Below are 72,089 nucleotides of genomic sequence, written 5' to 3'. Positions count from 1 at the left end.
ATATAACTGAACAATGGAACAAAAATGCTAAATTCAATCCTTTAGTCATGTTTTATCCATACCCTCCCTTACAAGGTACTTGGAAGAATCAACGTATTTGTATATCATGCTGATAAAATACTCAAATGATAAATAAAAACTCTCACTTAAAAAAAAAAGTTAGCATGGCAGTGCCTGTGGCTCAAAGGAGTAGGGCGCTGACTCGAGATACTGGAGGTGGAGGATTCAATCCCGGCCCGAGCCAAAAACTAGAAAAAAAAAAAATTGGCGTCAGTAATATTGTCTTATATTCTCAGAACTTCATTTTTATTCTATTATTAGGTTTTGTGAAAATTAAAATTAATACCCTGTATATTCAATGAAGGCAAATTAGAAGATCTACAAATTCAGAGGTGAAAGTGTTTAGTGATAGGGTTACTTATAGGTGCCAGACAGGTCTGATTTTAACATTTGCCTCAATTTTTCCAACTGTTATAATTTGAAAAACTCACAAAATTTACAAGCCACAAGTTCCTCTCCTGTGACACAGGAATACAAACACCAATATTAAATGATGGTTGAATTGAAAGCACTGAATACAAAGTGCTTAATACCAAAGCTTTTACATACTCATGTTCCATAAGTGGCAATGTTTTTCCACCTGAAGCTATTTCCTCTCCTCAATTTTCATACAATACCCTACAATGAAGCAGGAGATCTTGCATTTCATGTTCACCTTAAGCTAAATCACATCTAGCAAGCAAGGAGTCCTAACCTGGATGAGTCAAACTTCCTTTTAAAAACATTAACAGCTTATACTATTTCCTTCAACTCATGCACTTTTATTTATTAAAGTTCTGCTCATAAAATAATAGGTATAGGAGTGCCTATAAACCCAAAAACATCACTTTAATAGATTACAAATGCTGATAGGAAAAAGGATTTAATTTCCCCTTAAAGCCAATAACTTTGTATCACATTACTTTGAAATAAAATGGATTCAATTTCTTAATATCATTTTGTGATGATAATATTTAGCAGCTTTTAATGCCTTAAATGCGCCTTTCTCTCCCTGATCAAAATATATAGCCTAAACATTTTATGCATGTTTATACAGAATTAAAGACTCCAGCTTACTTTATTTGTTGTATACAAGGTATTCTATTACAAATATGTCTTTTTTTTAAAAAACGTAGACTAACTCATATAGACCTTGTATATAGTATCATTTACTAGTGTTTCATTCAGTGACTATAATTCTCCAAAGCTGTAAGTACCAAACTTTTACATATAATTATTTTTTCAACATCATATTCCACTATTATACTTTTGCATATTGAAAGTATATCCTGACTTTTGAAAATTTTATTATTTAAGTAAAATAGAATGGGGAAATGATGAGCTTCTAAATCAGGCACATATCTCGTATTTAATATTCTAATTGCTTTAATATTAAAGAAATAGCTGCTATTATATATGCTCTACTGTTTTACTCTACCAATAAATATTTTGTTTGAATGACAGCAATTAGACTGTGGTGCTACAGTCAGAATGTTTGATATCCCCCACCCACCCAGCCCCTGCCAAAATTCATGTATTAAAACCTAAGCACCAATGTGATTAGGTCATAAGGTCTGCTCTCATGAAAGGGTTTGATGCCCTTATGAAAGAGGCTCCAGGGAGCTACCTCACCCTTTGCACCCATGTGCAAAGAAGGCTCCAGTCATCTTTGAACCAGAAGGCTGTCACTCCACACCAAACCTGTCAAAACCTTGAACTTAAAGTTTTTCAGCCTCCAAAACTAGGAGAAACAAATTTCTGCTGTTCAAAAGCTACACAGTTTATAGTATTCTGTTGTAGCAGCCAGGGTAGACTAAGATAGTCTGGAGGTAAAAAATAATAGCAAAACTATGGTTGCCTATTTAGGCATCATATGTTCAAGTAAAATGTTAAATTTCATGGACTGTTCAGGGTTTTTTTTTCTTGTTTTGGGTTTGTTTTTTTTTGCAGTTTTGGCCAGGGCTGGGCTTGAACCCACCACCCCTGGTATATGGGGCTGGCACCCTACTCCTTGAGCCACAGGTGCTACCCAGACTGTTCAGTTTTTAAAAGTACAGTATTTATTATACAATAGAATCTCTGTAAGTTGACCACTCAAAGTACCATAACAAACTGGTCAACATGTAGAGGTAACCAACATAAAGAATTTCCACAGAGTACGTGTGATGCATGTCTGGTCTATGAAAATTAGGTCAACTTAAGGAGGTGGCCAATGTTCAGAGATGGTCAATTATGAAGGTTCTGTGTATTTGTTTCTTTATTGTTTTCTTTTGAACCTTAAGTTCAGGAAAGTTGAGTTAACAATTTTGTTAGGTTGCATAACATTTTCCTGTGGGTCCACATAAAATCCCACTTCCATTTCACTTGTTTCTTTCATTCCCAATCCTCACTTGCATCTCCTTCCTTCCTGCAGTCATCCACCATAATGTCTTAGGTATATCATTCCTTGTAAAATATATTTGTATGTGGCGATGGTGTTTATTATAGAAAATATATGCTTCTAAGACTCATAATGTATTGCAAATATGTTTGCTCAAATAGAGGACTGACATATTACTCTTGCTTCTATGAGGATTAAAGATAGACTCATGTGGACCGGGGGTAAAAGCAGGGAAGCTATTGCCAGAGGAGTCCTATTGCAGTAAGTCAGGCAAGGTGGCTTCAACAACGCTGGCAATAATGGAAATGGTAAGTCACAATATTAATTTCCAATAAAAAACTAACAATTACTGATAGATTTGATGTAGAATGAAAACAAAGAAGAAGGTTAAAGATAAGTTAAAGTTCTAGGGCTGAGGTGAAAATCAGAAAAACTATGAGTGAACAGCATAACTTTGAAGAAAAGAGAAAGAAATTGAAGTTCTATTTTAGATGTAGTTTGAGATGCTTACTGAATATCCACGCAGAAATAACACATAGATTTAGAACATTTGGAGATAAGACAATAGGACAGAAATGTAGATGCTTGTCTTGTGTTTTGGGGTGGGGGGTGTTGTTTGCTTTTTTAAGTTATGGTCTTGAATAAGATCACTTCAGGGAGGAGATCCAAGCATGGAAACTTCAGCCATTCTCAAAACACAGAGGTCAGGAAAGCAAAAGAGACTGAGAAGGAGCAGCCTGTGAGCTTCAAGCCAAAACAAAAATCATAGCACAAATTTAAAACATGAAGCTTGTGGTGCCATGGAGGCCAAGTGAAGAAAGTGTTTCAGGGAGCTGGTGAGCAGCTAACTCCCTAAAATGCTGTTCAGAGCCCCGGTGAGGTGAAGACTGAGACCTGGCCATTACATCAAGCTAACGACTGATCTTGACAAGAGAATTTTCAGTAGAGTGATTAAGACCTGACTAGACTGAATGAAAGAGAATAGCTGGTGAGGAGGAATACACAAATATAGACAGTGCTTTGGAATAGAAGCTGAGAAATAAGGTCAAAGGAGGGTATTTTAGTAGACAGTATTATAAACTGTTTCCATGGTGATGGGAAGATTCAGAAACAGAAGATAATTTGTTTTAAGTTGAGAGGGAAATTATCCGGACCAGCGTCTTGTGCTGGCTTGAGAAGAGAGTATCCTGCACAGAACTGGAACCTCGGGTTGGGTGGAAAGATTGTCCACTCATCTTCTAGAATACCTTTCTATTTCCCCTTTCCTGTAAAAGCAACTCTCCACTCAGCATTCCTCATAATCCTTTAGCTTTTACTCCTACACTACTTGAGCCAACTGTCCCTCTTTACAACAGCGAGTATGATACTGTCACACTCTTCTTTTAGAATAATTTGTTAATTTGCAGTTAATTAGCAATTAATTTATATTACTGTGTGACTGAGACCCAAATAAACTGCTTTATGTCAGTGTTTTATTAAATCTGTTTTTCAAAGTATGCCTGAGGTCCCCTTAGGTGTGTGTGTGGGGGGGGGGGGGTGGTGCCTGAGATCTACTCAGGAAATATGAGATCCACATTTTTCTAACTTTGGACATATATCTATGTGAGGAAAAGTTTTCTCCACAGACTTTAATGAAAACAGCATATCAGAATATACTGAATGCAAAAGCATGAATGAGAAAAATAGAATCTGTCTTTTATTGAAGATAACTGGAAAACTCTAAAACAATTCTACTTTGCTAATTTGTTTTGCTTTTATTTATTTTTTGTTTGTTTTTTTGTGTTTTTTTGTTTGTTTTGTTTCTTTTTGTTTTTTTTTGTTTTGCTTTTAAAGATGTAGTCACTGTACATTAAATATTATTTATTTTAACAATGAATGGTTTTATTATCAATAATTAAATATCTTTAAAACTTCTGTTTCAATTTCTAATATACTATATATGGATATATAAAAAGCCCAGAATTCAAAGCTTTGGGACCCTTCATTATCTTTAAAAGTGAAATGGGTTCCTGAAACCAAAAAGTTCAAGAATCATTGAATAAGATGAACTCTACTTTTTCTTGCCATTCTAAAATAACATGCTTGCTCTGTACCATCTCTCCTCAAATTGAAACCAAACTGAAGACAAGAATCATAAATTTTTAAAGACTATTTATTTGGGGTTTTCCCTCTTCATTTCAGATGGATTAAAAACACCTAATTGTTTTACTTTTCCCAATTAAAACTGACATAATGGGTGCTCAGTAAATAGCAGAATAGATTTCTTAACTGAGAGACATGACAGATTAGAAAGCAAAAAGGATTTCAGAGTGGAGTTTCTTAATGCTGAAATGTTGACCTCTTAACTGTTGGAGTTCATGATCCCTCTGGGTTAGTCAGTATACTTATTCTGTGATGGAGAAAGCTTATTTTTCATAAGGAGCCATAAAGAATAATAATTAAACTCGAAACCTTAGAGACCAGAGAATTCTAGTTAAAATCCTGTCTCCATTGAAAAGTATGACCTTGGGGAGTGCTTAAATTGTTTGTACATTGGGATTCACATATCTAAAATGGGGTTAATTGTGTCTAGCTTAGTTTGCTTATCTTGTTGAATGAACTCATAATGTGTTTGTTGCTTTCAATTGCTGGATCACAGGAAGATGGGAGGATGGGCAGCTGAGGCTTAGGATGAGAGGATTGGGAGACCTTGACCAACAGGTATGGGAACATCTCAGTAGTTTAACTATGGTGTTGTATTGCCACATGTCACATACCAGCTGAATATCTGCTAACGTGCTGTAGACACTGGTAGTCTATATGGTGACACACAGGGACACCACAAGGTCACCACAATATCTGCTATATTGAAGTAATTTGTCAGGTTTAATTCTGTAATTCTTCTAAACATTGAGAAGACAAGCATAAAAACAATGGTGTAACCTGCTGAGGGAAACCCACTCTCTTCTCCAAGCATCACCTTTAGGACTTTGCATGAAAGGACCATTCTAAGGTGGATATGAAAGTAAAACTCAACACAAATCAAACAGGGGATAAGGGGGAGGAAAGGTAGGTTAAATTTGCACCTAATGGATACAATGCATGTATTTTGTGTGAAGGGCACACTTACAATATCAACTTAAAATGTATTAATGCAAATATGTACCCAAAATGTGTGCATCCCTGTAATATTCTGAAACGAAAAATAAAAATTGAACAAATAAAACCATCAATGACAAAAACAGTCAGTTTGTATGAATGTTAAGTGACAAAATTCTCTGTGATGTGGAGGGATGTGGAATAGAATTCTAAATGACTGAAATGATACTGCCAGGGTTGCTAATTTATCTAAATCACTCATGCAAGGAAATGGTAGCCTACAATCTTCCTGATCCATCTTCCTGTTCTTATCTTAAATGCCATGTACTTGATCAATTAAAAACGACCTTTCATCTCTTAAAATCGGTGCCCTGTGACATAGATTTTAAGAAGTCTCAAGTCATCATCACCACAAGATTTATTTTTGTCTGGAGTTCTTCAAATATTAAATAACTGCTCCTCAAACAGAGATAATATTTAATTTTACATACCTGTAACACATTATTTATACTGAATTATTTAAATGATTATAGAGACAACTCTCTTGAAAATCTGTCCTAATCCAGTGTTCTCTCCACACCTGCAATGAGCTCCTTGCACACTGAACCAGATAGAATTTTACAGAAATAGGCTCATGAGTGCCCTGGATCTGTTGTGCTCAGCAAATATCAGGTGTTCACGGAGATATGTTCTATCCTACATTACTACAAAGCTATGCACCTCAGAGCAAATTGCCTGCCACTCACTTGTTTTTAATCCCTACTAAAGTCAATGGCAATAGTGGTTTGAGGTGATAAGAATTTAATCTTATTAAAAAATAGTTGATGCTATGGAAAGGAAACTGCAGAAGTCTCTGCATGTTGTCACTGACATGTTCTAATTCATCCACCTTATAAGCAAATAAAAGTAAAAATTAATTAACATATTCATTGCCATTTGTTCAGTTTAAGAATATTTCAAAAGGTTTTATTTATTGGTTTGAAAATCTGGGAGTTGAGAGGATAACTACATGTAGCTTTTTGATGAATAGTCCAAATTGTGCTTCAAAGGACAGATGTGGCTTTAGTAATCAGAAACATTTGTGTTTTCAGATGCAACTTTGCTTGATTGCATTGTACTTGGAATGTCTACTTAGATCTACATGTTATATGTCACACTTTGATACAGTATATCTTGCTTGACTTTGTTCCTATGATCTGACAATCTTCATTGTATAATAAACTAAATTTTTTTAAAACTAAAAAAAAAATGAAAAGAAAATCTGGGAGTTGGATGAATTCAGACCACAGTCCAAGACCTATTTATCACAAATCAAATTTGTATAGATAAATCATCTGCAAAGTTACTATATATAAATTTACCCTTACATAGAAAATTTCTCATATCCAGTTTGAAAAATTCCTAATTTTTTTTTAGAATTTAATTTGAGAGAAGTGTTAACACTGATATTCCTGTGCCTTGCGTACTATGATCCCTTAATATTTTTGTAAGTTTTTTCCATCCCTTTGATATACAGGATATCAAGATGTTTTCTTCTTTCTGCTAAAACCATGCTTCTGTCCCATAATCCCCTGACATGGCTAGATAGTGAATACAATCCTTAAATATTTGTGTTAGTCATTCAAGCTGTTTGCCAAAATCTTTCAGGTCTTATATTTCGTTTTTTGTTTGTTTGTTTGTTTGTTTTGTTTTTTGAGACAGAGTCTTAAGCTGTCTCCCTGGATAGAGTGCCATAGACTGATAGCTCACAGCAACCTGCAACTCAGGCTCAAGTGATCCTCTTGCCTCAGTTTTTCTATTTTCAGTAGAGATGAGATCTCAGTCGGTTTTGCTCAGGCTGTTCTCAAACTCATAAGCTCAAGTAATCAGCTACGTTGGCCTTCTACAGTGCTAGGATTACAGGTGTGAGCCACTGCGTATTTCTGGAGACTTACTAGGATTGCAATTCCTGATTTCAGTAAGAAAGAGGTCATGTGATTAGTTCTGGGCAATGAGTTATAAGCAAAAGTGACCTGTGCCCCTCTTAGGTCATAGCATCTAATTACATGGCTGAAACCATCTAATGCTATCTTTATTTATGCAATAGTGATTGAAGACTTTCCAAATAGTGACTATCCATCTGCCTGGGTTTCTGAGTGACCAATGAGAGTGGAGCCCACCAGCTGGCCCAGGATGAACATGCAGCTTGAGATAGGAAGAAATCAGAAATCTTCCTTATTTTAAACTAATGATAATTGGGCTGTTTTTCACAGCTATATAATCTAGCCTCTCCTGACTGAGCCTACTCCAGCCACATGAACTTTCAATTCCTTTCTAGAACTTTTGCCACCAATCTTAATCTAGCAAGGTAGGCTGTACATGGGGAAAGCCTTATGACCACCCTTTCCCCTCTCCCTTGAAATTAAGGCCAGAACCAAGTTCCAGCAGCCCTTTTATATATTATTTTTCAGAGTATAATCCTTTACTAGCATTGCCTCTAGGATTGAAGTCACTTCTTAAGATGACAATACATTTAGTCTTATTTTGGTTACTTAATAATCATTTTTAATGATTTAATAATCATTTAAAATATGTATAAGAAAATAAACTCTATAATATTAATAGAGTTTATAATAAACTATATAATTAACTGTATAATAATAATTATAATAAACTATAACTCTATAATCAACTGTATATTATTATACATATTATAAATATGTAAAAATATTATAATTATGTATGTATACATATAATATGTATACATATTATAAATATGTATAATATGTAATTTAATATACATAATTATTAATATGTATAATAAATAAACTTTAATAATCATTTTAAAATATGTATAGTGAAAAGAAACTATCCCAGTGACCAACAATTTTCTTCCAAAGTTCAGACTGGCAAATCAGAATATATTACTTTTTGTGGAACATGACCTGCACAGGACCTAAACAAAACCAGCTCTCATCTTTTGGGGGTTTGACATAGATTCTGGTCCAAAGAGGGCTGCACTCCTGTTCTCTCTGGGTGTGAGGATGAGATACATACTGATCTGCCAGGGGTCATCCTATTGCCACCTGGAGAGAGCCAGCCCCAAACAGGAAAACGGTATAGAGAAAACAGAGCTGCAAGAAAGAGTTAAGAGCTGGCAGGTGGGTGTCTGCTGACATCAATTGACCCATTTTAGCTATGTCATACCTAACATTTAAAGATTTCCAAGTTTTGAGCAGGATTTTGTTTTGGGGTTATTTGTTTATTCTTTGTGTTGTTTTTCTAGAGCTAGTTTTTGGACTGATCAATAAAAGTGTCCTTTCCCTGGAGCCCCCTTTCCCCATATATTAATATCTGTGAGGATCCCTTCCACATCCCTTTAGGGTTTCCAAGTAAAAATAGTCACAAACACAGAACGGCGTGATAGGAGATATGTAACTTCTTTACTTTTATACTTTCTATACAAGTTTGTGACACTCTAGAAGGAAGGTTTTAGAGTGTAGTTCCCTGTTATGTCGCCCTGTGTTTAGAATACATGTCAATACACATTTGTCACAGACAGGACAGGATGAATAAATAAATCATGCTCTTTCCCTGCTGGGTCCATATTACTTGTCTTACCTAATTTTACTTTTTCCCTAGGTCCATGGGATCGTTATTTATATGGTTAATGTGAAAATACTTTGGTACCATATTGAAATGGCTAATAATCTTCATTTTCCTACTTTTTCTGCCTGCATACAAGTTTCTTTGTAGTAGATTCTCCTTGCTGTCTAACTGTGTTCTAAAAGACTGTACTAACTTTCAAAATCACTGGGGTCCTATTCAGCAAATTACCCTTTCAGTAAATTATTATAGGTTTAGTACTTATGCACTTTAAAGGATTAAATCACCAAATTGTATAGCCTCGTGGCAATGAAAACAAAAAGCAGCTTCTCCAAAAGTGGCTAACCCCCCAACAGGGAGTAGCCAACACAGGAAGTAAATTTGTTTGGTTCTGTAATTTTTACTCCATTATCACTAATTCAGCATCTCAAGCCCTTCCTTTCAAACTACTTTCCCTGTTTATATTTACAGACGTCAAGATTACAGTTTTCGCCTAAACCAGATAGACAGAGATATATGTGCACTGGGCACACACATATATATTCTCATATATTCATTTATGAAATTATGTATTTTCTTGGGAATCACATTCATACAAATTAAATCAAATTCAAAACTAAGAATGGGTTATGCAATATTGAAAACACATATCTCTTTTTCCTATTTTCCAGATCTCCACCAAAACAATGAAATTGTTTTAAACATCCACAAGGAAGGAGAAAACAAGGATAAAACAGGAACAAAGTTTTAGAAGTTAAAAACCATTTGAAAAAGTTAAATCTTAAATGGCAATGAGGAACACCAAGAAGCAGTCAATTTACCCTGCCGAATTACTGAAGTGGCCTGGAATTAGTAGTATCCGGTCCTTCTGGAAAATTGAGTGAAAACAACTACTTCTTATTAATAAGAAGGATTAATTAAAAGTCTGTTGAAGTCTTCAGGCCCTCTCCTCACACTGGCAAAACTAACATTTTACTCTTTGCAATACTCAAAGAAAGAATTCCTGTGTACTGGAAAACAACTGGGACCTTCCAGAGTAGAGGCACTCTTAACCACCCTATTTCCTATTGCATACAAGATGCTGGCATTCTGACCCACTTAACCCCTCAATTCCAGAAGGCTGACATCTAGGATTTTGCCTAAGGAAAAAAAAAAAAAAAAAAAAAAAACAACTAGGTAACCACGACTTTGAGTACCATGCACAGTACGGCTACACAACCCTATCAGAACATCCTATAGCGAAGTCACAGTGTACAAACTCAATAGTAATCTCAGTTTCCAACCAGCCTTCAGGTTTCTAACTGTTACTAGTGAGGACTCGAAGATTATCAGCCACTTGAGACAAGCCTCTATTAAAATATAAAAAACAAAACAAAACAGCAGACCAAATACTCCAAGACCAATTGTCATTTTAAAAGAGAGAAAACATGATTTTTTTCTTCTAGGTAGATGCCTAGTAATGAGATTGCAGGATCAAATGGGAGGTCTAATTTGAGTTCTTTGGGGATTCTCCATACTACCTTCCAAAAAGGTTGAATTAGTTTGCAGTCCCACCAGCAGTGTAAAAGTGTTCCCTTCTTTCTACATCCATACCAGCATCTGCAGCTTTGAGACGTGGGTGATATTCACTGGGTGTAGGTGATATCTCAGGGTGATTTTGATTTGCATTTCTCTGAAGCTCGAGAATAAGGAGCATTTTTTCAATGTTAGCCATTTGTCTGTTTTCCTCAGAAAAGTTTCTTTTCATTTAAAAAAAAAAATCATTTTATCATATGGACATTTGCACTACACTGTTTACTGCAGTTCAGTTTGCAATCGCCAAAATGTGAAATCAACCTAAATGCCCACCAATCCAGGAATGGATTAACAAGCTGTGGTATATGTACACCATAGAATACTATTATACACTATCATAAATATGGAGACTTTACATTTTTGTATCAACCTAGATGGAGGTGCAACACATTCTTCTTAGTAAAGCATAACAAGAATGGAGAAGCAAGAATTCAATGTACTCAATTCTCATGTGAAACCAGTAGACAATCTAAGCATGTCCACATAAAAGAACAATCAATTCAAGATGGGGTGGGGAAATGAGGGATCAGGAAGAGGGAAGTTCGGAGGGGGATGGGTGTACTCCCTCTTATGGGCACAAAGTTAGGGTGTATGGCCCAAGTCTTGCGGGTGGGACGCAATTATAAGAGGGACTTTCCAAACATATGCAAACATTGTAACCTTTTTCTTTGTGCCCTCCAATTAGCCTGAAACAATAAAAAAGAGAGAGAGAAAGAGATAAAACAAAACTCTAGTTTTGCACTAATGTCATATTTGACAGAAAAGAATTCATAAAGCTTAAAATATATATTATTAATAAATCCGTTAAAACAAGGAAAACTTTACTCAACAAAAAGAAGAAAGAAATTTATCTAATTTAGATGCTTTTTGTTTGGCCGATTGTTTTGTTACGTTGTGTCTATTAATAAGATCATATGGCTTTTTGCCTTTAATCTGCCAATGGAGTGAATTAAATTAATAGTTTTGTTTTTCAGCATCCTGGCATTGTTAGAGTGGACTCTACATGGTCATAATATAGATATATATCCCAGCTCTTGGGAGGCCAAAGCAGGACAATTGCCTGAGGCCTGGAGTTCAAGACCAGCCTGAAGATCAAGACCAGCTTGAACAAGAAAGAAAGATCCCATCTCTACCATTTTCTTTTTAAAGTAGTGGGCCATGATGGTACACACCTGTAGTCTCTACTCAGAAGTCTGAGGCAGAGGATGACTGGAGTCCAGGAGTTCAAGGTTGTAGTAAAGCTGTGATGGTAACACTGCTCTCATTTCAGCCTGGGTAACAGAGGAAAACTCTATCTCTTCGAAAAAGAGAGAGTGGGGTGCTGTGGCTCAAGGAGTAGGATGCCAGCCCCATATGCCAGAGGTGGTGGGTTCAAAACCAGCCCAGGCCAAAAACTGCAACAACAAAAAAAAGAGAAAGAGAGAGAGACGAAGTGAGCCATATTTGTTTTGCTAATATTTTTAAATGAGTTTTTGTATCTATGTTCATAAGTTATATTAGTTAATAATTTTCTTCTCAATTTATACTAACATCATAAAATGAGTGGGAAAAATTTATTTTTATGGTTTTATGAAATAGTTTAAATATGATAGAGAATATTTTCCTTACTGTTTTCCAAAGTGGTTATAGGATTTTGAATTCCCGTCAGTAGTAAATAAGAGTTCCAGTTGCTTCAAAACCTTTCTAAGCTCTGTTATAGGCAGCCTTGTTAACATTAGCCATTCTACTGGGTGTGTGACAGTACCTCATCATGGTTTTAATTAGCATTACCCCAGTGACCAGTAATGTTGTTCATCTTCTCGTGTGCTTTTTTGCTATCTTTATACCATCTCTGGTGAAAGGTCCATTCAGACTTTATTTTCCATTCATTAATGGGGTTGTTTTCTTATTATTGAGTTTTGCCTTGATTTTCTTACTTTTTATTCTTCCACCATATACGACCTGGATAATTATTATTGGATTTTGAAAATTCTTCATATATTCTAGGTACAACCATTTATCAGATACATGCTTTGCAAAGGTATCCTCCCAGTCTAGGCATCCTGCTTTGGTGTCAAATCAAATAAATCTGTGACTAACTCAAAGTCACAAAGATGTTTATCCTATTTTTTTCAACCCAAGGTTACAAAGATTTTTATCCTATTTTCATCAACAACAGGATTGATCAGCAGACAATGGCCTGGAGACCAGCTGCCTATTTTTATAGATGAAGTTTTACTGGAATACAGGCATGCCCATTTATTTATGTATTCTCTGAAATGCAGAGTTGTATAATTGCAACACAGACAAAATGGTCCACAAGCTTAAAATACTGTCTAGTCTTTTAAGATTTAAGTTTTACATTTAGATCTATGATCCATTTTGAATTGATTTTTGTATATGGTACAACATATTAACTGAAGTTCATTTTTATATATTCATACAATTTTTTTAGTACCCATTATTGAAATATGCTCTACTGAACTACTTTTGGACCTTGTGTCAAAGGTTGATCTATTTCTGGACCTTGTATGCTGTTCCATTGATCTGTTAATCTATCTTAACAACAATACCGTCTGTATCAAATACTGAAGCCTTATAATAAATCTTGAAATAATAAAAAAAGATCAAAAGTCAGCAAAAAGCAATTTAAAGGGAACAGAGACTATGTGGTATTAGTATACATATGTTAAAAAGAAAGAATATGATAAAATTAGATCAAGACACTATCAAAATGAAACAATAAAATGATTACAAAGAACTGTTCTTAAAAATCGAAAAGTATTAATAATAGCAACAATTTTTAAAATCTTAATATAAAAGTTAAAAAATATGTAAAAGTTAAAAGATGAGATTTTGGATGTTTTATATTTAAAAAAAAACTTTTTAAAAGGTATGGAATATAAGAGAGAAAAGATAAAATTGAATTAGCAGACCAGTGCACAAAGTCCAATAGCAAAAAATACCAGCAGTTTCAAAATCAAATAACAGAGCAAAATAGGGGAAACAAATAATCTCTGAAGCAATAAAAATTCTTTTAAGGACATGAGCTTCCACATTGAGGAAACGCACCACGTGTCCAGCAGGACTGGTGACATCAGACTAATTCAGTTAGTTCATTGTTAGTTTTCAGAACCCTAGAGACAAAGACAGCTCCCTACATGTCCAGGAAAGGGGAGAAAAAGTCACATGCATTGGATCAGGGACTCATACGGCTTTATAAAAGGAAAACTAGAAATGTAAACAAAAATTATTTGTAATTTAGAATCCCATATCTAACTAAGATTGCATATAGAACATTTACTCTCCAAGGTTCAGTCTGGCAAGGTATCAACAGACTTTATGTTGGGCTGTCAGGAATGACTTTAGGAACTTTGCTGCCAAACCAGGCCAGCAAGGAAACGATTGCTTCCTCTGCTACCCAAAATCCACCACACTCAGGGAGCCTCTGTGATCAAGATACACCTGTCCACAGTGGTGCTTGCCATCAGATCTCAATATCTTCCTCAATGACGTATTTAAAATGTTATGTGAGGACCGTACTTTGTGGAATCCAAGATATACAGTTTTTAGCCGAGCTAACACCAAAAGAAGTTTGGAATTGAAGCTAAAATGATAATTCACTGTATCTACCACACAAAGTCTCAGAAGTATATTTCCCAAGTGTTCTTTCTCTGGAAGTTGCTGGATAATATACTTCATCTAAAGAGGAGTAAAGAAACAATAACACTAATAAGACATACATAAGAAACAGGATACCCAACATGGAAGAAAGTGACAGGGCTGCTCGAGATAAGGATCAATGCAGCTGGGTAACAGCTGCATCCCACACAAGGAGGGCAAAGCACAGCTGGAGCGGAGCAGGTGAGAAGGTGCAAAGGCTTGGGAGAGACTTCTTCAGAAGGTGGAGTGCACAGAATCCTTGAAGTGTTGCTGAATGACTAGTGCGAATCTGAATTAGTGATAAATACATAGAGAACTAAGCAAATGATACATTATGACAGCTTCTGGCAGGGGAGGAGATGAGCAGGAAAGAAAGAAATCTAGGTTTGTATGCCTCCAAGTATACGACACACCCTCAGGAAATAAAGGAAAAAGAGTTAACTCCTCTTCACTTCTAATGCCCAATTCTGAAAAAAAAAAATTATCAAGGAGTAGCAATGTACATGTTATCAAAGACATGGAGGTAAATATTTAAAATAATCAGCTAAAACTGATGAGTGTAATAGCTTGTAGGGAAAGAAAATGGGGATAATAAAAGAGCAAGGGATTTCTGCTTTCTGGATCTAATCTTGGAGAATTAATAGGACTGTGTGCATTTATGTTTGGTAAAAATAAAAATTAGAGGGAGGGATTTGAGAACTAGATTACAACCATGCATATCGCCCTATTCTGAGAATAAATCCATTCTAGAAAGGCTTTCTAACATTTCCCAAACTAAGACACCAAATTCCTCTTTCAATCTTGGCTGTGTCTGAAAGAGCAAAGGCTTAAAGACTGAAAACAAGATGACATATGATTCAACAGTAGCTTAAAAAATGTTCATATGTTATTGCCTTTTGAGAATTCATTAATCATTCACTAGATGGGGCTAACACACTGCAGAGAGGTGACAACTAACTAAAATACACCATTTGTTAAGTAACACCACATTTCAAAAAAAGAATCACTCTGTAGATGTGTTAGATGGAAATTTGCAATTAAACAACATATGATATAAATTTTATTTATAACACAAAATTGTTCACTTGTAATAAAAAAGGCAAGGTATTATGGAGTCTTAGATTTGGAATTACAGAAACAAACTTTAGTGATTATTTCATTGAACTTCCTGAATGTATGCATTGCAAAACTGTGGTCCAGAGAAAAATCACCCACCTAACCTAGAGTTAGGGTTAATGCCCAGGCTAAAAACCAAAATTTTCTGAAAGGTAGTTCATTGGCTTAAGCCATTGAGACCATCAACTTATATGACAAATGTGTACTGAGCATTGTGTTGGGCTTTGAGTTTTGAAAAGACAAACAGATGAATGAGAATTTCATTCGTTGGGAAGGGATGAGTCTATGCTGAATATTAAATTATTTGCAATATAAGTGCAGGATGTAGTAAGTGAAAGATGGTCAAACATTCTTTTCCCACTCTTTACTGAGACAAAGCCTAATTCCTTTTACCCTTAATGACTGGCCATGTCTCTGTGACTTTTTTGCCCTATACAAGGCAGAAAGTGAGATTCTGGGATTTCAAACTTATAAAGTCATGCCCCTTCCACGTTGGCCTCTGAGAATGTTCATTCACAGGGTGTTTATCTTCAGAACCGGCTGCCACGTGTGAGGTGCCCTTGTGCAATGGGAAAGCCACCTGTAGGTGCTCAGACCTCACCAACAAATAAAAAAGGTATGTGTTATCAAAAAATCATACTGATACAATCAGCTAAAATTAAAAGTAAACGCAGACCCTTTTCTCTCACTATACACAACATAAATTGCAGGTAAATCAAAGACTCCAATGTAGTATTTAAAATTTAGGGGAAATAAACAAGTGGAATTTCCCTGATCTATGAATGGAAAGGACTTCTGTATATAATGGTAATGACAAAAATCACAAAGCAAAATGCCTGCCAACTTGGACTACAAAAATAATTTTTTAGAAACTTCTGTACATAGCAGAATGACTAGGACGGGGGGGAAAGCAGAAGAAACTGTTTCAATTTAAAAAAGGATGAATGAGATATAATTTATGTCTTAAAAGGAGTAATAAGCAAAGTAATGAAAAGGGTAGATGTAAGAGATTCAAAGCAGGGGAAAACTGGGAGAGAAGAGAGAGTGTTTAATGTGCAAGCCTTCCGAATTAAGTTCACGGTTGTCGCTATGGTTTTCTTTGGAAATTTAGTCTGAACAAGGGTCAGTAAAGCCACGAGGGTCAGAGAGAGGTGAAGAAATGGAAAGGCTACCTTTGAATACTTTTATATTGGGAGATCTTATTTCAGCATTACAATATACAAATTTAAAAATGTTTAATTGCTAATATAATGTTTATTTTAAAAAATACAGTTTACCTTTACCAAAATACATTTACAACTTAGAAAGGCAAAGACTTAAAGGAAATTGATAGTGCTAATCTCGGTGAGTTTGAAAGAAACACCTTCATTCACGTTCACTCTGTACTAATGGCAACAAAAATTAGTCTATACTTTGTAGGTATAAAATTGTAAAATATGCATTCCATTTGACTTTGTATCTTAATTTATGAAATTTATTGTAAACATTGATGTACATAAATGTTCCGTTACATTTACAAGGATATTTATTGTAACAATATTTATAATAGTAAAATATTTGAACTGAAATGTCTAACAATTTTATGCTAAACATATAAATATGGTTTTTGCTAGTCTTTCACTGGTCTTTACCTACCGATTTATTTGCTAGGAACCATCCTTTACTCTTACCAATGCATAAATAGCAACAGAATCCTAGTAACCATTTCATGTAATGACCTTACCCCTTAAATCCCATTAAAATTAGATGAGTATACTTGCTGTAGGGAAAGAAAATGGAAAAAGAAGAGCATCCAGAGATTTCTGCTTTATGTCTCTAATCTTCTAGAATTATATACAACTCAGATTACGTGCATTTATATATTTGTTAAAAAAGTAAAACTTGTGCAGGGGATTGAGAAATAGATTAGAATTCTTCAGATTATTCCATTCTTAAAATGAATCTATTCTACGAATCCATACATTTCCTAAAATAAATTCCTTCTTTTTGTGTGTGTGTGTGTACGTGAGACAAAGTCTCGCTTTGTCGCCCTTGGTAAAATGCCATGGTGTCATAGCTCATAGCAACTTCAAACTAAACTCTTGGGCTGAAGCAATTCTCTTACCTAAGAGAATAGGGACTATAGACACCAGCCACAACACCTGGCTATTTTTAGAAATAAGGTCTCACTCTGACTCAGGCTGGTCTCAAACCTGTGAGCTTGGGCAATCCACTCACCTCGGCCTCCCAAGTGCTAGGATTACAGGCGTGAACCACCACCCCCGGCCAATAAATTCCTTCTTGACATTGGCTATATCTGAAATAGCAAAAGCACAGACTTAACCTAAGTTGAATCAGTGCCCTGTAGCCCAGAGAATGAATCATTAGCAATGACTAGGGAATAGGATCTTCACAAGTTAAATTCCAATATATCATTATTCAGCGGCACTACAAAGAATTCCTCCCACATGTGTCGCAAGTCAAATATTTAAATGGGTGTTAGATTTGATGATACAAGCATCCAGTGGTATATGAAGCATCAACGTTTCTCTAAACACTTCATTATTGAAGACAAAGTCTTCGAAGTTAAGACAAGCGCAGCTGGCTGTGATTATTTGATTTGTGAGCTCTCTTGTATTTAGATATGGGCCTCTAAAGGCCATGTCCAAGAATATGTACCAGAAGATCTTCAGTAGATCAACAAGAGGCAATTGTTACCCTGAAGCCACTCGAAATATGCAAAATCCAATCACCTCTAACACCCATAGCCACCCTAATTACTTCCTCCCCTCATCACACAGGCTCCTTTTGAGAAACCAAATGCTGCCTGTCCTCTTGAAGAAAATTTCATTTGTACTGCCAAGCTGGAGAGGGCATAGATCCAAGAACTTGTACATAAAAATTATGATAAGGAATTGAATACTTTCATCAGATCTAAGGAAGCTATGCTTACGTGGTATATTATCCATTTTACCTGGAAACAAGTCTGAAAGTGCACAAGGGTATACTACTCTTGGTAGTCACATCTCTATTCTCTTTCATTGAAGTTGCTGTTAGAATTCTGTCTTATCCTTTTCACTTCAAGCAGACTTTGATAAACAGTATGTTATTATAGCAAATGATATCTTCATGAATCATCTTTTCTTCCTTCATCTTTCCTTGCTGCTCCTACTTCCCCCCAATATTGAGGCATCAATGACAATTTTGTACTTGAACTACCTCATAGGGCAGCCAGGAACAGTGAATTTGTGGCCTATATAATTCTTCCCTCCAGTTCTGCCTGTCACTTACTAAAAGAAAATTATTTCCCTGGATACGATGCCTATTACAGAAGGATAAATATTCAGGAGAAAGCTAGAATGTAGAATATGAATGAATTATCCCTACTGTGGGTTCGGAAATCCCAGTAACCATGTCTTCCGGTTTCTCATATGCTTTTGATTTACTCAAAGTGTGCAGCAAACATGTGCCCTACTGTTTGGCACATAAGAGAGCCATGATTAAATTCCATCTCTGTATCTCATGATTTACATCTTATAGAAAGTCACTGGGGCATTTCACCTATTCTTAGCATAGTAGAAATTTTTCTCCATGAGTAGTATTTTCTACTTATTTCAGTTCATAAAATATTTGCACACATATTTACATGAAATAACTATATACATATTCGCATGAAATATTTACGTGTATAACTATATTGTAATACATTATTTTTAAACAGTAAAATGTTAACATTAAGAACTAGTACATTGCTTTCATAGCATTTTCTTAGTTATTTTGCTGAGACCTTTACATTCCACATTTACTAGGATTCACATATACCCTTGTAAGATGCACCGCAGGTATAATCTAGTGTGATGAAAATGTGTCAAATGATCTGTGAACCAAGTGTATGGTGCCCCATGATCATATTAATGTACACAGCTATGATTTAATAAAAATAAAAAAAAGGAAAAAAAAAAGAACTAGTACATCCATTTCTATGTTTTCCCTCTTACGTTATGTAGGAAATAGCATCATAAAGTAACATGAATGAAGAGATAATACAAAATTGGAGTCAATTAATTTGTATTTAAAATATGTTTTCTCCAAATACTAACAAGGTGGCCTTGAGTATGTCAGTTTCCCTCTCTGCAACACATTATATTCACTAACAATAATAATAATAAAAGAATAACTTTTACTGAGTACTTCATGCCAGCCACCATTCTAAGCACTTTCATATATTAGCCCCTTTGATTCCATAAAACACTTCAATTACAAGAACTTTTTAAAATCTCACAGGTGAAGAATCTGAGGCAAAGGGAAATTACTAACTTGGATAAATTCAGATAGCTAGACATGGCAGGTCAAGGGTTTGAGCTCAAGAAGGGCAGTATCAGTCTACATGTGAACATTACTCTTCATCATTCTCTAACAGTTCAGAATAGAATTAATTACAATTTTTAAAAAGCTTTTGTGCAGTGTAAATGAGAGAACATAAGTAAAACACCCAAGCAAAAGAGTAACTGGCAGACTAAAACATCATCAATTGTTGTTTCAATAATTTGTATTTGTGAGATATACAAAAGTGGTCCCTACATTTTATCCAATAGTCCATTAGTCTCACATTCAATTTTTTTAAATAAAAAGCAGAGAAGAGTGTTTCTAATACCTAAGTTAATAGCCGTCCTTTGTAATTTTCCTATTCACTATGTCATCTGCTCCTAATCATAACTCTGCTGATTTTTTTTTTAAAGATAGTGTTCCTATTCAATAGTTCATGGCACTCAACTAAGAGAGATTGAATAATATGCCTCCATCCTGAAGCAAGTAAATGGAAAAGCTAGGAATTTCACCCCATTCTGGTTCTTAAAAGTTCACTACATCATTCAGCAAAACCCTAACAGATGGCACTGAGTCACTGCAACCTATGTGACATGTAGCTTCTGAAGGTTATAAAAAGCCTTATCGTGCCACATTGTACAAACGGTAAGTAGTAAGGTCTAAGTTGTATTTCGCTGGAAATTATGATGCATCATGAATTTATGACTCAAACAATTAGTAACAGTTGAAAAATCCTCATTGCCATAAGAGTTATAATTTCTTTAATCATCTTGTTGGATTAAAGAACGAAACATGATTGAAATTAGGGTCAGTGTAAATGACATTTCTATAGCCACAATTATTTTATTCTTGTTGGTTATTTTCTATAGTTGAAATAAAGAGGGTAAATTTAGATCAACAACTTAGTATGATGGTATATTTCTACACTTTAATTTTAAAGAAGTCTGTTGCCATGGAAATGAAATTAAACCCATCCTTGTGAAAATAATTTTTCACTGGTAAAAGAATACAATTGAGCAATATGAAATCAGTTTTACATTTCTTTAGTCAATTAAAAGTGGCTGGATTTTAATAAAACCATGATAATAAATAGTGTGGTAAAAGTGATCAAAGGGGTACAAACGTTCAGCTATAAGATGAACAAGCTCTGGGGTTCTGATGTGCAATATGGGCAGTAGTGGTTCTGTTAATTAATCCGACTGTGATAATTATTACACAATGTTTAGGTATATCAAATCAAATCATCACATTGTACACCTTGAATACATGCAATCCTTACTTATCACTTAAATATTTAAAAAATAAAAATAAAAGAAACTGAGGCCCCAAGAAAGCAAGAGGCATGCCCAAGTTCATTCAGCCAGTCAGGGACAGAGCTGGAGTTTGAACCCAAGAGATAGTAATGATTTTGGAATGGAGCATAATACAGGAAATGAGAAATTAAAGGAATTGTTTGAAATATACTTGAAGATAGTAAAAAAAAAAAAAAAAGTAGAATTGGAATCGCAGGAAAGGTGAAAGGAGACAGAAAAACATAGTGGTTAAACCTCTGACCATTGGAATGAAACCATCTGAATTTATTCACTATGTGATTAATGACATATAAATTCTAAGTTGTAAACCCTTCTCCTATAAAGAGCTAGTGATTATAAAAGCGCCCTTGGCAGCTCAGCATTATTGGGTTATTATGAGAACTTAATAAACATAGAAAAGTACATGAAACATTAAAATAAGAAATACTCAACTATTGCTGCCTATTCAGGATGAATTTATTTCTCTTTGAGGGTAGTCAACGTCTAGGTTTTGGAAAAAGGATAGGATCATCAAGGGAAACTGCCCAGAGAAAGAAGAAACTCTAAAAAATATTTTTGATGAAGAAATTGATGCTGAAAATCAGGTCCCAGGAATAGACTATAAATAAGGAATGTTCAGACAATTAAGGAGAAATACTGAGGAAGTCGATGTCATGGAAGCTAGCTCTTTCAGTAGCCATCGAATTCCAGAGAGATGGTAAGGAAAGTCCTTAGTAATTTATTTTCCCGTAAGATTTCTTTGAAGATTAAGTGTTTCCAGCTTTATTGGGGTATAGGTTACATAAAATAAATTTGGGACATTTCAAGTATATAATCTGGTGTGTTGTTTGGGCAGTTATATATAGTCACGTAAATGCTATTAATAGATAACTTTTAAAGTCATAACTCTCATACAGATATAAAATTTACATTTGTCAAAGATTTTGTTTACTACAGTAATTAATGGAAAAAAATGGAAAGATATTACACTTATTTAAAGAAGAATATGAAGACCAGACATAATATATGAGCCCATCAGGAATGCTAAAATGAATTTGACAATAAATACAAAAAATGAGAAAAATGGAAATATCTTCATGGCAATTATCAATTGCTTTTCACCAGACAAATGCTCCTTTCTATAGATAAGAATTTTTTACTTTATTATTAGTTTTCTACAATGTAGAGAGTTGAAAAATAGCTCAAAAAAAATGAAAGGCACAAACCCCACATAATCAAATAACTCAGAATAATACCCTCTAACCAATGCATAGATTTCCACTGAAAATACTTAGCAATCTTTCGATTCATTTAAATCTTCTACATATTTCCTACACTATTGTCAAATTCAAAATAAAAATGTAGAATATTTCTATTCTCCATAAAATTTTGCATCCCTTTTCTGCAATCTATGAAAGGTAAGAAACTAATGAGACAGACTCCATATTGCAGCCTTGAGAGCTTTTCCAGACTATGTGGAGGGAGGGAAAACCCAAGTTAAACTTGGCATACACCCCGAGTTAAACAGAGATGGGAGTGTGAGGAACTGAATCAAATATACCAATATATAAAAAAACATATCACGATCAAGGAGAGTTTAACATAGCAATGTAAGATTGGTTTACTATTCAAAAATCAGTGAATGTAGTTTATCACATCAAGAATCTAAATTAGAAAAAAAAACTGTGATCATCTAAACTGAGGCAGAAAGGCATTTGAAAAAATTCAACATCCATTACTGATTAAAAATATACAAACATAATGTTAACTCCAAAAAAAAAAAAATCCTCAAACTGAGAAGTACATCACAATAAAACTTACAACAATTACACTTTACCCCCCAAAGCCTGTACTGCTGCACACCATAGTGGTCCTGAGGATAGACCCATCCCACCCAGAACTGTCCCTCTAGAGCTCACACGTATTTTCCAGGGGTCAGGAATTGACTTTCCCTCCTGCTGCCATCAGTTCCCAAAAATGACTGTCAGGAGCCTGAGGAGACGGCAGCTGAGCCTACTGTGAACACTGCTGCTGGCCCTTACCCACATGTGCCCCTGGGGGCCTAGGAACTGGCCTTCACAGCCTGCTGTTGCCACCACTGGTGTCAACAGCACTGTCCACTATTGCCATCGCCAGAGTCACTCACACCACCCACTGGCCCAAGGACCAGCCCATTTTCCAAGCCCACTACTGCCACCATGGGCACCTAAGCAAACCACCTAGATATGCAAGGATTTGCTTGTCTCCCCTTGCTACCAGTGGTGCCTGTTTAAACTATCTAGGGGCACAAAGGCTGGCATGCAACTGGCAGCACCCAGAATCAAAGCCAAATAACTCTACCTAATAAGCACTATAGATATATTTATAGAAAAAAAATGCCTTTCTCTACAAAAGCCAATCAAAAAAAAAAAAAATTGGAAGAAGCAACTACTATACCAGATGCACTGATATCATTGTAAGGAAATTAAAAGGAGACATGATACCTCTAAAAGGACATGATAATTTTCCAGCAACAGAGTCTGATAAAAAAGAAATCTGTAATGCCTGAAAAAAAATTCAAAGTAATATTATATAAAGGAACTCAATGAGATACAAGAGAACACAGATAGAAATCAGAAAGTAATTCGACAAAGAGATAGATATCATGGAAAGGACCAAACAGAAATCCTGGAAATGAATAATTTAATGGATTAAATAAAAACACAATAGAAAGTTTCAATAAAAGACTAGTTCAAGCAGAAAAAATAATTTATGAAATTGAAGACAGATCTTTTGGAATATCTCAGTCAAACAAAAGTAAATAAATAAGTAAACATAGAAGTAAATAAATGGAAAAAAATAAAGAAAGGGTATGTTATATAGGGGACACTACTAAGCGACTAAATATTCAAATGTGGGATGTCCTTCAATGAGAAGAGGTGGGAAAAGGCATAAAAATGTATTTAATGAGACATGATTGAAAACTTACCCAGTCTTGTAGGGTATCACTGTCCAGATATAAGAAGCTCAAAGATTGCCAAAAATATGTTCTTTAAAGCACATTACAGTACAAATGCGAAAGTCAAAGACAAAGACAGAAATTTCAAGTGACATAAATGTGAATTCCCAGGGACTAACAGGGGATTTTTAGCAAAATATTAGAAGTCTAAAGAAATGGGATGGTATATTTAAAGTACTAAAAGAAAAAAGCCTCTGCCCACCCAGAATACTATAACATGAAAAACTGACTTTCAAAAATGAAAAAAGAATAAATTTTTTCCTAGCTGAGCAAACACTGAGGGAAACTCATCATCATTAGACCAGCATGGTAAGAAAGGTTTAAAGGATTCCTACCTGTGGAAGTGAAAAGATAATATTTACCATCATGAAAATATGTAAATATATAAAACTCACTGGTAGAGCAGATACACAAATGAGAAAGAGAAAAGACTCAAATGTTACTACTACAGAACACCACCAAACCTCAATGAGGAACAATGAGAAAGGAAGAAAGGAACAAAGTATGTACCAAACAACTAGGGAAAAAATAGCATAAGGACAAGAATAATTCTTTAACTATTAATGAAAATATTCAATGTAGGCAGATTAAATTTCACACTTAAAAGATACAGACTAGCTGAATGGGTAAAAAATACTCAATTATGTTTTGCATACAAGAAACTCACTTAACTTGTAAAGAAACAAATAGTCTGAAAATGAAGGGGATGGAAAAAGATATTTCACACCAACAAAACTCAAGGTAAGCAGAAGCAGCTACAGACAGATAAAAACAGACTTTAAGTCAAAAACTGTAAAAAGAGATAAAGAAGATTAGTATAGAATGATAAAGGGATCAATTCTGTAAGAGGATATAGTAATTCTAAACTTATATCGACTCAACACTCAGAGCACCCAAATATAGAGAGAAAATATTATTAGGTCAAAAAGAAAAAACAGCTTCCAATACAATACCAGTTCGGAACACCAACACTTCACTTTAAGCATTGGACATATCATCTAGATACAAAATGTATGAAGAAGCATCAAATTTGTTTGTATATTTCTGTACTATAGATATAATGGAGCTAACATAATTTGCCAGAGAATTTTCTTCAAAAGTTGCAGAATATATATTCTTCTCAGCAGCACATGCAACATTGTCCAAAATAGACCATATATTTGGACATGAAACTAATCTCAAGAAAAAAATTTTAATGACTCAGTGCCCGTAGCTCAGTGGTTAGGGCACCAGTCACATACACCAAAACAGGCAGGTTCAAACCCATCCCTGTCCTGCTAAACAACAATGACAACTACAATAAAAACATAGCCAGGCATTGTAGCAGGCACCTGTAGTCCCAGCTACTTGGGAGGCTGAGGCAAGAGAATCACTTAAGCCCAAGAGTTAGAGGTTGCTATGAGCTGTGACACCACTGCACTCTACCAAAGGTGACATAGTAAGACTCTGTCTCAAAAAAAAAAAAAAATTAACTGAAATTGTATCAAATATCTCCCCAGATCACAGTTACATAAAACTAGAAATAAAAAAAAAAAATAGAAAATTTAGAAACTTTACAAATACGTGGAAATTAAATAACATGCTCCCAAATGATCCTTAGGTCAATAAAGAAATCCAGATGGAAATCAAAAAAAATTTTCTAACAAATGAAAATAGAAACACAGCAAAGTGGAACCTCTATGATACAGTGAAACCAGAGCTAACGGGCAAGTTTATAACAATAAATGCCTACATCAAAAAAGCAGAACTATTTCAAATAAACAACCTCAAGGAACTAGAAAAGCATGGAAAAAAATCAAAAGTGAGTTGTAGGAAATAAATAATAATGATCAGAGCAAAACTGAACCACATAGAGAATTTTAAAACTTAAAATAATCAAAAAAATGAGAAGTTTTTTTCTAATAAACAAAATTAATATACCATTAGCTACACCAGTGTTTTTCAAGCTTTTTTATGTCACTTGAAACTATAGTTAAACTTCCATGGCACACTTAAATTATGTTGATCAAAAACAAAAAGAGTAATAAAAAGAATATACTTACTGTTCTTTGAACTTCTTTTGAAAATAATTTAATTAATGATCTTTAAAATTTTTCATGCACACCTAAGAGCCTCTCATGCATACTGGTTGAAAATCACTGAGCTATACTGATCAAGCAAAAAAGAAAGAAGATCCAAATCAAATCAGAAATGAAAAAAGTGACAATACAACTGGTACCATAGAAATGCCAAGAATCATTAGAGGCTATCATGAATATCTATATATAAACAAATTTGAAAACCTAGAGAAAATCAATACAATTCCTAGACACATACCACCTACCAAAATATTAAAGTAAAAAGAAACAGAACACATGAACAGAATAATAATGAATAACAAGATTAAATTAATAATAAAAAGGAAAAACTTTCCTTTCCCTAAAGGAAAAGCCCAGGATTGATGGCATTACTACTGAATTCTATGAGACTCATAAAGAAGCACTAACACTAGTTCTTCTAAAACTGTTCCAAAGAATTGAAAAAGAAAGAATTCTTCCTAATTCATTCTATGAGGATAGTTTTACCCTGACCCAAAAACCAGACAAGGATACAAGAAAATAAAACTGTAGGCCAATATTGCTTATGAATATAGATGCAAATAGGACACTAGGAAACTGAATGTAGCAACACATCAAAATTATGCACCATGATCAAGTGGAATTTACCTCCTGAAAGTAAGGATATTTTAACATATGCCAAACAATAAATGTGGCACATCACATCAATAAAATGAAAAGCCCAAAAATCATATGATCATTGCAACAGATGCAGAAAAGTATATGATAAAATGTAACATCTCTCTGTGATAAAAACTCTCAAGAATTTAGTCATGGAAGGAACATAACCTCAACATAAAAAGGGCCATATATGACAAATCTGTAGCTTATATTATACTGAATGAGGAAAAGCTGAGAGCAGGTACTCTAAGAATTAGGCAAAGATGCCCACTTTCACTACTCTCATTAAACTCAGTACTAAACGTCTTAGCCAGAGCAACTAGGCAAGAGGAAGAAATGAAAGGCATCCAAGTTGAAAGACAGAAATTTCAAATTGTTCCTCTTTGCAGATGACATAATCTTATATGTGAAAAAAAACCTAAGGGATCTACCAATTAACTTCGAGAACTGAGAAATAAATTCAGTAAATTCACAGGGCACAAAATAAACAAACAAAAATCAGTAGCATTTCCACACACAAATAATGAACTACTTAGAAATAAATCCAAAAGCAATCCCATTTTCAGTAGCTACAAAACAAGCAAAACAAAACAAATGAAAAAACCTACCTAGGAATATAGTGAACCAAGAAAGTGAAAAGTTTCTAAAAAGGAACTACAAAACACTGATGAAAGAAATTGAAAATAACACAAATAGTTTAAAAAGAAATACCACACTCATGGAGTTGAAGAATATTTTCAAAAGAACTGCACTTGTCGAAGCAATCTGCAGGTGCAATGTAATTCCTATAAAAATATCAATGACAGTCTTTACAAAAATAGAAAAAAATAGTTTTTGTATACAACCACAAAAGGCCCCAAACATCCAAAGATATACTGAGCAAAAATAACAAAGCCAGAGGCATCACACTACATAACTTCAAATTATACTACAAAACCAGAAAAAGCAAAAACAGACCTATAAACCAATGAAACAGAGAAGAGACTCCAGAGATGAATCTGTACATTTACCACCAGCTGATGTTCAATGATGATACCATGAACAGGCAAGGGGGAAAAGACACCTCTTCAATGAATGGTGCTCACAAACCTAGATGCCCATACGCAGAAGAACAAACCTAGACCCCTATCTTACCATACACAAATATCAACTCAAAAGAATTTCAGACATAAATGTAAGACCCCAAACTATAAAACTACCAGAATAGAACATATAAGAAATGCTTTAGAACATTGATCTAGGCCCATATTTTATGGCTGATATCTCAAAAGTACAGATAACAAAAATAGACACAGGGACGATGTTAAACTAGAGAGCTTTTCACTAGAAAGGAATTAATACACACGGTGAAGACACAGCCTGTAGAATTGTCTGAGAGAAAATATTTGTGAGCTATTTATCTGACAAAAGACCCACAATACAGAAAGTACATAAACGACTGAACAGCAAGTAAATAAATAAATAAATACATATATACATTAAAATGTGGGCAAAGTAGCTGAACAGACATTTCTTTTGTTTTTTTTTTTTGTTTGTTTGTTTGTTTTTTCTGTTTTTGGCTGGGGCTGGGTTTGAACCTACCACCTCTGGCATATGGGGCCAGCACCCTACTCCTTTGAACCACAGGCACCACCTGAGCTGAAAAAACATTTCTTAAAAGAAGATATATAAATGCCCAAAGGTATATGAAAAAATACCAAACACCTCTAATCATCAGTAAATACAAATAAAAATCACAATAAATTCCCATCTTATGCCAGTTAGAATGGCTATTATCAAAATAATAAAAAAAAAAAATTCTGGCAATGAAGAGAGAAAAGAGGATTGTTAAACACTGTCAGTGGAATGTAATACAGAATGAAATACGTTCTAGTATTAAGTAGCACAATAGATGACCACAGTTAACAACAATGTATTGTGCATTTCAAACTAATGAGAAGAGAAAAGTTGAAATGTTCCCAACATAAAGAAATAATAAATATTTTAGATGATGAATATCCTAAATACCCTGATTTTATCAGTATTCATGCATACATCACAATATCACATGTACCCCCAAAATACATAGAATTATTACGTATTAATAACATGTTTAAGAGAAATAAATGCAAAATAAAAACTTACAACCATCATCATACTGCTGAAAGACTGAATGTTTTCTCCCTTATGTTATGAACCGCTTAAAGATGTGTATACTCTTCAGTTCCATTCAGTAATTAGCGAGAGGTTCTAGCCAGTGCAATATGTCAAGAAAAAGAAAAGACATCATCCATTTCAGAAAAAAAAGTAAAACGTTTTATTTATGGTTGACATTTTCAATGTAGGATCCTTTATGGATAAAACAAGAGAAATAAAACATACATCCACACAAAAACTTGTACACTACTGTCAGTAGAGGCTTTATTTACAATAGCTCAAAACAGCAGAAAATATAAGTGGTAATTGTACAAAATGGAATACTATCGAGCCATAAAAGAAAGTGGATTTGACCAAACAACACTATTTTAAGTTTGTGGGTGTTCCACACTGCAGAGCCACCATTTCAACCCTGCACAGCGCATGCCCATGCTTTTAGGAAACAATAAATAAATCTTTTTTTAAGTACATGGGTAAAAATGGTGTATCTGCAAAATGCCATACCATTCAGCACGAAAATGAAATTAACTATGGAAACATACTACAAAATAGATCAATCTCAAAGCAGTATGCTTTAGAAAGAAGCCAAGAAAACAAACAAAAATGCACACTGTGTGATTGCTTTATATAAAATTCCAGAAAATACAAACAACTCTATGGCAATAGAAAGCACGCATATTTGCCTGAAAAGGACGGGATACAGAGGGGCCGAAGAGAGGAAGTACAAAGGGGGCACTAGGAAGTATTTGAGCACAGTATGTTCATTACCCTCTTGGTGGTCATGGTTTGACAGGTATATACGTATGTTAAAAGCTGTCAGATTGTTTCTTTTAAACCCATACAGTTTATTCAACATCAGTTGTATCTCAGTAACCTTGTTAACATGCATAAACTTATATGCAAGCAGAGCATACACCAAACGGTAGACTTACCCTAACCTCGCAAAAAGAAAATGTGTCCTTAGTCAGCCATGTGGCCTGATACAAAGTAGTGACCACTCAAATAATTACTGACCCGGTGAAGAAAACTATCACCCAAAAGGAAAAAAAAAAAAAAAAAAAACACTGGAATCCATTTTATCTTCAAGAATAAGTTTCAATTTCTTTTTCATAACTTTACTGAGATATTATTATTTACCATTTATTGGTTCAATGGTTTTTAGTATATTCACAGAGTTATATGACTATCACCACAGTCAATTTTAGAAAATGTTCATTACTTCCCTCAAAAAACTGCATTCCCATTAGAAATCACTCTCCATTTCCCCCAGCTATGTTACACCTTTAGGGAACCAATAATCTATTTTCTGATTCTATAGATTTACCTATTCTGGACACTTCATGCAAATGAGATCATATGGTATGTGTCTTTTGTGACTATTTTTTTTTTTCACTTAGAATAATGTTTTGAAGGCTCATTTGTACCACGATTCCATCCCTTGTCCCTACGGAATACTATTACCTTGTAAGGAGATCCCCCGTTTTCTTTATCCATCCATCACTTGATGAGCATGTGTGCTGTTTCCACTTTCTTTATGTCTATGAGCATTCGTATAACATTTTTTGTGCAAACATGTTTTCCTTCTTTACATATATCAGGAGGAGGGAAATTGCCGAGTGAAAGGATGACTCTGTTTGAGCTCTGAGGCTCTGTTGGACTGTTTCCATCAGTTCTGGCCCTGGCTCGACCTTCCTGCCAGCACATCGCAGGGCCCCAGATTGTTTCCTCTGTTCTCTTTGGTGACCTCACTTGCCCAGTGTTCTGCTTGTCACTCTCCTGAAGCTACCAGCTTCCTCTCAGTTACCACCAAAATTATTTTTAGGACACTTTTAGGCTTGAATTTCCCCACACTTCCTTTCAAATAAAGTTAATTCCTTTAAGAAGAAATGTGAAGTGCTCTGTCTTTGTGCATGGCCTCTCTCAACACTTCTGTGGACCTGGGAGCAAAGATAGTAAACTGTTTCTCTCAAAGGACCATCCTTGCTTTATGAGCAAGGCACCCTGCAGGTGTGGTAACCTGTGTTCTTCTAGGACTATGATCATGACACTCCTACCTACGAGTGAGCCGTGGTGAGGGTGGTTAGACTCTCAGTGCTCCATTCTGCTTTGCACCGCCCACACCACATTTCACTGTGTCGTGCCTAACATTGATGTGTCTCGTCATTGTTTGGCCAAGAGCACACAGAGAACCGAGAACAAGATTGCAGACCTGACATTTTCTTTTTCATAAGCATGTGATGTTAAACTAACTAAAACTTCAGTTTTTACCTGTTATTCTAGAAGATATTTTGTACTTTTATATTACATATCAAGGAGTGGGGCATTCAAGACTGAATTGTAAGGCGAGCTCTCACTCATTTCTAACCCACATATAATTGTCACTTTTAAAGGGAGACAGGAAGTTCAAATGGAAAAGTTAATTTATTCAAATGATATAAACTTTGTCTCTTGAAAGATGAGCTACAGAAAAACTGTTTCAAATTTCCTCCTATCCCAATACGCTGTCAACACCATTCTGTAGTCTTTTTGTTCTTTCAATTACAAGACCCAAATTAGCAGCAATTTAACACTAATAGCTTACTAATTAATGCATATTCCCCAGGGGCATCTACAGGCTCAGATCCACTTCAACTCTCCAAAACATAGGGAGCCCATTTGCCAAAACTATCTTATTCTGTGGAATTCTTACCATCAAATAATAATACCATGCAAAACTAGTCTACTTAGGCAATTCCTCTTTCTGTTTCCTTTGAGAACCACTGAACCTATACCCCAGGTCAATCAAAGCTAAAATTTAGATATCAGGTTAAGGTTGTCCCTGAAGCTCTCTCAACTAACCACTGCATTGCTTTGTCAACTTTAAACATTCCTTTCTCTAAAATTAATACCAGCAGATAGGCTTATCATCCCTGGATGACACCCCCCACACTTGCTTTCTTCTCTAGGGTACCACAGTTTCAATCAACTAATGCTAAGTCATGCCCAGCCATAGTGGACCACAACAGTTCTATGCTTTTCTCTTCTTGGGGACTATTTTTATAAGTAGACCTGTTACTAGGACAAAAGACCAAGGCAAAACACCAGTTCTGGGAATTCAAAAATGAGTGAAGCAAAAAATCTGTATTCCAGTGAACTTATGATCTAAGGGAGATATAGATTTGTTAACAATATTAATATCTGGCATTTATTAAGCCTCCCCTGTTTATCAAGCAATGGTCTGAGCTTTTACTCACATTATCTTTTACCTCACAGTAACTCGTTAGGGTGGACATTATGTTTATTTCCATTTTATAGACAACAAAACTCACTTGCAAAGAGTAACATCACAGATCCAACAAGAAGCCAAGCCAGAATTTGAACCCAAATATTTCCAAAGCCAGAGTTATTATTATTATTGTCAGATTCATATGGGGTACATACTATTAGGTTATATAGTTTGCTTTTGTAAGATTAAAATCTGGTTGTAGTTGTCCCCTTCACCCAGAAAGTATGCAATATAACCATGTGATATACCTATTAGGTTGCAATTTACCTATTAGGTTGCAATTTACCTGATCCTTTCCCCCTTACTGGAATTTAATTGAGTTTTTCTCTTAGTGAGCATGTAGTTGTTAATCTACAGGCTTTAATTAAGTACTGAGTAGGTGTGGTGCTTGTTTAAAAAACAAACAAACAAATAAACATAATCAAAGCCAAAGTTCTTACTGCTGTGCTATAATGCTTATAATAATATGAAAAACTGATAATAGTAATAACATGGGTAATAGGCACTTAGTATGTTCCAAGCATTGTGTTGTTTCATGCCTTACCCCAGTACTAGTCATTGTAACTATATTAAGTATTGAAAGACAAACTTTAGACAAGTTAAATTTTAGTAGTTTAATTCAGCAAAGAATGATTCGATTCTTAAATAGTGCTGCCCCCAGAACCAGAACCAGAACAGGTTCAGAGTGACTCTGAGGCTGCTACCTGTCTGGATAACATTTATAAACAAAAAGGAAAGTGACATACAGAAATTGGAAGTGAGGTGCAGAAGCAGCTGGATTGATTACAGCTCAGATTTTGCCTTATTCAAATATGACTTGAACAGCTGGTGGCCTGTGCTGGATGAAATTCTGTGGTTACAATCTGTTTACACATCCAGTTAGGTGATAGTTCACTGTGTATAGAGAAACCTTTAGGCTAAACTTAGAATATGTTAGGAGGCATCTCTAGACTAAACTTATTTTAACATATGTGAGTACCATTATGTTCTAGATTTTAAAATGAGAGCACTAAGACTTTGGTTAAATTGCCCAATGACATACAACTAATAAGTCAGGGAACTGAGATTTGAACATAAGTTTCGAAATAGTACAACTGGGGGCTATAGCAATAATCTAATATGTTTGGAGAAAAAATATTTAAAGAGCACATTAGAATAGTTTTTATAATGTCAGAAAATCCATTTACTTATTGAAAAATTACTTAGAGTCTATTGAGTGCCTATTAAGTGCTGATCTCTGGAGTAAGAGCAGAGAACAAGGTATTTTCCTAAAAGCACGCTCTTTGAAATGGGTCTCAGTTTCCCATTGAAAAGGCAGATAAGTAAACAGGCAACAGCTCGGATAGGATAGAGTCACAGAGGCCTTAGGACAACAAAAGAGGAGCACCAAATTAGACTGGACAGAAGAAATCCCTAAGTTGAAACCTAAAAGACATATAAAAGTCAGATAGATAAAAATAAAAAGGAAAGTTGTTTTATGGAGAGGGTGTGAAGGCCTAGACCAGTGGTTGGCCACCTGTGGGTCGCAACCCCTTTTTTCCACTATGCGGCAATTAGGAAGGTTGAGAACCACTGGCCTAGACCCAGAGAGACCAGGGCTCATTCTCAGAAGTATGGGGAGTGTAAGACGGCTAAAGACTAAGGGTCAAACATGAAGCCAAGAAAAGATTCTGGATCCTAAACTATTTTTTGAACCTTAAGAAGACATTAAGCAAGGATCTTGAGAGAAATGAGGAGCCCTTGAAAGTTTTCAAGCAAGTAAATGGCATGGCCATTAGCATATTGTTTAGAAAGACTGCCCTGGCGGCTAAGTGAACAATGGATTAGAAATTGGCAGAGTAAAATTCTAGACAAGGAAATTAGGAAACTTGCAGGGTAATCTAAGAAATGTATAGTAGTAGCTTAAATAAATATGGTTGTCAGTGCTCTTAAAATAAAGAGAAATTTATCTCATCTTTCATTCATTGGCAGTTGTTTCCATTGTGGTTGATCTAGTCCAATATTAGACACAATTAATGGAACTTTGAAAGGGTGTTTTTATCATTAAAGATGAATATTAAATATATTGTAGCTAAAGAGAACTTCTAGTGGAATTTTTGTGCCTACAGACCTACTAAAACTTTTAAATAGCAGATGTCTAATTGATAAAGTAAGGGAGAATTCTAGAAGTAATTTAGTAATGTAGACCCTAACTATTCATGTTTTTAATGTAATACTTCACATTCCAAATGATTTAAGGCTGAATTACATATGATGCATATAATTAAAATTTGTGACTCGTAAACTGAGAAGCCAAGAATCCCTAATGTTGTATGGAAGTCTTAATTATATTTATAAATTAAAAAATTAATTAGCTCTATGATACTTCTTAGAACATGTAGTTACTGTTAATTTCAAGAAAGTCTATAGAAATAACAAACATTCATCATAATTGACTGATTATAAAGGAGTATAAGACACAGTTTAATCTTCACTAACATAACAAGTCAGATTTCCTATGGGTATGGTTTGAGAAAGTAATCTAAGAGAAATGGAAATTAATTTGTGACACAGACAAGTTGAAATATGCAACAAGAAGAGAATAATAATTGATAAATAGCTTATGCCAATGAAGATGCATTTTTTTATATTTCTCATTTAGTTTCCTATCTGAAGATGTTCTTTGAGCTTTGTGATGGGACATAATACTCACCAGGAAAAGCAGCTCAGCATCTTGCTTTGTAATTTCACTATATTTCATATTTTCACAAATGATTTCATATTGCTTAAGCAGATGAAAACTAAAACAGAAGAAAAATAAAGTTTAGGAAAATAAGCTAGATCTAGGTGGAAGGCAATCTGCTGGAGCAGAGGTCCTCAAACTTTTTAAACAGGGGGCCAGTTCACCGTCCCTCAGACGGTTGGAGGACCGGAATATAGTTTAAAAAAAAAAAAGCTATGAACAACTTCCTATGCACACTGCACATATCTTATTTTGAAGTAAAAAAACAAAACGAGAACAAATACAATCACACCAGCTCATGTGGCCCGCAGGCTATAGTTTGAGGACCCCTGTGAGGGAGGCTGTATTCAGAATTTGGTTCCAATACATTTTCTAGTTTTGTGGTTAAAAATGATTATGTAGTCCTTCTGTCCAAAGCCCATACATTAAAATAAAATCCATTGATAGAAATTATTTCTGTATCTGAGAGGGCAGAGAGTTTTGTCATGGAGATCTTTGTGGACAGAACACTGGTAATAGAGTGGCATTATACTCAACAACTCTTTCCAATAAATACAACAGTAAACTGTTAAGGATCTTTCTTATAAGGTCCATAAGCCTAGACCAACAAAGATACACCAAACTCATTAAGAAAAAATAAACTTTCTATATCAAACCAGTTTGTCTTGATTCCAAGGAATGTCTTGCTAATGATCTGATTAAATCTAATATGTTATAAAATTTAGAGTAACTGGAATAATATTGGACTGAATATGTTTCAAGAAAATGTCCAGATATGTTTTTCTCAGTAATTCTAAGCATTAAAAAAAGGATTGGGCTTGAGTTTATTGATGCATTCTATCCTAATTGATGTAATATAAGTCCAATGTCTAAAGGGTCTCAGAGATTATCTAAACCAGAAGAAAAACACTGCCTTTGCATCATTCTAGGTAAAGTCTCACTACCAAGGAGAGATGACTTACCTTTGCAACATTCTGGGCAAAGTCTCTTAAGTAGGGACCAGTGTTACATGATTAAATTGTTCAGATCCCATGATGGAGTCTATGGGACTCTGATAGGAATCAAGAGTGGGAGCAAGAAGCATTTAATGGACATCAGGGGTTGATATTCCAGACTAGTGAGGACGTAGCGGAGTGGATGGATTTGGAAAACATTACGGAGAGAAAAAAAAGCTCTTTTATTTTGTTTAGTGCAAACACATTTGACTTAAAAATATATGTCTTTTATAAAAGAGTTCCTGAAGACTTTGGAAACGTCGATAGTAATGGTTCACCCCAAAGTACGTCCACCTCATCCTACTGACCACCAAAACAAGTAGGAAGGACTGTCTCAGCCAAACGCATTCTACACACTGACCAGAGCCTCATCAATAAAACAATCTACTCCTAAAATTAGAAGATAGGCAGCTCTGATTTACCTTCAAACCCATTGACTTAAGGATATGAGAAGGATGAGAGAGGTAAGGATACCCTGACACCTGAGATCCATGGTGAAGCGGAGGATAGCCAGCAAAAGCCAGAGCACAAATTAGCTCCAGCAGAGTTCCAGGCAATAAAAAGATGCGATGAGTCTTAAAAAGAACAGCGATCAAGCGTGCCAGGTCCACAGTCATCAGAGGCCAACTGGCTCTTTTTGTGTCTAAGAGTCAATTTTGTACACAAACTCTGGAATATAGGTTGAAATCACCATGAAAATGAATTCCTTTTGTGTCTACAATGTGCTCCAGAGTGAAACAACTATTGTGAATTTACTGCTTCATTTTTTTCCTCAAACACACAAATAACAGTCACTAAATACTAATAGCACATTTGTGTTTTATGACCAGGGAAAAATCAATCAATCAATAGAACTCGTATGACTTTTCAAACATTTCCTACATGTATTATCTCAGTTAATCCTCAAATATTCCAATCCCCATAAACACATCAAGCTTTGACCACCACAAAAAAAAAAAAAAAAAAAAATTGGGTGTCCTAATTTACATTCCTCACTACTGTTGCTCTGCTCTTTTCTTTTTATTTGGCTTTAGGGAAAACACTTCGATTCCACCTGTTTCATAGATGAATACTTCATAGAACTGCTTTTTCTCAAAGGCTGTTTCTTAGCAACCTAATCATGCCATCCTCACTAAGACCTCATCTTTTAACCATGTCAGCCACCCATTTAGCTTGGTGGTTGTCCTTTAATACACAATGTTTTGTGTATCAAATACACAAAAACATAGCCAGATGATCCTTGCTTTTCTGGTAGTTTTTGAAAGACTTTTCTGATTCAGTTAGCTATTCTCTTTCCCTCATTGCCTATTACTGGACAAGTATTGGGGGCATAATATATTAAGAGTCCTAGTTCTACATTGCTTATCGATAATTTAAACTGCATTTTATAATTTCAGAGATCACTAAAAACCAATTAATCTATATGGTTGTCAGTGTCTTGGAACCACAAATTTCACCAATCTACTCAAAATGTACTATATCTGTATTAAAGCGAAAAAGAATGACCAGCAATAGTAAATAAAATTGTGCATACTGAAAACAAAAAAGAAAACACATAATTAACTTAAAACAAACTTCAAAAATAATTCAACCTCTGCCAAAGACTATTTGTGTTTTCAATGTGATGTTATATTAAAAAACAATCAGATATAAAAATTCTAAAAGATAGCATGATGTTCTATTATGATCTTCTATTATCTATTATGATATTGATATTGATGAAAAAGTTAATTCATCTCCAGCATGGTGGGAAGCAGAACACATCTATAGTGTGTACTGGGTGTGGTCATATTTTGTAACTTGTGTGGTAATTCATACATAATTGCCATTTTCTGAAATTAAAATGTCTCCAAAGCTACCATTGACTCTGAATTGCTCCATTATTTTGTTTGTTTGTTTTTTAATTGCTCCATTATTAGTTCACAGCTCAAGAAATATAATATATAAATGATAATATTTAAACAAATCCTTAAATTTTCTGTACTAAAAAAATCAATTTGAATGTAATGTTCTCATCAGACATAACATATGCTTGCTACTAAATGTATTTACAAGAAAAAAAATTTATGACAAAATTAAATAAATGTAAATAGTAGGATAGTAATAGGGAAGATCTACCTTTGCAAATATCACATTCTACTAAAAAATATTTAATCTGTATTATTTTAATATTATACATTGACTTAAAGAATCAACATTATGTAAGTTTAGAGAATTCTGCTTCCAAGATTTAAAGTTTACCAATAGTATTCTAGGGATTTTGTCTGACTACTATCCATATAATATATATTTTATCAAACAAAGGTTTAAAAATATATCTATGTATGATAGATGTAAGGCTTAGAATATATTGATAAAACAATATCAAAAAATAACTAAGGGACATTTAATTATTTGCACCTCATTTAGTTACTTTTCCACATAAACTGTTTTCTCACATGCAAAGGAGTCAGTTGATAAACCGAGTTAATAAAGGAAAAACCAGATTGAAAAAGTACAGGGAAATGGATAAAGAAGCATTTCAAAGACATTCTGAGAACAGGGAATCTTGGCTCAGTTTGCTCTTTTGGATGTAAAGCTAGCAACTGGCAAAGAGACTATTCATGGTATTCCATCAGGAGAAAGCTAACCAAAGATATTAAAGTAATCTCAGGTTTTTATGGAGTTTCTCGGAAACCTTTAGAGTTCATCTGTAGAGCACACATGATGAGCCATTCATGTAATGTGTGCCAAGGTCTATCTATAAGCAAGCCCAAATCTGCACCTTCTCAACAATCATCACAATAAAACAATGTTATTTTATTGTCTATTTTAAATATATTTGCATATATATGTATATATCATTTACTGTACTTAATGTGTGATCCCCACGTAATGGTAGTATAAAAATGAGGTATATACTTATTTCATGTAATGATCATAATAGTTTTCATTTTTCTGTTCTGTGACTTTCTTTCCTTGAAGTCAGCATTCATCTAGAGGGTGGTGAGACTTAAATAATTAGAGTTGTCTCGGTTATAGAGACCATGGCTAATCTGTGAGGCCTTCCTCCCTAGGGTCTGAGGAATGTGCTTCTAGAGGAGGGTTTATCGTAACACTGCCATTGGCATTTGGGGAACGGCAATTCTTTACTGCCCCTAAATTAAAATATATTTAGCATTTCTGGCTCCTGGGCAACACTTGTCAATAACATTTCTCAGTCCTGTGAAACACCACCATGACATTTCCAAATGTCTCTTTAAAATAGCAATACTAGGGCTGATTGAAAACTTAGAAGTAGAGGGGAAAAGAACACATGAATAAAAGTTTTATAAAGGAAAACTTGTGGGAGGGGGAAGAAATAGCAAGTTGATCAGCTACAGGGTCCCTGTATCCCCTATAAACATAAACGCATTGATGACAAACCCCAGCAGCTCAAGGAGGGACATCTAAAAACTTCTAGAAGGCATGGGGAAGCCCAGGAACACACATGCTAACACTTTGCTACTTGTATTTGTGAAAAGCTACAACCTCTAAGACATGCTCTGTCCCTTGCCACATCCAACACATGACTGTTGGTTTTATGGAAATAATAGCAGAAGATTACAAAGAAGAACAAAACAACAACAACAACAACAACACCCACCAAAACAAAAGCAGATAGAAGTAGCCCTGTATACTGTTGAGAGGATAGTGAGATGAGAGGCTAGAGAGGCCTGATAAACCAATTATAACCTGAGCAATGGAAAAGGGCCTGAGTGAGGAGCAACTTAGAGACCAAACCCCAAAAGTGGGACAACTGCATTTAGCCATTCATGCCCATAAGGCTTGAGTAATAGTTAGTCCAGGATTCACTCCTATTAACCAGTGATTCAATTACACAACCACTTAGACTAGACAGGAGAACTTCATCTCCTTGGGCCACACCCACTTATTTGGAGAACATCATAAAAGATGCCAAAAACTCAGAGAGATCCCACAGAGCATTTTAACCCAAAGTGATTATGCATTACTTAAACGGATTATTTAAATTATTTTATTAAATTGTATTTACTAAATTGTACTAAAAAGTAGGATTTACGGATACCTAGTGTGAAAAAGTTTATAATAAATAGCTGATCAAAATGAAAATTAATTATACCTTCTTTGCATATCCAAACATAGATACATATTTATATATTCACATTTCTCTCTGTGTGTGTATGCATTTCTATATAAAATATATTAGACTCAGGAAACGTTTCGATGAAAACTTGCAAAGCAAACCATTATAATCATATATTTTTATTTTTAATTCTGTAATAACAGAAACACTACAATCTTGTGCTTAACCTGTTAATATATATATACATATATATATATATATATTCCTTAGAATAAGTTTTCAAAATGTGCTCTCTAGTCCCTGGGGTTTGATGAGACCTTTTTAAAGTGCCCTTGATATTTAAAAGTGTATGTATAGGTTTCTTTAATTCCAAGAAACTTTTCTTTTTCACGCTCCACATTTGCACTGATAGTGAAAGAGCAATGCTGGGTAAAACCACTTGGATTCTACTACATGTTAAACCAGTGGCACCAAATACCTTCTTACACAGTTTCGAGGGAAAAAATTCAGTTTCACTTGACAATGTTTTAATTAATAATAAAGATTGTTAATGTTATCAGAATATTATTAACTTTATCAAATTTCATGAGCGGGTACGTAACTTTTCCATGTTTTATTTGACTAAATAGTAGTTACACCAGAGGCCTTCTGCAGTGCTCATCAGTTCCATGTTGTCATGAATAAGCACTGTCATGATTGTTTTCAGTTGCAAGATGAGCCAGAGGTGTCCAACCTATGGCCCACGGGCCTCATGAAGATTATTTGAAGACTTTTTCAATTATCTATGGTGCTGGATATCGAGAAAAGTATGTATTGAAGGATTTTTTTTTCTAATTGGCTTTCATTCGTGCTTTTCTATTTAATATGTAGCCCAAGGCAACTCTTACTCTTCCAATGTATGGTAGAAAAGGGACACTGAAGGGTGCTTATTCAGAGATTTATAATAATTTCTTAAAAATTAATGAATGAAGCTTATTATTCTCAAGGAAATCTAACAATATTTGTTGCTGATGATAAAATTTGAACTTCTCAGTGAAGATTAGAGAATTATGGGAACTGATTTCTACCACTGTATGTTTGATAACTTCCTAATATTTAAAAACTTGTCTGAGTAAATTGGTGGCAATACTAACAAAAGCGATTTTTATTGTTATTCAATAAAATGTGTCAGCTTTGGGAAAATCTACTTAACTAATAAATAATGATTTTCCAACTGACCAATGCATGACATAACAAAATTATGTATGGATTAAAAAAATCATTCCAAGGGCCAGAGAGATAAATGGATTTTAACGTCAAAGAGATTTTAATGTAAAGGCTATAAAAAATTTCATTGATGTACTTTCACACTCCATGTTGCAACTAACCTGTAAAGTTCTGGTATAATAGGAGAGAAGAATTTACACAACTATATACCAAAGCTATTAAAGGACCCCTCTCTTTTTTTAATTACATATCTATGTGACACTAAGTTTCATTTATAAATTTCAGTTTCAAATAAAACACCGAAAGGGAACAATTTGAACACAGAAGCAGATATTAAGCCAAATAAGAAAGAATAGTAAAACAACGCTGCTCTTCTCACTGTGAGAAGCAAAATATACTTATTTTCAAATACTGTGTTATTCTTATTAACATGTATTGAGTCTATTGCCATTATTATTAAATGATTAAAAAGTAAATATTTGTAATTTTTCTCTTTTAATTTTTAATATGGTTAATATTAAGATCTAAGACACATAAATAAAAACGGCGTGGGTGCTCACTGATCTTTAGGAGCATATGAGGAGCCCCAACTCTGCTGCCTTCTATTGCAGCCAGAATTTAAAAACCTGAAGCCATTGAAAGAAATATTTTAATAGGGTGCCTCATTTACTCCTTACTATGTAAGACAGTGATCTCTTTTAATTTATTGGAGAGAGGCCTACTTACTTTGTAAGTCTTCTTGTGCCAGGGACAAACTCCTACTTTCAAATTGGAGGTGAAAATAGCTGTTGACAGTGAGTGTTCAGGCTGACATTAACAGAGACTTACCATGCTCTTTTTTCATGGTCCTATCCAAGCACCTGTATATTCCAATATATCCAAACTTGCTATTCATTTTACACAGAGTCCTTTAATAAATATTTTTCAAAGAGCTGACAACTATTAACATTGTTAGCAAAATAAAAGTAATGCCAAATAAAACTTAAACATTTTCAAACACAAAGTCCTTTAACTTATGTGAAAAAATGTTGGTACTTTCCTATTTCTTAAATAATATCTAGGGAGGAAACATAATTCTAGTATAGTTATGGCTTAATTTTTTTAAATCAAATTAAAAGACTTGATGTATATGTACATATAGACACATATTCATCCATAGAATTCTTGCTACCCTCAAAACATCCATTTGTGTAGTCAGTAATTCTCTCTTCTTGATTTTTCATGAATTTTGCTATCATGAGTAAAACATACATGGCCAAGAGTCATTGTAACATGTAAATATTGAACCTATTACTAAGTTGATCATTTTCTAAATTCATTTTACAGTTCTATTTATTTTATTTCTAGTTTTTACAAATTATTTGGTAATTCTATTTTTAAAAAAATCATAGATATAAAACAATATTTCTTGCTGTCCCCATGAAAATAACACATTCCCAGTTGCTAACATGGATAAATTGGACGTTATAGAAATGAAACCAAAAAATGCAGGCCTATGACTGATTTACTAGACTTTAACTTCCCTCTGGATTCCCATTTGGTTTAGATTTCCGGGAAATCTGTTTGTGGGAGAACTGTGAGGCTGGGTCTATAACTGAAACGTCAATCAGATGCAGTGGTGTAAAGGAGAAGCCATATGGCTTTCTGTTATTCTTCACGTTACAAGAATAACAAATTGGTATAGTCAGTTACCACCAATATACTTACACTATGTAGAGAAAATATACCCTGGAATACATGCACTGCTTCTGTGCTCTTTTTTTTTTCAAATCATCAAGATTAGTGTGTACTGCCTCCAAACCTACAAATCTTATTTTTTTTGTACTGATGTAAAAGTATAAGAAAGTACAACATACAATCAAGCATTGACTTAGAAGCTCCAACATCACTGGGGTTATCCCATTTTTGTAGAATGGATTTAACATAGGAAAGATTCACCTAAACTAATGAGGTTCTATGTGCTTAAAACTGAGATTAGAAGAACAGGTATTCTATATAGTTTCAGAGTCCAGTTAACAAAAAATATTTTGGCACAGATTTCAGCATATGTGTCCTAAAAATTTACTTCATATTTTTTAATTAGATTAGGTTTGAAATGCCATGAGGATGCTATTTAAAAGAACTGGATTATACAACTAAGAATAATTTTGCAGAGAAAAATTGTCTTTCCTCATATGTATCTCTACTATTTTCTTTATATTGCTTTTGATTGACCACGACTCTTCTTGTACAGAATAACAACACTGACCTGGTACTCATCATAAACTGTGATGTTAGTTGTGCATGTGTGTGCATGTGTGCTGTGTACACATGTATTCACATGTGAATATATGATGTACATGAAATTTATAATACATATTATACAACTCCATCTACATATACTGATAACCACCCCCATGAAGATTGTAAAAGTATATTTCTGTAAATATTTACTGATTGATAAGCTTTTCAATTTTCAGTTGATTTTAGGGAAACCAAGAAAACACAACCTAGAATATCTCATGTAGCATGTATGGAATGTAAAGATTACCCTTCTTCATATCATTAAGAATGATAATATTACCCTTCCAACTCCAGAGTAAAATTCAAGTTTACTGAGTTCTTCGATCATGAAAGAAAGTACTAAACAGAATAAGGGGTAAGTCATAATGTGATTTTATTTTAATATTAATAAATCATGTATACCCCATGAAAAGCAGTATTTAATGTTTCTGTATGACTCAGCCTCTCTCCTTAACATAAGGAAATTCGACAGAGCTGGGGGAAAAGGATTTAATCGGAATTTTCAAATTTGATGTTGGGTTCACTTAACAGCTCACAGAACATGATGAGCAGATCACTCGCCCTGCTCTTCCTCCACTGCTTCTGAATCTTGTTTATAAAACTTTAATTTTGGTATAATTATAGGAGTTAATCTGGTGAACAAAAACTACCTGATTCTATGCATTTTCTTGATAATTCAGGAAAAATTGGACTTAAGTCTTTTGCATATCAAAGTGGTATGGTGAAGATCATTTAATGATCAATCCAATCAGGTATCTTATTTTCGATGGCTACAATTGAAAATCAAATTATTAAAGAGTGAAATCACGGGGAATATGTTTGTCATTGCCTACAAAATGTAGCCATCTCTTAAATATTTGGAGCACATAATTGAAATGTTCTCTTTTTTAAATTACTTGTAAAGATAAGAGTATAATGTCTAATAGTGATTTCTCATCATCACATTATTTTCATATTAATGCCTTTCAAAGAATAGACTTTGAACCAAACAAATGTGTCCAATACTACATCCATGTCTACCTGACACTTGGAAAATTATTTTAACACTCTGATCCTGGTTTCCCATCTGTAAAATTAGAATGATAATATTACCCTCTTCGTAAGGTGATGTGAAACGTAAGTGAGATGAGATAATCTTTGTAAAGTTCCTGATGTGGCACCTATCCACAAGGCCGTGTTTCATAAGGTGAGGAGGCACAGAAACCACTCACGAGGCATAATAATAATAAAAGATAATTAAAAAAGAATAATGGCACTGCACTAAACATTTTGCCTGGGTAATCTCATTTAATCTTAAAACAATAACATAAAATACTATTGTTATCCCCATTTAATAAATGAGGAAGATAAGACATAGAGGGCTTAAGAAACTTGTTAATGTCACATATCCAATAAAAGGAAGAACTAGGACTAAATAAGTAAAAGTAGCAGCTATTATTATCATATTTTTATCCTCACCATCACCGTCATCAACCCATCGCACTATCTCTGTAGCAGACTAGGCTATAAAAATGAGTTCTTGGGTACTTCCAAAGATAATTGTCTCCCTTTGGAAGGAATCCAGAACAAGCCCACATTAAGCTAAATTCTGCACTAGAGTGGGCTGTCATACAGTTGGAAGGATTTATTCCAAGCACCTAGAAGGCACATGAAAGATGAATAGATAGAATTTGTCAGATTTTCTTATTACCTTTAAACATATCCCAATGCAAGGAAAGGAAAGAAAATAAAGCCACTTTGTCCATACACAAAGGTATTTTTAAACGTCATTGCAATTGGGTCATCTGGTTGTCAGTCCCTGAGGAATCAAATACAGAGCCAAAGATATGTATAGTTCACATGAAATATGGTCTGCATTGTTACTGAATGACAAAAATTAACGACATCTGGTATAAATGGATGAGTCCACAGTGAGGAGGTTGAAATACAAATGTAGAGTTTACTTAAGTTGAATTCTATAGAGCTCTTTATTTAAAGTTACTCCCTCATTATATTTCCCTTATCTAAGTATCAAAACTAAATGTGAAGTTGTAATATTTAGTATTTATTTAATTAATAATTATGTATACTGTCCTAAAAATCAATTACTTATGATCATAGCTCTAAAATTATTTTTAAACATTCATATAAAAGATGAGATTAATGATTTCACAGAAATATCATGACATTATTAAAATGAATCACAGATAAGAATGATTATTTTACAGTTATTAGTGTTCTCATTATTTTTCAAAGATCCAAATGAAATGTCCTATTTTTTTTTTTTTTTTTTTGGCCGGGGCTGGGTTTGAACCCACCACCTCTGGTATATGGGACCGGCGCCCTACTCCTTGAGCCATAGGCGCCACCCTAAATGTCCTATATTTTTAATAATATGGTTTTCCAATTTGCTTCAAATCACTTAGCTTTTATTTTTGTAATTGCTATTAACAGAGTCAGACACTGAAAGTGTGCCATGATTTTTTTCTTTTGATCCAATTTTAAAATGCAACCATGGAAGAATACATGTTGTTCATTAATAACTTTAGAAATTTTCATAAAAATTTTCATAGAGACAGTCGTCACTGGAGCGTCAATACTCAAATCAATATTGGATAGGCCTTATAGATAAAGCTGAGAACTAGTAGAATATTTCATAACAAGACTTTCAATGGAAAATCACTCAAATCTAACTTCTGATGACTAGGGAATATACCCAAAGTTATTAGATTGTCGATTTTTCACATCTCAGTACTGAGCAGCCTCCCACATGACAGTCACATTCCTCCCATGCTATGTAGGAATGAAATGGGAAGCAAGACCTCACCACCCCCAACTTCTTATCACTTGTTCTCCTGTCACTTCTTGACATACCTTGGGGTATATCTCAGGTCAGGATCATTGACCAGGTAAGGTACCCTTTGAATGGACTTATTTCTCTTCTCACTCATATGCTTTCTGACTCAAACTTGTGCCATTAAGTAAACAGAGTAGGATGGCGCCTGTGGCTCAAAGGAGGGTGCCGGCCCCATATACACGAGGTGGCGGGTTCAAACCCAGCCCCAGCCAAAAACTACAAAAAAAAAAGAAAAAGAAAAAGAAAACAGAGTAAACAGATTTAAGGGGATGAAATAAAAAACCAGCAGGGATTTTTATTACTCCATTTTAAAACGGGTCATTTATATTTATATACTCCCAGTTGACTGACCAGTCTTCATCTCTCTAGTTGTGATCACCTTAATTAGTATAAATTGTTATAATAACAATTGAAGTGAAATTGAAAAATTTAGACTTTTAGTAACTGAAATAGAATCTGGAGTCAGAAAAGACCCTGCTTCAATCCCTTCATGTACTTCTTCATACATTGACTGTGTAGGTTGGAAAGTTACTTAACTCTTCGGTGCATCCAATTGAAATCTGTGACTAAGAATTACAATGACTACTTCATAATATCATTGTGAGAATTTAGATGCATAGAAAAGCGCCGGACACTTAAAGGCTGTTTATTATTACAATTAATTAACTCTGCGCCTGTAGCTCAAGTAGCTAAGCCGTCAACCACATACACCAGAGCTGGCAGGTTCGAATCCAGCCCAGGCCTCCAAAACAACAATGACAACTACAACCAAAAAATAGCAGAGGGTTGTGGTGGGTGCCTGTAGTTCCAGCTACTTGGGAGGCTGAGGCAAGAGAATCGCTTAAGCCCAGGAGTTAGAGGTTGCTGTGAGCTGTGATGTCACAACACTCTACCAAGGGTGACGCAGTGAGACTCTGTCTCAAAAAAAAAAAAATTAATTATTATAACAGGACACCACTTATCACAACTGAGGTTCATGAGCAAGGCATGGGGGCAGTGGAGGGAACCTGGAGGCCTCAGTCACCCTTTGCTGACCTGTGGTTTTCTGTCCAAGAGCTTCCTCCTCACCTAAGGGAGTCATTCTCTGAACATTGTCCTCCTTCCTCCCCATAATCTGTAAAGCTAGTATAGACCCTTTTTTCTACATTTCTATAAACGTAGAAAATGTAAAAAAGTATAGACCCTTTTTTCTACCATTTCTATGGTACAAATAAAGCTTAACTAAACTATGACCCTTTGTCTTTTTTAATACGCACACCATCTCTAATTGAAATGTTGGAGTTTTTCCCTCTGAATTATGGAAAGGTTTATTACCTCAAAAAATAATAACACGGTCCTTAGACAGAATGGTGAATTATTCACTAGGATAATTTTAGCATCTTCATAGTTTTCATAGGGAAAACACTTTTATGGAGACAAATGTTGATCAAATGGATAGCTGTCAAAAGAACAATAACCTTTAATTATTAAATATTTTTTTAAAGTTCATTGAAGTTGCCTTTTTGTCCTCACAAGGTAACTGTTAGGTTCAAATGCACAGAGATCTTGTCTGTTTTCTTCACTGATGTATCTTGAACACCTAGAATTAGTGCCTAGAACACAGTGAAACTTCAGTGGACATTTATTAACTGATCAGGAAAAAATACTTCATTAAACTCCTGTCCTTCTTTAGGAACTTGCAAAAAATAAAATAAAAGCAACCACATTTACATTTAAAAAAATTTTAATAGTATTTTCCCATCATTTTGTTTATGAATGCAGCCTCTGACATTTATTCCGGGATTTGAATTTGGACTGTGTGACCTTAAGTAAATCGCTTCTTTTCTCTGTGCTTCAAGTTCACCTTCTCTTAACGGGAGTCTTACTACTTCAGAGCATCCACACGAAGATTCAATAAGGTACTGCAGAGGCCTGCGGAATTTCCTGGCATAGAGACCAACGAAAATATCAAAACTTCAACTTCTGCCGAGGAAGGCGTCGAGACCCACGGAGTCCATGACGTCTACAGGTCCCACAGTCAGGTGGCAAAGCCAGAATTGAACAGCTACATGACCGTCCAACTGCAAAAGTCCTCAGTATCTCATAAAGCACATCTCTTTATATACGCTTTCTAAACAACAAAGATGAGCGTGGCTCACTCTCTCTAGCAAAGACTTTTTCAAAATGCGTGTTCTGAGATGCTGGCTGGAAATAACGAGAGAACGTCGGACCACGCCAACCAACTCAGCTAATGGAACGGCTGGAACGTGGAGCTCAGTACGCTCATCCAGGTGGAAATTTTGTTCTTGAGCATTTCCGAAGACCCAGGGAAACCGGAATCAAACGCAATAATTACTGAAGTGTCCTTGGGATTGTCAGGGTCACTGTGTGCCTCACTTCCTCCCTCCCTCGGTTCCTGCCACTCCCCTCAGCTGAGCTGGGAAGCTCCAGGCAAGTGGCTCAGAGCGTGCGGGCGGGGGCGGATCGCTCAGCCCGAGTGGGGAGACGAGTGGAGGCAAGGCGAGGCTGCAAGTGTCGGGCAAAGGGCTCAGCGGTGAACAGAGTGTCCCTCCGGGACCGGTGAAGTCAGACCTCACGAGTAGACCGGGAGGGTCAAAGAGGGCCACCTTATCAGCGGCGCCGAGAGCGCGCAGCCCAGACGCGCCAGAAGCTGCAGGTGAGTCACTGCCCTGCGCTCCCACCGCCTGCTCTCGCCCCGCGCCCAACAGGTTGGCCCGAGCCCAGTTCCAGGCGATGTGCCCTGGGCACGAGCACTGGGCTTCTCCCGTAACCACGGCATCGTTACTGTTTAAACTGCCCCAACCCACGCCTGTTCTGTTTTCTTTTTTCTTTTCTTTTCTTTCTTTCTTTCTTTTTTTTTTCTTGCTCTTCTAACATGAGAGTTCCACTTTGCCCAGAACACTTGCTCTCGGGGAAACTTGTAAGGACAGAAGGGTGCAAAGAGCTTCAGAACGCGGTGGACACCCAACAGGATGGCCGCTGGCAATGCTGATCCCTGGTTCTTACTCACTGGTACTTCATTTAAAAGTCACCCTTAATTATCCTTATTTCTCAACCAGGAGGAGGTTTGGACTGTGAGGAAATGAACTGTGAGTGACGGACTGGAATTGGAGTGATTTGGGAGAAATGGTACAGCCCGGTTGCCCAGAGCACCCTGCACCACGTGCTCCAACCCCAGCGAACACCCCGGGGAAGTAGGTGAAGCCGCTGTAATAGAAAGGGAGGAAGATAAATTGGCAAGGTGGAAAGGACTCGGCCCCAGGCGCCGTTTCCCGTGCCGGCTGAACTTTGTGTTCTGGTCTCCTGCGGGCAGCGGCGCGCGCTCCCACCCCCTGGCTTGCTCTCCGCCCGCCCAGCGTCATCTTCTGCTCTTCCTCCTCCTCCACTCCACATCTCCCCCTCCCTCCCTTTCCCAGCCCCTCCACCCCAACTAAGGAGTCACTCAATCTGTACACCCTCCGGGCTGGGGCTCGCAAGTAAAAGTTGGGCGAGGGGTGCGCACATTTAACCAGGACCGCGACCGCCGGCAGGGCGTCCCGGGGCAGTCCGCGGCTTGCTCCACCTGACCCTTTCTCTTAGCGCCACCCCTCGCACCTCCCAGTCTACTCGCTCTCCGCTTGTGCACGATCAGCTCCCTAGCGGCGGGAGGAGGAACAGACTCGGGGGGTGGAGAAAGCAGGGGTACGCCGGTGGGAAGCACGCCCCTCGGGAACCCGGGAAACCCCGGCCGCCCCCAGAGGACTTGCCACCGCCCTCTCAGCACTGAGGCTTCCCGTGTGCCCCCAGCTGTGCGGCGCTAGCGCAGCGGCCAGGATGGAGCTGCCTCCCCGCGGCCGAGCGCCGGACTCGCCGCTGGACAGCGGCTCCCTGACCTCTCTGGAGTCCAGTGTCTTCTGCAGCGAGGGCGAAGGGGAGCCCCTGGCTCTCGGGGACTGCTTTACTGTCAACGTGGGCGGCAGTCGCTTCGTGCTCTCGCAGCAGGCGCTGTCCTGCTTCCCGCACACGCGCCTCGGCAAGCTGGCGGTGGTGGTGGCTTCCTACCGCCGCCCTGGGGCACTGGCCGCCGTGCCCAGCCCTCTGGAGCTTTGCGATGACGCTAACCCGGTGGACAACGAGTACTTCTTCGACCGCAGCTCGCAGGCGTTCCGCTATGTCCTGCACTACTACCGCACTGGCCGCCTGCACGTCATGGAGCAGCTGTGCGCGCTCTCCTTTCTGCAGGAGATCCAGTACTGGGGCATCGACGAGCTCAGCATCGACTCCTGCTGCAGGGACAGGTACCTGGAGCGCGCCGAGGCGGGGCGGGGAGGCGGGCGCAGTGCGCACGGAGAGAGAGGCTCAGGGGCGCAGTGCGCACGGAGAGAGAGGCTCAGGGGCGCAGTGCACACGGAGAGAGAGGCTCAGGGGCGTAGTGCGCACGGAGAGAGAGGCTCAGGGGAAGATGTGAAGCTTTACTTGATCAAGCTTTGCTGAACCCAGGCCTCAGAACCTCTGTGGCCACTGTAGAACTGAAACGTGGGTTGACCTTAGGGGACTTGAAAGGGTCTAAGACAACGTGGGATGGAACTTTTTGAACTTGTTGGACCCTTTTTTAAGTGAGTGAATGTATACTAACTTAATGTATAAAGTGAGAAAATTCAGTCCCATAGACAACATTTCTTGAATGAATGAATGAGAAAAACCATGCTTCAAAAGATGCACGTGCAGTGATAAACTTTGTGGTGTAGGACATTATTGTTTATCAAACCTAGAACACTAACTCTGAAAAACTTAATGGAGACTTGCTTTTAAATACAGATTATAAAACATTGACCCCTTGAGCCAATGATTCTGGGACTTTGAGAGTGATTTTCTATTCTCCTGCTAGTACCACCATTTCTTCACAAATACCTTTTCTTCACTCACAGAAAAGATCCATATGACAGACATCTGTTCTTGCTACCAAAAGAACGGGTAATAAATTGCATTAATCCAAAGTAGCTCTGATATGTGTAAATCCTTCTTTTGTATACACATCTACCAAGAAATGTCATTTTTAAAAATCATATTCCTAAGGGAAAATTCTGAATACTGTGGGCAAAAGATAACCTGAATAAAAGGTGAATAGATATTTACTGTATTTTACTGAAATAAAAAGTATGACCTCCCAAGTTTGATTATCTCCTACTGTAATTTTTTAGAAGTTTGACTAATCACCAAGTTGTCTTCTCTAAAAGATACTTCAGAAGAAAGGAGTTGAGTGAAACTTTAGACTTCAAGAAGGACGCAGAAGACCAAGAGAGTCATCATGAGAGTGAGCAGGACTTCTCACAAGGCCCTTGCCCCACTGTCCGGCAGAAGCTCTGGAATATCCTGGAGAAGCCTGGGTCTTCCACAGCTGCCCGAATCTTTGGGGTCATCTCCATCATCTTCGTGGCGGTGTCCATTGTCAACATGGCTCTGATGTCAGCTGAGTTAAGCTGGCTGGACCTGCAGCTTCTGGAGATCCTGGAGTACGTGTGCATCAGCTGGTTCACCGGCGAGTTTGTCCTGCGCTTCCTCTGCGTACGGGACAGATGCCGCTTCCTGAGAAAGGTGCCCAACATCATAGACCTCCTGGCCATCTTGCCCTTCTACATCACTCTTCTAGTGGAAAGCCTGAGCGGGAGCCAGACCACACAAGAGCTGGAAAACGTGGGGCGCATAGTCCAGGTTTTGAGACTGCTGAGGGCTCTGCGCATGCTAAAGTTGGGCAGACATTCTACAGGTACTCAGATTTCATTGATGCCTTTTCATTTGCACTGTGTGTGAACATCAAAGATGACCGTAGTACAGGGAATTGACTTTGGATTGATATACATAATTACCCACTCCCATACTTTACCATGCCCTCTAAAGAAGTTTTGGGATGCAAAACTTTGAAGTTGTTATTACAATTATAGAGGAAAAGATGCCTCCCATACACTTTCCATAAGAGAAGTGTTGACAGACAATTTGATCATTTGTTAACCTCAATTTATTTGCATCCTACACTCAGATGTACAAAAATTAAATACCCTCTGCCTTTACAAGGTTCTAGACAAAATGTGCATACATAGATACAAGTTATATATAGCATATATAATGACACAAGCCAGTTTATCTTCTGTGCCCAAGAAGTGTTTGCCACGTACGTTCTCTGGCAGAAGGGAAAGTCAGCCCTGCAGAGCCTTCTCTGGCCATCCAGAAAGAAAGATGACCACACACTGCTGGCCTTTCTAAAGTTTTTGAAGAAGAAATGTAAATATTTTACTTTAAAAGGAAGTAAAAGGCATTAAGTAAATGCTTTATATAATATCTGCAAATTGTCTTGTCCCCAAAGTGAGATGTACATACATAGTGTGAAAGAAAGAGAGGGTGATAAGAATTACTTAGCTTTCTATGTATCATAAAGCCTTTCAAAGCCTAATGAATATTTTCTAGAAAAATCTCTCCACAACACACACACACACACACACGCACGCACGCACACACACACTGCATGAAAATTATAGTCTATGTCAGTGGAAATCACCTAGATTGATTAAAGATTATTTTCCCATCTCTCAGGGGAGTAGTTATTAGGGATTAACCCTGTACGGGTTGGGTGTCTAGAGTACATATGAGTCCCCTTATGTCAGACCTTAATGAAAATGAGAATCTCCAGACAAACTTGTTGACATGCAGATTCTGAACTTCAACAGCCAGAAAGTTTGGGGTTTGACCTAGGAACATAGATTTTAAAAAGTGACTTTAATGTAGTTGGTTCTTAGACCACACTTTGAGAAACCCTGGAGTAGGATGCCATATTAATACGTATTAATGCTAGTACATATTAGTGCAACCAAGTTAGCTAGAGATTCCTATTATCAGCTTCTCCCCCTACATGTATGTCCAACTAGCTACCTAAAAGATAATTGATGGTAGTATTCTCTCCCTAAAAATATAAATTAACCCCTGATATATTGTTTGCCCTCATCTTTGGGGCAATTAGGATTCATCCTAATATAATTTTGGTAGTGTATTTTCCTAGCTAGTATCACATAGCAGGATTTGATAATGAGGTTTCCAACAACTTTTATAAGTACCCCTCTTTGTTTTCTGACATACATAATAGGATGCTTTCTTCAAGTATTTACAAACTCTTCACAAGACTCAATCCTAAAACACCCAATAAAGACTACATTTTTCCCAAAAGAACAAAAAGGAAAATAACAGTAATTTTCACAATGTCACCTCTGTGCCAGTTTTCTCAGTTCTAAAATAAATATAAAGTATTAATAAAGCCTTAACTTACTCAAAAACATGAAGAATTGCATAAGTATTTGACAATTTTACCTCAATTTTACATTTGGTAGGATATAAACATAGATGATTTATGTCCTCATTACAAATTACAAACGAAAAATGAGAGGTTTATAGAATAATTTGACCAGGCAGCCTTGGTTTTAATTTTGGTCTGTAGCTTTGTACTAGGTACTGTACCTCTCTGTACCTCAAACTCCTTATCTGTAAAATGGCATAATAATTAATATTTCCCTTAGATCGATTTTTGAGGATTGCCTGAGTCGTAACATGGTAGAAATTCCACCTATTTTGTATTTCTTTAAGAAATTATTTTGAACATTGGAAAGACTTTCCCCAGACTAATAATAGGCTTCTTCACGTGTTGTCAGTTTATTTCAGAAACATAATTTTATATAGACAGATCAAAGCCAGTCTTCTAAAAAGGTATTATAAAGGTATTGTGAAATACATTATTTTGAAGTTAGACTTCAAAATTTATATTCGTTGCTCTTCAAAAATAGCTGGTTAATAATTCAAGAATATCTCAAAATTTGAAGAGCAAAATTGAAAATAATGAGAACATGAATAGTAGGTTAATGCATTTCAAATAGTCTTCAGTGAGAGAATAAATACAAGAAAAAAGATTCTAGACGTACTGCTTTAGACTTCTGAGGCAATATCATTGTGACATCATGTTGATATGACTTCAAATTGTAGTTATGAAACATCTCTCTAGTATTAGGCTGGATATCTATCAAATCCTCCTTCTATAATGGACACTTACTCCCCAGGGCTAGGTCTCTTCACAGATGAAATTGAAATGGGACTCTCCTGGGTCTGTCTCCCAGGGCTCAACAAATGCTTAGAGGTAGCAATGAGAAGTTCTTTAAGGGCTCATAGTGAGTGAATTCTCATACCCTTTGCAGTGGAGAAATATTCTCTACTTGGGTCTATCATCTTACAGGAAATCAGAATTAGTATGTACTGAAGGAAGATAATTCCCAATAACTCTGGCATTAAGGAGTAGGACTTCCGTGTCTATCTTTTTTTATTTTGTAAGGTTTTCTTTTTGCAGTTTTTTTTTTTGGCCGGGGCTGGGTTTGAACCCGCCACCTCCGGCATATGGGGCCGGTGCCCTACTCCACTGAGCCACAGGCACCACCCTTCGGTGGCTATTTTGAGAGTTCAAGAACTTCCTTCTGCTACACCACTAAGAATCTCCCCTGACTATACATGTGATGCCCTCATGTGAATTTTGTCACAATGGCTAATGCTTCTGCTGCTTCAACTCACTGCCATGATATACATCTTTCTTCCTCTGGCTTTCAAACAGGCTCCTGATTGTATTACACTTCACCAGGAAAGTAAAATAAATAAATAAATACATACATAAAATATATTTTTTAAATCCCGGCATTGAATGATACATTGAGATGCAAGTCTGGCCAAGTGAGCCATCTACATGCAACACTGCAAAGGCCTCTTTTTATATAGACTGAAGTACAAAATTTGTATTCTATACCCTCTGCTTACCTTTTAGACTTACCTCTCACCTTCATATATATAAAGAGTAGGAGTTTAATAATTATCCAGATGAGTGAAGACATCTATCTTTGTCTCTATTCTCTCATCCTGGGCCCATCAACTAGACTATGATCTTTTTTATTATGATTTAATCATCTTTGGATTCCCTGAACATTGCCCAGTCTTGGGACATACTTGGTGTGCCATGCATGTTTGTGGGTGGATGGAAAAGCGGGAGAAGGAAAGGGAGAAGGGAAGAGGGGTGCCAGTGACTGACAGCAGTTGTTCTGTTGTAGGTTTACGCTCTCTTGGGATGACCATCACCCAGTGTTACGAGGAAGTTGGCCTGCTACTCCTATTTCTGTCTGTGGGAATTTCCATATTTTCAACTGTAGAATACTTCGCTGAGCAAAGTATTCCGGACACAACATTCACAAGTGTCCCTTGTGCATGGTGGTGGGCCACAACATCTATGACTACCGTGGGCTATGGGGACATTAGACCAGACACCACCACAGGCAAAATTGTGGCCTTCATGTGTATATTATCTGGAATCCTTGTCTTGGCCTTGCCAATTGCTATTATTAACGATCGCTTCTCTGCTTGCTACTTCACCTTGAAACTCAAGGAGGCAGCTGTTAGACAGCGTGAAGCTCTGAAGAAGCTCACCAAGAATATAGCCACTGACTCATATATCAGCGTTAATTTAAGAGATGTCTATGCCCGTAGTATCATGGAGATGCTCCGATTAAAAGGCAGAGAAAGAGCAAGCACTAGGAGCAGCGGGGGAGATGATTTCTGGTTTTGAATTCATTTTCAATTTATTTACAATAGCTGTGTACAATTAACTGGTAAAGCCGTGACATGAATGTCTGTATCCTTATGATGAATCTCTTTGGAGCACTACTCGTTTTAACTTTTGCTAATACGTTGGTTGGTGTACTAGAATACTTCACATCCCCTATAATAATTTACACTGTTTTGGTACATTTGAGTCTCAAAATAGCTAATTATTGCAACTGAATACAATTGGACTAATATAAACATGTTTGAATTATAAAATATGAAATAATACCATTGAAATACATACAACCAAATTTTACGCATCATAAATTTTAGAAGTTGTTTGCACTACAAATTTTTTAAAAAGAAGTTAAACTGCATATCCCAGACAAAAGATAAGTGAACATTTAAGAACACGTTGAACAACTTTGCTATTTAAAGATATTCTCCAAGTACACAAATTACCCCTTTCTCCATCAGTTAAAGATGCCAAATATAACAATTAGCTTTGCAAGAAAACCCTTATTTGATGGTCAGAGACTGTGTCCCTATCTTGTTCCTAGTGCAAAGTACAGGTCACAAATGAACTGAGCTCTGCATCCCATTATTTCTGTTGGAGGTGAGAATCCCAAAACTGCTTAGACAGCAGTAGATGAGTCTGCACAGATTTCAAAACCAAATGTCTTTATTCTTCCTGCTGAGTGTCATATGAGGAGTACAAAGCAGAATATTTCTTAGAACTTTGCAAAAATAAGATGTTCTTTCCGATGTCTCTTTATGGATGTATTGCTCAAGTTACATCTTTAAAGTCATGAATATGTAGAAGTGAAATAGTCAACATGTTAAAGGCATACCCAGAAATCATTAAAGAATCATGTTTCATAAAATAAGAATGATAGGTTGAAGGACATCACTGAACTTGAAGATCTTTTATTTGTTAACAAAAAAAATATTATGGACAGCTTTCTGACTGTTTGGATAAATAGAAAATGTTCAAACTTTGCAGGCATTTTGACAGCATTTTGACATTTATATTAATTATAAAATTCCTACACATTCTGTTATATAATTAAAGCCAAAAGCTCTAAAGCTGAGAACGAGATCCTAAGTACCAATATTTTAGTAAATAAGATTCTAAAAATAACAAAGAATGGATTGCTTTAACACCTGCATTTTTAACAGATGTAACATAGCCCCCAAGGGGAAGAAAATTGGTTTGGAGAAGTGAAAATCTTACTCTTTTTATATATAAAACACAGATATGCATGTAGTACGTAATCATATAGATACACTATATCTGTGGTATTAAAATTTTATGAGATAAGATATTAGGAAAAAATGATTAAAGGCTCTTTGCCAGGGGTGGGTAGTAATAAGAAATAAACACTGAAAAACACTACTTTAATAGATGATTATAACATATCTCATCAACTCTATTTTAAGACATCCTATTACATTATTAACTACCAAGGGGAAAAAAAGGGTGCCAATCAATCATAAGATGCCATTGGCTGTAAAATGCATCCAGATTTTGGATATGTAAGCATTTAAAATATGCATCTTGAAATCAATGAAATAGGGCATGTACTACCTCTTGTTTCCCGGTATGCATGCTTAAGCCCTGAAAGCAGGATGGCAAGAGTTTTTGATTGTGTGCTGAAGGACTTCAATCCATTTGGCTTGTTGCCACTTATCCTCCTAAATATTATGAAAGATTTAGGGGATATGAATAATCAACAAAAATACTTTCCCCTGTACGTACATATACAGAGCTAGAGTATGGCACAGAACCTCTAGCGCTAAGATAAATCCTATCCACAATTTAAAACAGAAGCAGAAGTAAGATACAGAAGGCAAACGTCCTCTGGCTTTTCTAGAACTTTCCTCAATAAGAAGGGTTACTCTGATTCAGAACTATGTTCTGTACTCATGTTATTTCATTTTATCCTCAAAATATCTCTATTATATAATAATTATTATTTATGCTCTCCTAAACATAGATCTTATGTATTTACTAATTCGATGACTATTTATTAAGGACTCTCTGTGTGCTTGACACTACAGAGGCTTTATTTTCTTATTTTATTCGTTTTATTATTTGAGATTAATATTATGAGCGTTCAGATGATCAGGTTATATTGTTTGTGTGTGTTAGGAAAAAGTCCCAGTTGTATTTCAGTCCGTCACTCAGGATGTGTGCCTTTATTAATCGAGACCAACTCTTGTTCTCTAATATTTAATATTCTATTCAAGGGTGGGAGAGGAAGACAAATGAGGAAATTGGGATATTAAAAGATGTCAACTGGCCTAATTTCACACAGGTGATAGGTGGCAGAGCCAGGACTGACCACCAATCTGCCTGAACCTGAAATCGACACTCCTAATAGTCGTATTACAAATTTCCCTCTTCACACACAACCTGTATGTAGGGGTTCATTTCATGGGCAGGCCAGTCAAATTCTTGTAGATGGAGAGGTTTAATATGCCTTAAGTTAAATATCAGCTTATTCTCAGAAGTAGAATGGTGCTTTAAGAAACAGTTGTGGTGACACATTATTGTCATTTTTAGACATGAAAACCATTATCTTTAAAATAATTAACAATTGGAAAATAAAAAGTAAAAAAAAAAAATGTGTATTTTTTTCCTATCATGGACAATCCTAAACATGCTCTCCACAAATGTGCTGTGTTAGCTGTGTAAGTTTTGTCAAGATATGGACATTTCAAAAGAAATTTTAACATATCATTGTTTAGTCAACTGTGCTATTATGCACAATATAACATATGTACATAGAAACAAACCAAATTTAATTTCAGTAACAAATCCAAGGCAGGATGTTTGCTAATTTTGTATCCCATCATTTAAAAATATTAGATATGTTTTAGAATCTGAAAAATGTTGCTGTAAAACAATATTTAATATGTTTAGAAATGTAAAACAGTGGATATATTGTTTTTCTTTAAGCTATTCTAAGAATACTAACTGAAAACATTTGAATGCACAGAAGCAATGTTTGATTACCCATAAGAACAATTTTAAGAAATTACTGAAGTATCTGTTATGTGAGTTACATGTCACATTCATATGTTATCGTGTTTTCCATACATGTACATACATATATATAAGGAATTGTTGTATTTATCATTTTAATGCAATGTGGTATGAAGTATAATGTATGCCCAAAGAACTAACTGAGATAGAAATCTCAGTTCCATGTTTTAATATGTAATTTTTACTTTCATTAAAATCTTTTGACTAGCTGTTGGAGAAAATGTGTTTGTTTACCCAAGTTATCTAAGCAAAATATTACAATTGAGCAAGCTTACTACTTTGACACATATTTTGAGTGATGGATTTTGTTAACATGAAAAGCCTCCTATCTTGAAATATTAGCCATTAATATCTCTTTCTTATCAATCCTTCAGTTCAGGTCCCAGAAAATGTTGGTTGGGAAATGATGTGTTCTAATGTTTTCCTTGATAATTTTCCTTTGCATCACCACTTCAAAACTCTCTCCAAGCCATACTGATATATGGAATAAAAATGTTACATATGGAGAGCTTTACTAAGAAATCTTGCAGTCAATTGCTTACATGGTACTTCTTTAAAGGTATTAGGACAACCTGGATACTTACCATCCTCATCTTCTCACCTTCCTTACATTATATTATAATCACTCCCTTGCTCACACCTCGACTCTGTTGCTCCTCTCTTCCTTCCTGGTATTCAATTGGTAAGACCCGTCCCTAATTAAATCCAGTCTAATGCCTACTTGTGCCTGCCTCTGTAAAGTGGATCATGCTTTACAGAAAAGATGGTGCTGCATGCTGACTACTCTGATTTTACATTTATGCCTACAACCCCAAGTGATGCCAAGCAATCTCATCCTGCAATTCCTGAGTCCATTCACTCTCTTGAGATAAATAGAAACCTCTAGCACCTCCCTTTGATTCCACTCTCACTCAGAAAATAGAATCAGAAGAGAAGAAATTTTTTTTTTTGCAGGAGCCAGCACCCACATTTGTCCACCTACCTCCATCTGTGCTGATTCTCTCCGCTTTTCCTCCATGACAGGGGCTGAACTGTCTAGCCCACCGTTTCTCTCCAACTCAAGGGCATTGGTTCAGAAAGTCTTTCCCCTCTCCCTAATGTACCATCACTTTCCCCCACTCCTACCAAACATTCCTAACAGCATAAAACATGATTTACTTCTTTTCATTTCAAAATATTTTTTGTAAAATGACCCCCAACTTCTTGAATCTATTTTCTCCTCTAGAAACCACTCAATTCTTGACATTTTTTTAAAAGCAAAACTTCTTCACAGCATTTTCCATACTCACTTTTTCCTTCTCTGTAGTCACTATTTTTTTTTAATCGTTCTTTCTTTAAAATCGCTTATGTCAGTCTCCCATTCCTCCCACATCTCCTGTAAAATTATTTTTCTGAAGGTCAGCGATGACCACATCATGGCTAAATCCAGTCGTCAGTGCTCAGACTTCATTCTGCCGGAACCACTACCCAAATTTTACAAAGCTAATTACAGGCCTCTGCTTCAAATGCTTCCTTCGCTGGACTTCCATCCTTGGTGCCTTCCTGGCTTCAGCCGTACTTGCATGTTCATTTTTTTTTTTTTCCCAGTTGGGGAGATCAATCAGAGCTTCATCTTCAGTTCTCCTCTAGTCCCTTTTTATCTGCTCCCTTCATAAAAATCATCTGGTTTCATGGCTTCAGTATCATTGATATTTGCTTAAGCACCAAATTTCTATGTGCAGACAAGACATTTCCTCTCACTTCCTGCCTCTCCCCTTTGTGTGTCTGGGTGCCTATCCAAAAGGTGGCTAACAAACCGCTCACTTAGCACATCCAATAGAAAATGTTTATATTAGGGGTGGCGCCTGTGGCTCAGTCGGTAAGGCGCCGGCCCCATATACCAAAGGTGGCGGGTTCAAACCCAGCCCTGGCCAAACTGCAACCAAAAAAATAGCCGGACGTTGTGGCGGGCGCCTGTAGTCCCAGCTACTCGGGAGGCTGAGGCAAGAGAATCGCTTAAGCCCAGGAGTTGGAGGTTGCTGTGAGCTGTGTGAGGCCACAGCACTCTACCGAGGGCCATAAAGTGAGACTCTGTCTCTACAAAAAAAAAAAAAGAAAATGTTTATATTAAATGGATGCCAAGACAGGTGATTATAGCAATATTGATCACAGGTAAGACATTTACTGGGGGAGGGAAATGACCTGTTAAGGATAAAGAGAAGCTAGAGAATTGGGAAGAATCTTCAGACCATGACCCAGATCTCCCCGCTCTAAAGAAGAAAGGGGAGAGAGGAAGATTAGATAAGAAGAGTCTCTGATTATAGCCTAGTTCTTAAAAATTTTTGCCAGATCTTGAGCAAAAGCAGCCTTTTAAGAAGTCTCAAGGACCCTTGAAATGGGAATATAAGCACACCTCAGAGATACAGTGGACTTTGTTCCAGATCACTGACTAAAGTGAATATCACAATAAGGCAAGATGCACATTTTTTTTTGCTTACTGTTGCACATAAAAGTTATGTTTACACTAAATTATAGTAGATTAAGTACGCATTAGCATCATATCTAAAAAACTAATGTATATAGCTTAATTTAAAAATGCTTTATTCCCCCCAAATACTAATGATCATTTGAGTCTTCAGTGAGTTCTTACTTTTTACTGGTAGAGAGTCCTTTTTTTTGCAGTTTTTTGGCCAGGGTTGGGTTTGAACCCACCACCTCCAGCATATGGGGCTGGTGCCTTACTCCATTGAGCCACAGGGGCCACCCTGGTAGAGAGACTTATCTAATGTTTTTGGCTGCTGACTAATGTTTTGGTTGAAGGCTGTGACAATTTCTTAAAGTAAGGCAACAATGAACTTTTCCTCATTTACTGACTCTTCCTTTTATGAAAGATTTTTCCGCAGCATATGATGCTGTTTGATAGCATTTTATCCATAGTAGAGCTTCTGTCAATATTGGAATCAATTTTTTCAAACCCTGCCACTGATTTATCAACTAAGTTTATATAATATTCTAAATCCCATGTTGTCATTTCACAATATTCACAGCATCTCTAGTAGGAGCAGATTCCATCTCAAGAAAGAAGTTTCTTTGCTTATCCATCAGAAGCAACACCTGATCCATTAAAATTTTATCCTGGGATTGATGCAATTCAGTCACATCTTCAGGCTTTACTTCTAATTTCAATTCTCCTGCTGTTTCCACCACATCTACAATTAATTCCTCCACTGAAGTCTTGAACCCTTCAAAGTCATCCATGAGACTGGGAATCAAATTCTTCCAGACTCCTGTAAATTACAAATGTTCATTTTTTATTTCAAAATTGTAAGGGAGTACAAATATTTTTATTACATGGATAGCTTTTATAATGCTTAAGTCAGGGTTATTAGTGTGTCATCACCTGAACAGTGTTCATTGTACCTATTAGGGAGGTTATTAACCACTTTCCTCCCCCCTCCCTTCTTGATTCAAATGATTTTTCTTCTCTCTGTGCTCATGTGTGCCCACTGATTTGCTCCAAATTATTAAGAGTGTGGTGTTTGTTTTTCCATTCCAGGGACACTTGAGTTAGGATAATGGTCTGTAGTTCCATCCAAATTCCATCAAAAGACATTAATTCATTCCTTTTTGTGGCTGATACTACTCCATAGTATATATATACCACATTTTGTTAATACTCATGAATCAGTGAACATTTAGATTGATTCCACATCTTTGCAATTCAATTGTGAATTATGCTGCAATAAACATTTGAGTGTAGGTACCTTTTTATAAAATGACTTCTTTTCCTTTGGGTAGATATGAAGTAGTAGGAATGCTGGGTTGAATGGTAAGTCTATATTTATTTCTTTGAGGAATCTTCATACTGTTTCCCATAGATGTCATACTAATTGGCAATCCTCAACCCTAACCCTAACCCTAACCCTAGCCCTTTACAAGTGTCCCTTTCTCTCGGCATCCACTCCAGCATCTACTGATTTTGGATTTCTTAATAATGGCCGTTCTGACAGTAGTAAGGTGATATCTTGTTGTGGTTTTAACTTGTATTTCCTTAATGATTAGTGATGCTGAGCTTTTTTACATATGTTTGTTAGCCATTTGTCTATCTTCTTGTGAAAATTTTCTGTTCATGTATATTGCCTACTTTGTAATGAAGTTTTTTGTTTGTTTTTTCTTGCTGATTTGTTTGCATCCTTTGTGGATTCTGGGTATTAGCCCCTTATTGCACTCGTAGTTTGCCAATATTTTCTCCCATTTTGTAGATTGTCTATTCTCTCTGTCGAGTATTTCCTCAGCTGTGCAGAAGCTTTTTAATTTAATCAAGTCTCATTTATCTTTGCGGTTGCTATGCCTTTGAGGCATAGTCATAAATTCTTTGCTAAGCTGATATCTAGATGAGTTTTTCCTATATTTTCTTCTAGAAATGCCATGGTTTCATGCGTTACATTTAAGCCTTTTATTCTTCTTTAACTATTTTTTGTATCTGGTGACAAATAGGGGTCCACTTTCATTCTTCTGCTGTGGCTCTCCAGTTTTCTTAGCACTATTAACTGAATAGAGCTTCCTTTCCCCAGTGTGTGTTGTCAACTTTGTCAAAGATCAGTTAGGTGTAGGTAAATGATTTTATGTCTGGGTTCTCTGTTTTGTTTCATTGGTCTGTGTTTCTACTTTTATAACAATACCATACTGCTTTGTTCACTATAGCCTTGTAGTATAATTTGAACTCTGGCAGTGTGATGCTTCCAGATTTATTCTTTTTGCTTAAGATTGCATTGGCTATTAGGCCCCTTCTTTGGTTACGAATGTGTGCAAAATTATTTTTTCTAGATCTATAAAATATAACATTGGTCTTTTAATGGGGATTGCATTAAATCTGTAAATTTCTTTGGGCAGTATGGACATTTTAATAATTCCAATGCATTAGCATGAGATGTTTTTACATACAAATGTTCTTAATGGTATCAAGAATGGTGAATCCTTTCCAGAAGGTTTTCAAATAACTTTGCTCAGATCAATCAGAGGAATCACTATCTGTGGCCAGGCTAGACTTACAAATTACATATGTTTTGATTTTCTTTTACAATATTGAGATATAATGTACATACCATTTAAAGTATATAATTCAATGATTTTTAGAACATTCATTAAGTTGTGTTACCATCACTACAATTAATTTTGAATCATTACATTGCCTAAAAAGAAATCCCATACCCATTCGCAATCACTCATCATTTTTTAAATCATAAGACTTACAAGTCAAAATAACTTTTGATTCATTGGCTGTTGAATGGGTGTTGTGTTAACAGGCATGCACACATGTCCGTGTTACATCCTCCTAAGAGTTTTTGGGTGTTTTTGTCAATGAGCAGTAATGGTTTTAAAGAAATCTTTTTCGTGTGCGAGCAATAGATCTCAAAAGCAGACTTAATATATTCTGTAAACCATGCTGTGAATAGATATGCTGTCATGCAGGCTTTATTTTAGCATTTTAGAGTCCAAACAGAGTAAATTTAGCATAATTCTTAAGGGTCCTAGGATTTCTGGAATAGTAAATCAGCACTGGCTTCAACTTAAAGTCAGCTGTTGCATTAGTTCCTAACAAGAGAGTCAGTTTGTCAGTTTGAATCTTTTAAGCTGGGCATTGAGCTCTTCTATCCAGCTATTAAAGTTCTACATAGCATCTTCTTCCAAAATATATGGCTATTTTATCTATATTGAAAATACGTTGTTGAGTACAACCACCTTCATCAATTATCTCAGCCAGATCTGGCAAGTTGCTGCAGCTTTCTATAGCAGCACTTGTTACTTCCCCTTACGCTTTTGTGTTATGGAGAAGACTTCTTTCCTTAAACTTCATTAACCAACCTCTGCTAGCTTCACACTCTCTTCTTCAGCTTTTTTGCCTTTTTCCTACTTGAAGAGAATTAGAGCCTTGCCCTGGATTAGGCTTCAATTTAAGGGAATGTTGTGGCTGATTTATTCTTTTATCCAGATTATTCGAATATTATCCATATCAGCAATCAAGCTGTTTTACTTTCTTACCATTCATATGTTCCCTGGAGTAGCACTTTCAATTTTCTTCAAGAATTTTTCTCTTCCATTCACAACTCAGCTAACTGTTTGGCACAAAAGGCCTAACTTTCAACATGTCTCAGCTTTCAACATGCCTTTCTCACTAAGCTTAATGATGTCTAGCTTTTGCTTTAAAGTCAAAGATATACAATTCTTCCTTTCACTTTAACATTTAGGAACCATTGCAGGGCTATTATTTGACCAAATTTCAATTTTGTCATGTCTCATGGAATAGGGAGACCCAGCTGGCAGAATAGTGAGAATATACATGACATTTATTAAGTTCTCTGTTTTCTATGGTTGCAATCTGTAACATCTTAAAAAAATAAAATCCACAATTGTAACATCAAAGCTCACTTAACACAGATCACCATAATACTTACAACAATAATACAAAATCAAAATATTGTCAGAATAGCCAAAATGAGACAAAGACATGACGTGACTTCACACTGTTGGATAAATGGCACTGATAAACTCCTTCAATGTAGGGCAGCCACCAACCCTCAGTTTGTAAAAAACGCCACAGTTGTGAAACACAATAAAACAAAGGGTAATAAGATGAGGTATGTCTGTACATTACTACTCCAGAAAGGAAACAGCTTAGGATGTCAGCCAGTCTTCCCTGGGGAGGAGATCTGAACAGAGCGTTACAATCTACCCTGGAGCAGCACAGGTCTGCTTCTCCATGCATGGCCGGGAGCAGTCCCTGCATGTTTCACACTGCCCCTCCCTCTGAGGCGAAGCTGAGACCCAGTGCTCTGTGGGATAAACCAAGCCTTCGTTGTTTTAGTCAATCTCAGGACCGCAACTCATTGTCATTTTCTATCTCCTTCATTATCCACAGCACCCCTTTGAAGCATCTTATTTTTTCACTATACCCTGCCATCATAAAAGAGTTGTAAATAAAAGTCTAGCCTGTTTATGTTAACCTTAGGGAAAAATTTTATAACCTAGAAGACGCTTTTTATCATTATTGTGTACTAAAGCATGTCATAATTATGTTATGCTCCACAGAATTGTCATTGTCATACTACTTACATTCATTCATGAACAAATAAATGGCAAGAATAAAATAATATTTCTGGAGGAAATTTTGTGATGATCTAAATCCCACTTTCTTCTTTTTTGACTGGTAATAAAGTATGGTAACCCAGTATGGTGCTATTTTAATGGGCCCTATCCATAACCCAAAGAGTGAAAAATAAATCCATGTTCACATATTAATGTCTATAAAACCATTGCGATAATAAACACTTCTAGCTGTTAATAACACTCTGCAATTAAAAATTTAACTTTCACATTTCCTTTTTTTTTTTTTTTTGTAGTTTATTGGCTGGGCTAGGTTTGAACCTACCACCTCCAACATATGGGGCTGGCGCCCTACTCCTTTGAACCATAGGCACCACCCCGCATTTCCTTTTTATGTTGTACAGTTCAGTGCTAAGTCTTCCGATTATATAAAACTTCACTTCCCCTCTTTAGAATCCCTGTAATCTAGAAGTTTTGGTAAATTTAAAAAAAAAAAAAGATAATGGTATGTGTGTATTTTCTGAATTATTCTATGTTCAATACTCAAATTATTTGCAAAGAAAGAATAATTGAACTAAAGAAGATTTAGAAAGTTAGGCACGTGTATGCAAATACACACAACAGGAAAAGAGAAATAAAAACTTAGAGTAGCAAATGTGATTTCCCCATTGAAACCACAGGGAAAAATGTTTCTTGACATACATTGATGAAAAATGTTTCTTGACATACATTGATAATCATCTCAATACGTCATACATACAATTTTAACCTTCTACCTAAGTAAGACCATCAGATCTTCCTTAAAAAGTAATTTAAGTTTCTTTAAACCAAGACAATTTTTCTCAAACCCTGTCTTTATACATGTCTTTGCTGTACCGCAAATGCTTTATCTTAAGTGGTCTATAATTATTATTGTCAACTAATTCCAAATGGTACATGGGGATATAAAAGACAGTTACAGTTGCTATGGAAACTGTGCTTTGCAGGAAATTCATTTCAATAGGCCTTGCTTCTGAAGTTAAAAAAAAAAAAAAAAGGAAAACTTTACAAACAATAGGACCTCTTTGACCATAAACTGTTGGGAAAAGCATCAATGAAAATGTAAAAATAAAAACAATTCTGCTATATTTAGCTGAATTCATAGCTTCTTTCTTCACATGAAACTTATTTATTTATTATTTAAATCTTTTTTTCTTTAAGATTCCAAACAAAGAAAATATTGCTCCCTGAGGAAAAAGAAGCCTCTATGCATAATAGTAGAATTTCGTTTTCAACTTTAAAGGTTGCAATAACAATTTTAAGAAATGTGCATTCAAAAGACATTTGACAAATTCTTTTCATTTAGTACTCTTAGACACTCTTTTTAATGAAATATTACATACTACTTTTTACACAGGCTAATGAAATATACTAAACAAACAACTTAAAGAAATCAATATGTTTGATTTCAAAATCTACAATACTTAGATGAATACATCCTATTGGTATCCATCATATTACACTGTAAATAAATCTTCACAGACATTTTACCAGATATATCTAATAATCCAATTAGCAAAATCATCTTTCTCACATACTGCTGACAACCATTTTCTAGAACTGTTTTTCAGAGCTCAGAGCAAGACTTTTCCATTTAATTTCATTAGAAACTCTTTCAAAGACTCACTTATGCAGAGAGAGGGGCCAGTTCACTGACAAAATGGACAGGATAACATAATGTAGAAAAAACAAGTACTGTGACACAATTTGCCCAATTCACATTAAAATAGGCAAGGGCAGTATAACAATCATCTTTTTCTTGCCTTACATATACAAAGAAAAAAATGGTAAACCAAAGAATGTGTTATAAAACAAAACATTCACACCTAGTGGAGTCAAACAAAAGTAATTTGTATAAAATAAATACTTTTGATGCCCATGATAAAGGTATTCCTGTGTGTTATCATTTTAACAAACCCTGGTGTTAAACCTTGTTTAACCAAAACAAGGTCCTATTAGAACTAATTACATGGCTCTCACTCCAAGATATGAAAACAACTTGAATTATTTTTAGCATACAGTGTATTTTGTTCTAAACTACTGATCAAAAACCGGGTAATGAAATAAAGGTGTTGAGTTGTGAAATTAACTAAATTTGAGTCAATTTCATTGACTTTTGAAAAACTGAGTCAATGGTATGAAATGAAAGGTCTAGAATGGCATGGGATGGACTAGGCCAGCAGAGCACAGGCCAGGCCGGCAGAGCACAGCACTGAAGATGTTAAATGTACCTCACAAGTGCAAAAACCACACACACGACAGCAAGACTGCAACAGATTGTCAGAGCAGCGGGACAGGGACATGCGGGGATGTGCTCAAAACACAAATTGGTTACTTGGATTACTTGGTCTTCTTTCTTGATTGTGTCATATGTGATTTTTACTGTCTTAACTGGGAGTTAAGATTTCACAGTTCAACTTTATGTCAACATAATTGACAGTGTGTGATGAGGTAGGGCAAGGAAATTTTACCTGCTATGGCAGGATGAAGGATGTCATTGGTATAATAGTATTTTAGTTCATGGTAATACTACTATTTTAAGTGATTTGAAACAAATTACCCATAAAATTGATTGCTTTATAATTCAAAACAATTATAATATTCCAGGTTCTGGTTTGCTGTGTAAGAAGCTTGTAAGTCACCAATAAAAACAAGTCAAAAACGGAACAGTCTGAAAAATCAACAACACCTCTTAAATATGTAAGAGATATCAGGAGACAGGGCAGACTTCTGTTCCCAAAGTTGGAGAGACAGTAAATGGAGATAGACAGGTAGTCACAGCTTTCTGCAGCAGAGACTCCAGAGTGGAAGCTACTGCGGGAATGAGTGCCAGGGCAGGAAATCCCAAATTGGACCTAACGTATTGCCAGAGGCTCAGTGTGTATGAGTCTAAGAACTCAAATCTTCAGGAGTTCCAGCCATAAGAGGGGACTCAGAATATTGTTGAGATTTACCTCCAGGGGCCTAATCAAGTTCCTAATCAAGTTTTTCCTAAATATCAGAGAAAATTCCCCTCATGCTTCTGGCAGGGAGAGAGGAAAAGAAAGCATTTTTAAACACAGTAGAACATTTTGCTCTTATTAAAAAGTCCTGCCCTCAGGAGAAACTAGTTTACCAAAACCTGACCTGCTAGAGTGTTCTCAGAGCCCAAGTGACCAGGGATAAGGGAAATACCCATTTCCAGCTCTCTCTAGCAAGCCTGCCCACATAAAGGGGACAAACTGAGAAATACTTGTGCCATTTACAGCCAGAGGCATAGGTTTTTTAACGCTAAGTCTATGTGTATTTGACTTAATAAAAAAATAATAATAATAATAATAAAATAAAACGCTGAGTGCTATGGAATACGTCCCCTCCCCCCACATCATAACATTCCTAGAGGTCTGTTTACAGCATTTCCTTTCACTCCTTACATGATGTCTGCCATACCAAAAGGAAAAAAAAAAAAAAAGCAATCTCAGGAGAGAGACAGAGAGAAAGCATCAGAACCAGACATGGCAAGGATGTCAGCTCTATCAGACCATAACAAGTATATTTAATATGATGAGGGTTCTAATAGATGAAGAAGTCAACACGTAAAGCTAGATGGGTGATGCCAGCAAAGACAGTGAAATTCTAAGAAAAAAACAAAAGTGAACGCTAGGTACCAAAAACACTGTAGTAGAAATGAAGAATACCTTTAATGGACTCATAGTAGACAAGATGGGGCTGAGAACAAATATATTTGAGCTAAAAGTAGGTCAATAGAATCTTCAAAAACTAAAAATCAAAGAGAATGAAGATTGGGAAAAGTACTAGCTCATGCAGTAAGAAAAGGAAAGGTATGTACAGATTGGGAACAAAGAAATTAAATTGTCCTTGTTTACAGATGACATGACCAGCTACATAGAAAATCAGAAAGAATCTAAGGAAAAAAAAAACTTCTGGAACTAATAAATTATTATAGCCAAAATCTCAGGATACAAGGTTAATATATAAATGATAATTATTTTCATTTTTAGCAGCAATGGAGAAGTGAATTTTGAAATTAAAAACACAATCTCATTTACATTAACATCCCCCCAAATGAAATCCTTAGGTATAAATCTCACAATAGTTGTACACATATTTGTGCAAAGTATATATAAGATCATAAACTCTGATGATGGAAATCAAAGAACTAAATAAGTGCAGAGATGTTCTAAGTTCATAGATGGAAAGGTAATATTGGCAAAATGTTGGTTTTTCCCAATTTGATTTATAGATTCAATGTAATCTCAGAAAATTATTTTGTGAATATAAACAGACTAATTCTCAAAGATTATATAGAGAAGCAAAAGATGATGAATTCAGCCAAAAGATGAAGGAGAAGCTCTAAGTCAGAGGACTGACACCACATGATTTCAAGACTTACTATAAAGATACAATAATCAAAACAGTGTGATCCTGGTTAATTTTGTTTTTTAAGAGATGTGTTCTGTCTCTGTTCTTCAACCTGGTCTCAAATCTCTCCCACCATTGCTTCTAAAGCACTCAGATTGTAGGCAGGAGCCACCATGACTGACCTGGGCAGTGAGATTGTAGAAAATGATAGAGGGAGGTTATGGAGGCGGTGGGAACCTGCCGAAAGGCCTTGATCTCAGCCCTAGGTTATATGATGCCTCAGGAGATGTAGGTGTGGGGGGAGCTCATACTCCAGTTTTCTTGCAAAAATCAACTTGATAAGGTTTGATTCCTTTGTTGAAATTGCCCAAAAATTTTTAGCAGTACCTCATTAGCTTTTTCACGGATTTTTTTCTGCAGTTTCTTTGAGTTTTAATTTATTGCACATACTTTAACATACCATTTTACATCCTGCTAAATGTAATTGTCAATAGACTTGATCCTGCAAAAACATGGGTTTAAACTGGGGGGTCCACTTACGCATGGATTTTTTCCAACCAAGTGCAGATTGAAAATACAGTAGTCAAGGGTGTGAAATCCAGCAATATAGGGGCTGACATTACAGATACTAATATGAACACGGGTTCTTAGATCTCACAGGACTGACCATAGGACTTGAGCAGGCATGGATTTTATTCTGGGGGTGTATGTCTTGGAACCAATACCAGGAGTATCCTTAAGGGAGGGGGGACTACTGTGTATCTGTCTCATTTATTTCTCATCGGCTTCCATAAATGGATGGAATTTCTATAAACTAAATCCATCTGCTATTCACTTTTCATGTAAATTTGGAAGTAATTTTCCGAAGGTGAAAAATACTATTCACAAGAGACAATTAAAATTTTACTTTAAAAAGACATCCATTGCTCTCTATATAAATATTTATAGGAAAGTGTGAGGTGATATTAACTGTAATACTATACTAGGATAAAGAACTGAAAAACTGTAAAATATATAAGAAACTGAATTTTGGAACAACATCTGGGGGACAAAATAAAGTTGTACCTAAAGTAAAGGCAAAGTTATCAGTGGAATCAATTAGTGAGCCTAGAAATTGACCCACATATAGTCAGCTGATCTTTGACCCAGGCAAAACAATACAATAAAGAAAAAAGTGCTTTTCAACAAGTGATTTTTGAACAACTGTACATCTATGTTCAAATGAATGAATTGAGATGTAGACCTTACATAAACAAATATGGAATAATATTTAACCAACTATCTAGGCACCTCATGTTTCAATCAAGTTGAAGCATGTAATTAGCCATGATGCCGTGTAAAAAAGTGAGAAGCCAAAGGACCCAGATATACAGATATTTTCCGAAGTCCACACAACAGAATAAGGACCTAGGAGGCAAATCCTCTCAAAGCACCTAATGCTTCCTTTACATCTTTTTGCCTTAAAGCCAAATAGAATTAAGTGGTTTGTAGCATTATTATTAATGGATGGCATCAGGTAATATTACAAAAAACATTTTTCCTAAAAAATATGCTCTTGAATCTCATGTAATTGCTTCCAGGGACACCAAAGAAAATTATAAGGCACATGTATTAAGAGCCATCAAGAATATACTTTTTCTAGAGCTGTGTAGAAGTCTGGTATCTGAGGTTAAGTTAAGTTGAGCATGGATAGGAGATACGCAAGATC

General features: G+C 35.9%; 1 protein-coding gene across 1 annotated transcript; it reads left to right on the top strand.

The window, feature by feature from the left end:
* The first annotated feature begins 48,788 nt into the window (after positions 1 to 48,788).
* KCNV1 (potassium voltage-gated channel modifier subfamily V member 1) lies at positions 48,789 to 55,939 on the top strand. Its single transcript, XM_053559015.1, has 5 exons — positions 48,789 to 48,910; positions 49,314 to 49,448; positions 50,041 to 50,531; positions 51,471 to 52,000; positions 55,359 to 55,939. Exons 3-5 carry the CDS (start codon positions 50,068 to 50,070, stop codon positions 55,868 to 55,870), a joined length of 1,506 nt encoding a protein of 501 aa, XP_053414990.1. The 5' UTR covers positions 48,789 to 48,910; positions 49,314 to 49,448; positions 50,041 to 50,067; the 3' UTR covers positions 55,871 to 55,939.
* Positions 55,940 to 72,089: the final 16,150 nt, after the last annotated feature.

This window comes from Nycticebus coucang, chromosome 13 (assembly GCF_027406575.1).
Source record: "Nycticebus coucang isolate mNycCou1 chromosome 13, mNycCou1.pri, whole genome shotgun sequence".
NCBI lineage: Eukaryota > Metazoa > Chordata > Mammalia > Primates > Lorisidae > Nycticebus > Nycticebus coucang.
The sequence above is the reverse complement of the archived record's forward strand: the minus strand, read 5'-3'. Positions and strand labels throughout refer to the sequence as shown.

Bases quoted from the DNA above. Each gene is read 5' to 3' on its own strand.
- KCNV1 (XM_053559015.1), top strand. From the start codon at position 50,068: ATGGAGCTGCCTCCCCGCGGCCGAGCGCCGGACTCGCCGCTGGACAGC. The intron at 50,532-51,470 runs GTACCTGGAGCG...CTTCTCTAAAAG, and splicing joins GACTCCTGCTGCAGGGACAG to ATACTTCAGAAGAAAGGAGT. The intron at 52,001-55,358 runs GTACTCAGATTT...GTTCTGTTGTAG, and splicing joins GTTGGGCAGACATTCTACAG to GTTTACGCTCTCTTGGGATG.